General features: G+C 45.5%; 2 protein-coding genes across 6 annotated transcripts in view; both read left to right on the top strand.

The window, feature by feature from the left end:
- The first annotated feature begins 13,554 nt into the window (after nt 1–13,554).
- LOC142768296 (uncharacterized) lies at nt 13,555–41,273 on the top strand. Its single transcript, XM_075870257.1, has 5 exons — nt 13,555–13,668; nt 17,087–17,115; nt 19,305–19,384; nt 23,121–23,201; nt 41,110–41,273. Exons 1-5 carry the CDS (start codon nt 13,555–13,557, stop codon nt 41,238–41,240), a joined length of 435 nt encoding a protein of 144 aa, XP_075726372.1. The 3' UTR covers nt 41,241–41,273.
- Nucleotides 41,274–63,106: 21,833 nt separating this feature from the next.
- The window catches only part of LOC119163866 (uncharacterized), a 65,597-nt gene continuing 56,614 nt past the window's right edge, over nt 63,107–72,089 (top strand). For 2 of the 5 annotated variants that reach the window (XM_075872231.1, XM_075872227.1), the window contains exons 1-2: nt 63,107–63,235; nt 67,364–67,446. The gene's annotated coding sequence lies outside the window, so the exon portion shown is untranslated. The remainder of the gene's footprint in view (nt 63,236–67,363; nt 67,447–72,089) is intronic. The other 3 variants (XM_075872232.1, XM_075872228.1, XM_075872230.1) reach the window with 2 other exon arrangements.

Raw genomic sequence — 72,089 nt, 5'->3', positions numbered from 1 at the left:
CCTGTCCGTCCGTCCAACCGTGGGTTGATCTGTCCGTCTGTGCGTCTCTCTGTCTGTCTGTCTGTCTGTCTGTCTGTCTGTCTGTCTGTCTCTCTGTCTGTCTGTCTGTCTGTCTGTCTGTCTGTCTGTCTGTCTGCCTGTCTCTCTGTCTGTCTGTCTGTCTGTCTGTCTGTCTGTCTGTCTGTCTGTCTGTCTGTCTAACCACCCATCCATCCAGTGAACACTCCCAGTACCACTATCTCACATATTTCAATCATATAATAATTACATACAAGTACCGCCATCTAGCAAACATTCCAAGAACTAAATCAGAGTTGGCTACCTACCACATACATCGAGGACGTACGACCCACAGCTTAAGAAGCTTTGACATTCCAAGAACTAAACGAGAGGTGGCTGCCTACTACATACATGGAGGACGCACGACCCATGGCTTAAAGAGCTTGCCGCCGCTGCCCTGCGCGCACGCCGCTCAGCAGCCTTGTCCATCTTTCGTCGACAAGCGTCTGTTAGAGAGCGCGCCAGAACGGCGCTGTTATTTTGCTATAGAGCTCCCCCTGGTGCATGGCGCCGCCGAAGAACGCGCAATCTCAATGGGCGATGGTCTTTCTCTCCTGCCGCACGTGTTCTCTCCTTCCGTACGCTGGATGGCGGTACGAGGAGGGCCATCTAGGGCCAAATTGCAGACTCAACGAGCGGTGGTTACAAACGATAACGGGAGATGAACGGGTGACGCCATAAGAAGCTTCGCCCCTAAAATTGTTTTGCTAGTTGACAGCCTTCTTCCTTTCAGCCATTTGGCGTGGCTGTTATCTTGTAACCTGTTAAACGTAATTATCTCGTAGCATCACACGAAGGAATGTTTCCCCGGCACACCGAGAACACACCTAGAAGTTTAGGTGTAATGGACGTGGATTCAGAAAGCTGTTTAATTGCAACGTCTTGATTTATGACATGCAATTTACTAGTAAACACCAAGTACTGTCTTCTCCACGGAAGTTCTCTTAGCGACAACTCCTAAACTAAGGGGATGCCCTACTTTGTACAGTTGAAAGGTGGGGAGGATATCATAAGGAAGAAAGTTCAATTAATTGTGAAGCACTAAACATGGGCATTTGAGAAGTACTGAAGTACTACTGTTAGATAAGTATTTACAAAAACAAAAGTAACTGCAACGGTATTTTCCGATACAGTTAGTGGGTAAAAAGCAACAGTGTTGCAGTTACAGGTTCGTCTAACTTAAGAGGAACTATTTGCAATTACAAGTTAAAGAAACAAGTAGCTCGTTACCAGTAACGCGTTACTATAACAAGTTACTGCCAAAGTGTGGTTGTTCACGCTTGTCTTGGGTATACATGAACGTCCTTTTCGAGTCTTTTATGTGCTTCAGCGAAAAGCTGCAAGCATAGCTGCTCGTTGGCCTTCGTGCGACATTCCAATTTATTGCTATCGCATTTATTGCTTAGCATTCGCCGTGAAACTGCGACTTCGTTAAGTTTAAAATGGCTCCGTTGGTTGCCCATTTTGGTCACGCCGCCCTTCCTCCCACTCTTACCATCTGGACAGCTCTTGCTCTTGCGGCTAAAAATTTCATGACCATATGGCCCACAAGAGGAGGTGAGTTTGAGACCCTTGTGATAGCGTCTTAGAAATGGTCCGTTTAAAAGTATTTACTCTACAATTGTCACGGTATCGAGGTCTGTAGTAAGGAAGAAATGCATTGAATGTGTTCGGTGAAAAAGGTATTGATATTATTGCAAGAGACATTGCTATTGTTGAGCTTGGCGCCACCATATATATCTACTGGTAACGCCAAGCTAAAGGAAATAATGGTCTACGCGAAGTCATCACTTTGGCATGTAAATTTACTTTATAATGTAAAGTGCACGTTGCCTGAAGCTTTAAATTGCCTTGGGTTGTTTATAGACGCACAGCACTTGCATGAGAAACGCACTTTGAGCAGTTGCAAATTGGTACACACAGCAAACTAGTATAACTAGACGATCTGCTTCGAAATATGCGTGGATAACTACAGTTTGTGTAGATGTATGGGCATGACTGCAATTGCTTCAACGAGTTTGAGCTATAGCAGAAAATTGCCTAATTGAAATTCACCACTGCTTGTGATAAGTTAGGGAGGGGGAGTTGATTGGTATCACATTAATATATTTCAATGGCAAGAGTCTGAAATATCAATGCCGATATGTAGTTCCAACATCAATACAAACAATCCGGAGTCTAAAATTACTCTAGTTTTCATGATATGAAATTTATTCACCTATAACTACCGCATTTTATGGCGCCTCGGACTGGTCAAACCACACTGATGCGAACTTAGCTGCAAGATTTCCATAAGGCAGTAATCATCTTTACATACTTTTTCTGCTTGCGCCTTAGATACTAGGAAGCGAAGAACCACTGTATGTAGCAAAAGCGTCTGGGAATGTATTTTTCACTAGTCTTTTGAAATGTGTCAAGTCACCATATGAAACAATGCGTGTATCAACTTGGCATCGTGGTCTAGAATATCAAGAGAGAAGTGGAGAATTCACAGAAACAGGGGTAAGAACTAAAAAAAATGATGCCTTGCCTTTATTCATGCATCTGTTGTTTCCGGCATGCATCGGCTGTCGAAATGACTTAAAATTAATGTATGTACTTTAATGGGTGACGCATGTTTTGTTGGCTGCTTCGGCAGGCCTGCATGTGTCTCATCATTGTTTTTACTTCTATTACTCACACCAATATTTGCATGTATGGTAGCCCAGTTTGCTTCTGCTATCAAATTATTGTAGTCGTTTATAGCTTATGTGTTTAATATTTGTTGCTGCGTCAGAGCTGGGTAAAACATTCCATTTCTTCATAGTACAAGTAACACAAACGCAAATCAACATCACGACGCATGAGCGAAGCTAGAGATAATTCGTCACTATATACCTTCGATTTGATCTCCCGAAGCGCTTGTAAACCTTCAAGTTTCTTCATAAGCACAGTCACAAGATTGTCCTCGAGTCTGCTTTAGCTAGCACAGAGCATGTTAGTGGCCTCATGAATTGAATGTCCTGACATTTTCGGAAACGCTATGATGTTGCAAGAATGTCTACGGGGGACATTTTAGGGACAAAACTTTTTCTACTGTGGGTCGTTTTCTCCTCTGTAGTAGTAGTAGCAGTACGTGGCCACCTCCATTTCATGAGTTGCTCAATAGATAGCGTTGTGAGTATATGTCATTGGGAATAATATAACTAGATTGCGTTAGTGGTTTTCGCTGCATATCCATGGAGAGAATGAGGATGAGTGGGGCGAAGCGTCCATGCGTCCGTCCGTCCATGTGTTCATTCATCCGTGCGTCCGTCCGTTCGCCGATTCATTCAAATGCGTCCATGCTTCTGTCTATCCATCGATTCGTGAGACCGTCCATGCGTCCATCCATCTGTCTTTCCGTTCATTTTTCCGCTCGGGTGTTCATCTGTGCGTCCGTGATTCTGTTCGTCCGTCCATCTGGACGCACGGATGGAAGGACACACTGACAGACGGCCGCTTCGCCCCACTCATCATCATTCACTCTGTGAATATTCTGTGATTTTTTTTCTTCTGGAATAATTTGCACTTACTTAAAATAGAACCTCGCATGTGCAGGCTGTCACCCATCCAGTTCCACTCTTGGACTTTGACGACGCAAACTTGTGGGATGCCTTAGTGTCTCTGATACCAGCAAGTTAATAATTTGCTCAAGAACATTGTCAGCTGCAGGCTGCGTTATGTAGGGACAGTCCTTCTATCTTTGGCACGGCCAGCATTGAACAACAATTATGTTTTTAAAGTCAGTTGAGACTTCACAAAACCACTGTTAAAGATTAGGTAAAATATTTTACGGCTGTAGCGGAAAAGCGGTGTTATGCCTTCAGTTCTGCGTCTCCAGTAGGACGTCATAGTGGGCCAGTTGGTTGGGATTCATCTAGAGCCTTGTTAACCACGAAATCCTGGAGACAAGGACATAAGTAACGAACAACACGGCACTGACTCTCAGAGGATATTTTATGAGAAATTGTAAAACAAATATTAGGCAAGTGAAAAAAAAACCGTGACATGCACAAGGCAGAAGGAAACGTATACCGGCAGCGTCATAAAAATTACAGATATTGTGACGCTGTGCGTCTGCATCGTGTTGGTGACTGGTGTTTATGTAAGGTAGCTGACGAGCTTCTTCGGCGTATTGAGTGTATTGCTCAGCGTCTGGAGCAAGTTCATTGCTTTGGTTGCACAGAAGCATAGCATCGAGCATGGTTCGCATGTTGCGTCCGTAAACAAGTCGGAAGGGGCGAAAATCGCGTTGTTTATTGCGTTGACGCATTGTACGCAAACGTCATGTGTGGAATAATCTCGTCCCATGTTTTGCGTTGTACGTCCACGTACGTTGACAGCATGTCTGCTATGGTTTGTTAGGTCTCTCTATCAGTCCATTGGATTGTGGACGATAAGCCGTCTTTTTCGATGACTTGTGCAGCTCAGTAAAAAAATGTCCTCCATCATTCGTGCTGTAACTGACGTCCCTCTGTCCGTAATCACGCATGAGGGGGCACCAGGCCATAGGATGATTTGGTGCACAAAGAACTGCGCGACTTCAGAGGCCATGCCACGGAGTAACGCTTTTGTTTCAGCATAACGAGTAAGATAATCTGTCGCAACTATAATCCATTTGTTCCCAGAGGACGACAAAGGGAAGGGTCCGAAAAGGTTTATTCCCACGAGGTCAGACGGTGTCTGTGGTGGTGCAATCGGCTGGAGCAGGCCCGCGTGTCTCACAGGCGGAGTCTTGCGGTGCTGGCACTCACCGCAGCCTTTTACATAGTGATGCACACTAGTTGATAGTCACGGCCAGTAATACTGTTGGTGTACTCTGGTGAGAGTTCGCGAATAGCCCAAATGTCCTGACGAGGGCTCGTCGTGGCGCGCAAGGAGGATCTCATCACGCATGTCGGCAGGAACAACGAGTAGGAAGACTTTGTCGCTACCACAGGCGTTTTTCTTGTAAAGAATGCTTCTACTTAGACAAAAAGAGGACAACTCGCGAGCAATGTGCTGAGGGACATGAGAGTTCCAGCCTTCCAGGGAATTAATAGCTGGGCGTAATTCTTCGTCTGCCCACTGTTTTGACATGAATTAGGAATCGCTAACTGCTCCGAGAAAGCCATCTTCATCCTCGGAGCCCCTGACAGCGTGTCCCACAGGCGCTCGAGATAGCGCGCCGGCATCTTCGTGTTTCCGCCCTGACCTGTACGCATGCGTAATGTTGAACTCCTGCAAATGCAAACTCCACCGAGCGAGACGGCCGGATGGATCTCGGAGATTGGCCAGCTAGCAGAGCGAGTGGTGGTCAGTCACCACTTTGAAGGAACGACCGTAGAGATAAGGCCGAAAGTTTTTTGTCGTCGTCCACGCGACTGCGAGGCATTCTTTTTCTGATATAGAATAGTTGGTCTCGGCTGGAGAAACAGTACGACTGGCGTAAGCTATCACATGCTCAACGCCGCCGTGTCATCATTGTACGAAGACAGCGCCAAGTCCGACGTTGCTGGCATCTGTATGAATCTATGTAGCAGCGTCCTCATCGAAATGGGCAAGAACAGGGGCTGTTTTCATTCTCTGTGATAGCTCTGTGAACGCTGTATCTTGTTCTGCGCTCCGAATAAAGAGCACGTCATCTCGGTTGAGTCGCGTAAGAGGTTCAGCTATCTTCGATAAGTTGGCGAAAAATCGGCGACAGTACGCGCACAAGCCGAGGAAACGGCGTACTGCTCTTTTCTCTGATGGAACAGGAAAAGCGGCGACGGCAGCAGTTTTGTCTGGATCAGGGCGCACTCCATCCGCACTAATGACATGTCCCAGAAATTTTAGCGCTTCATAAACAAAATGGCATTTTTTGGGGTTTCAGCGTGAGCTAGTGCGAATGGCTTCTCTAACCTTTCTCAGACGCTTCAGATGTTCTTCGAAGCTTTCGGAAAAGATGACGACATCATCGAGGTCTACAAGGCAGCTTCGCTACTTCAAGCCAGCGAGAACAGTGTCCATCATCCTCTGAAATGTGGCTGGGGCAGAACAGAAGCCGAAGGGAAGAACTCGGAATTTGTAAAGTCCGTCTGAAGTCACAAACGTGGTTTTTATCTCGGTCTCGTTCATCCATTTCAATTTGCCAATAGCCACTCTTTATATCGATGGACGAAAAATACTTCACGCGTCGTAACCTTTCTAGAGAGTCATCGACCCGTGGAAGCGGGTAGACGTCTTTTTTCGTGACGCTATTAAGCTCCCTGTATATAGTCAATACAGAATCGCAGCGTTCCGTTTTTTTTTCACTGGAATGACTGGCGACAACCAAGGACTGCTAGATGGTTGAATAATCCCGTCATCGAGCATCTCTTTTACATATATCTGAATAGCCTTGCGTTCTTTGGCAGAAATGCAATAAGGCTGCTGCCGGATGAAGCGGACGTCATCGTCGGTGATAATTCGATGCTTCGTGAGGTGTGTTTGACGGACTTTAGAAGAAGAGGCGAAGCAAGGTTGAAACTCTCTTAAAATGTCATAAAGTTCAGCCTTTCTCTCGTCTGGCAGCGTCGAATTAATGTCGACGTGGTGCAGAAATTCCTCATCCTCATGCATTTCCTCGGACGCGAAGCAGTCCGTGACGTCGACAACGTAGGCTACAGTGGTTCCGCGGAAAAGATGCCAGTGCTCTTGTTGAAGTTCGTAACTAGTATCTGTGACTGTCCGTCACGGACACGCACAACACTTCGGGCGGCGCATACACTTTGAAGCAGCAGAAGTGATAGGTTGCTTTCAACCACCACGTCACCGTCTCGGAGATCTTCATAAGTGACTTCGATGGGAACAGTCACTCGAGGCGTTACAACCTCCGCCATCGACACGTCACCTACTACCCTGGAGACCGAGTGTGGGTGTGGATCTCTGTCCGGCGACCAGGATTATCAGAAAAACTCCTAAGGCGTTATTTTGGACCATGCAAGGTTCTTAGACCTGTCAGAGATTTTACCTACGAGGTATTTCCGGATGGCGTAGCGTCTTCTCGTCGACAGCTTCGGTTCGAAACCGTGCATGTCGTTCAGCTGAAGCCCTACTTCACACAGTAGCCCATGTGGGTTCACGTGTTACGGCAGGCTGTGACATTGCGTTGCTGCTCCTACTGTTTGTGTTCTTCTGTGTTTTTATGCCTTTTCTTTTTGCGCTTGTCACAAGTGTTGGCGAAATTTCCTTATTTTCGCTGCGAGTACCGACCTTCTCCCTTTCTCGGTTCTCTATATCTGCGTGTGTATGCCTTCATTTTTTTGTTTTTTTACGAGCATCGTGTCGATGCTTTCAAAGGGGGGGACTACTTCCACATGGTCTGCTTGGGGGAGGTCAATGATTGGAAGAGGACAAAGACGATCTATCTAAGCTGCTGCTTGGCTAGTCGACTCAACGATCCCATTATATCAAGTTTGTCATGAAAAACGCGACAATTTTCAAGAGTGGCAAAAGAAATAAAGTTATGTATCATGAACATAAACTGGCACCTTAGAGATACAGGTCTTGTCCATCGAAAAGTTATAGGACAGGTCTGTTGAAATGTTATAGCACTCAGCACTATTTCTTGTGAATGAGTTCGCGTATAAAAATGCCATTAGTTTAGTTAACGCTGGAACGACACAAACATGACCACTGATTCGACCGAATAAGTCATGCGATTACTTCAAGTGATAGCTCCTGCTCTCAGGCGAACACAGACACACCGTATCGTTTGCGCCACGTACTTCCTACCACATGATAGAAGAATCATACACAACTCCATAGGCGATGTACTGTTTCTTATGATTAAGAGTACACTTCTCTTTATTCCGCTTATACTGCATTTCTTTTTCTTCTGCAAAGGAAATACGAAATAAACTTGAAACTTGGAACTTGTAAAGGCATTATTAATCTTGCGGCAGGTGCTACGTACCTTGTGTTTAACGGAAAAACGAACATCGACGCCGTACCTACAGCCTATTTTCTTTAATGTGCTTAAGACCGCGCGCTTATCTGCATAAAAACTGTAGTTGTGTCATAGGATTGAGTATTATCAACTTTACTTTGATGTGCTTGACGTTTTAACAATACGTTCGCATGCAGATGGCATAACTTATCAAGGTCGGTGGTCGGGGAAATTCTATCAAGAACTGTGCCAGAGAGAGAGAGAGAGAGAGAGGTTCACAAAAAGAAAAGACGCAACTTCTGCAGCTCAAATTGGGAGCACGGCTCGGCGCCTGTAAGGGGGGGGGGAGTGCATTAAAGATGTGAAGAAGAGAGAAGAAGAAGAGAAATGACGTCCATCACCAAGGACGTAACGGGCGGCTTCTATAGCCGCTTGTCTGGTACAGTGTCCTCAAGAAAGCGAATAAGCGCCTTGAAGACCTGGTTGTTGTGCCGTGCAGGAAAGAGAAGGTCCCTCTGTGTAGCCGTGGGCAGACCGTGGCGACGGAGTGTGGCGATTAAGATGCTGCGTTGTGTGTGAAGCGCTGGGAAAACACACAACAGGTGCTCGATAGTTTCATCTGCCCCACACGCCGTGCACGAAGGAGATGAGGCTCTGCCAAGCCAATGACGCCGGGCCGCAGGCCAGGAGTGGCCGATGCGTAAGCGAAGTAGCAGGGACATCTCCCTCCTGGTAAAACCCCGGTCAGGCAGCCGGCTTTGTGGTTCCATCCTGGTGAAACGATCGTCAGGGTGACAGCGTAGCAACAGGCTACTCAATGTGAGCCTCTAAAAGTCTGAGGCGACCACGGTACGGCACACAGGGACGGCGAAGTGATGTGCTTCTTTCGCCAGAGCGTCAGCCTGCTCATTTCCCTGGATTCTCAGATTAGATGGGACCCAGTGCAGACAAACATCGACGCCAATGGCAAGGAGGGCATGCAGTTTGGTGACGAGCATCTGCGTTGCGAAGCCTGCCCATTCCGGCTTTGCGAAGGCCAGAAACGCAGCTCTTGAGTCGCACGCGACGGTCACGAGGCACGTTGGGGGGTCTGCTGCCAGGACGTCAACTGCCAGGTGGAGACTGGCCATCTCTGCAGCTGTAGAGCAGGTCACAAAAGGCCCATGGCAGAAGGCCGTCCAATCAAGTGCTAGCATTACACAAAAAGCTGTGGCCTAGCCTATGTCTGCGATGCCCGAGCCATATGTGTACGCAATAACTTTTCAGCCAGCTCTTCCTCTATCTTGTAGGCAGATGCCTGCTTGAAAGCGCTAATGGGTGAGTGACGCTTGGACCAGTGTTGATAGCCAGTGGTTTTTCTGTTGGTGGCGGAAGAGATAGACTGGAGGCACCAGTCCCACAGCTGCTTGATAGATCTGCTGCAGCTCGCCCATTTAAGATCCTGGTCGACTTTGCAGCCGGGCAAGCAGGGGGCATTTATCCGGTGCATGGGCTAGCCGATTAGTGAGTAGAAGGCCACGTTGCTATAGGAACAGGGAGAGAGGCCAGACACCCGCCTCTGCCAGGGTGACTGCGGGTGTCCAGGACAACCGATGGTCGGTGCGAAGCCCGAGATATGTCACCGCACTCTCTCACGGTATTGTGGTGCCCTTGATAGTTAGACGGGCCACTATGCTGCATGTGCTTGTCTGAGGTGCACAAGAGGTACCTTCGTTTTAGCCAGAGAGATAGCCAGACCAAGAGATGCGACATGGTGGACTACAGCATTCAGTGCACTCTGCAGGCAACATCGGACAATTCGCAGATTTCTGGTAGAGCCCCAGTTCCACAAGGCGACGTCGTCAGTGTATATGAAAAATTGAACCGGGTAGCACTGGCCAGAAGGAATGACAACTGGCAGGCGTGCCAATGCCATGTTGAATAAGAAAGGGCTCAGTAGAGAACCTATGGCACCCCTGTCGGTAACAGTTGTGGAGACTTCAGCGCGTGGCCGACTCTCACGCGGAAAAATAGGCCCGACAGAAAACCCTGCACAAAGTACAGCATGCACCTGCGCACGCCCAGGGCTGCTAATGCCTGTATGACTGCCAAATGTGGCAGACCATCAAAGGCATTTTGCACTTCCAAAAGCACTAAAAGGGCCAGCTCTTGCATGCTTCTTGCATGCTCCAGTGGCGAGAAGACGTCACTAAACGGCTCTGCTGTGCAGCAGTGGTGCCGGAAGCCAGTGTGCTGCTCCGGAAAGTAGTCCAAGGGCCTATCAGCCCACTCGAAGCGTACGAAGTCCATTGCCTTCATCACCTTGCAGGCGGCTGGAGTAGGAGAGACAGGCCTGTACGATGAAGAGGTCGACGCTGGCTTACGCGCTTTTAGGATCGGCACGATGATGGCAATAGTTCAGGAATTTGATAGCTGTCCGCTGTACCAGATGTCATTGAAGTAGTTAAACAGCTGGGCCTTCTCACTGTCTGCCAGATTGCGGGGCATTTGGAACGTAATTCTACCGCTCCCGGTGCACTTCGCCGCTTCAAGCGGTCTAGAGACACGGTCAGTTCATAGGGCACGAACGCTTCGTTGCACAGGGCTGCCACTCTCTCAATTGTAAAGGCAGGGTGCTGTGTATGGTGTATACATACTGGTCTGTCAAGAGCCAGACCTCTGCTGGTAGTCCTGGTGGTATCGTTGCAAATTGACTCGCCATGAGTTCTGCCAGAGCGAGCTCCGTGAGATCCAGAGATCTGTACACGACCGGTATAGGCTGACGGATGGCTGGTCCGCGCTGCAGCGATCGCAGAAACCACCACGTAGTTGAACTGCGTCGAGAGCTGGAGATAGTATCGCAGACATTCTCCCAGCTTCGCTTCCATCATCGGTTTGCGTGGCGTTTACAGACGGCGTCCAGCCCCCTGAAAGCTGTCCAATCTTCTGCCATGGAAATGCGGATGGCACGGCACTGAGCCCTTCTCCATGTGGCCCACAACTGTAGCTGCTTGAGGTCCGGAACGGGACGTCCAGGCTTGGTTCTCGACACAATGGTAGCCGCTTTAGCACTGCCGATCACATGCTGCAGGAAGTCGCCCTCCGCAGCAGTCGCACTAAGTAGTCGAAATATGCCCAAATTGACCGTAGAGCAAACTCGGCTCCTGGGAGAGAGCACAGTTTTGGTGATCAGAAAAACCGGAAAGTGATCTTATCCTCAGGTGTCTGGACTGACCGACCAGGTGCACGCACAATTCTCTGTAGCCACACTAATGTCAATAAGCAGTACGCACACCTGTGCACGCAAAGGTGGGCTCTCCAGTGTTCAAAATCTTGAGGCCTGCTCGAAGAATGACATCCGCAGTGGCTCAGCCCCGAGCACAACAGCTGTCTTCACCCCAGGCAGTATGATTACCATTCAACTCCCCACAGAGGAGAAAATTACGTCCCAGGCGAGCAACTAGGGGAAACAGGCTGGAAGCGTTTCAATGTTTGTTGAGATGCATGTATAAGCTGGCCACAGTGGTGTCCCAGGAGCCTAGACGCACTCTTACCGCACAACATTCCAACGGTCCGCTCGTGAGGTCATCCACACGGGCTACCATGTGTGTGATAGAAGTACGCACGTACACGGCACATCGAGCAGCGTCTTGGGGATCGCCATCCACCAGGCATGGCTCATCGGAGCATCCAGAGACAGTGCAGGAGGTGGTACTGCTGTAGCCGGCAAATCCAGGCTGTCGTGAAGTCTCGCTAGTGACGTACACTTCCTGCAGCGTGAGTACACCATACTCGTCCTGAAGGAAGCGCTGTTTAAGTTCGAAGTGTTTCCGCCGCAACGAGTTGGTGTTCCACTGGAGTACACGTGGACGGCGGCTGGGCTCTTGGCTAGCCATGATGGCTGGAAGTTTTCTTCAAGCAACCGCCCAGGAGGCGGATGACTTTCAGCGGACTGTCCGATAGGAGGAGTTCACCGACCGTCCGCAGAGTTAGCTGCAGCGAGGCAATAATGGCGTCTCGCGGATCATCCCACAATCGCGACACAGCCTCGGCGGAAAGCGCCACAGCAGGTTTAACAGCAGATGCATTGGAAGTAGTGCTATGTGGCACTGAACGGGCACTGGCCTGCTGGCGGGCAGGAGTTGGTACCGGGCGTGGTGCACCGGAAGCGGCCTGTGTATAGGTTTGCGTGGCTGCGCTAGCAGATGGGCCCGTCAGCTATGGATGACTTTCTTCTTGTACCATGATGCGAACTGCTCGTATGCAAAGCGGTACCGAAGAGGAAGCCAAGATGGTGGCCACCTTTCGTGCCTTTTGCCATTTACGACAGGTGGGAGCCTTTGCTGCCGGGTGTTATCACATTTTACTCAATGTGATATGACATCGCAGCTCTCTGTGAAGGTATGACTCTGACCACAACGTACGCGGAATTTGGCGTACCTGCAGGTGGCTGTTGCGTGACTAAGGCGGCCACACTGCATACACTGTAATGGACGCGGCCTAGCGGGGCGCACCCGACACCACATCTTGAAGAGGCTCACGTGCTCTGGTGGGACAGGGCGAGCAAATCCCAGCGTTACTGAATTTCCGCTCCGTACCGCAGACACCACTAGGATGCTCGACTCAATGCTCTGCAGCAGCTCGTGATCTGCAAGGTCACCTTCTACACCGTGCAGGTATCCTCTGCTGTATCCTCGATCAGCAGGGATTCGGGTGGACACGGGGATGCTGCAGAGCTCCATGACACCAAGAATCTCCTCCAGGCACTCCCGGGAGGACACGTTGGCTGCCCCAATATTATGGCGGTTGTTGACTCGCACCTTGATGACGCCACGACCCGACGACAGCGCAGACGCCAGCTTAAAGCGCGATCTTGGAATGAAGGCACTGGTTGGTGCAGACCACTTCAATAAAACTGTCCCTGCTACGGCCAGGCCAATAGGAATCTCAGGAGGCGCGGCGAGTGCTCTTGCACGTCGACGGGCCCCCCTTCAGCACATCAGAGTGAAATTCTCCGGAGCTGGAACGGTAGATTGTGGCGCAGAACTTTCCACCGTGCTGGGGCTGCGCGGAGTCTCCTGTGTGCATTGAGGTTGTGACGCGGTTGCAGTGCCTGCGTGCACTGCAGCTGTACCATGTGGCCCACGGCACTTTGACTTGCCCTTCTTCTTCACCGTGGTCACAGTCATCGGCTGTGGGTTGTGTTTAAAGAAAGCCGCAGCTGGGAGCTGCAGAATTGTGGCGTCGAAGTAGCTGTGCTCGGCTGAGGCATTTCACCACCATGTGCTGAAATTCGCAATGGACGCGGCAGTGCATCACAACTGTCGGAAGCGTCCGTACAGAGTGAACTCGGCGCCGGTCGTGCATGCTTGCGTGGAGCGTCACAATCGCTCCCATCATCGTCGTGGCATCGCTTACGGGAGTTCGTGGAGTCCATGAGCTCGTCACCTGTGGCCGCAGGCAGCAGGTAATGGCTGGGGTCGAGCGAGCACATTGGGGGCACAAGGGATGACTCGGGTAGGGTCACCTGTTGTAAAGGCCTTGATGATCGTGCCGTCGATGTCGCAGGTGGGCCCGGCAGCACAGCGATGGCAGGAGTGGCCATGATTTCAGCTGTAGCTGCTGAGGAAGCGGCGCGTCTCGTCTGCCAGAAGTCCACAATAGTGGCGGCGTTCACTTGCAGGGCCTCAGAGATTCTAAGCTCCTCACAGATTCTGGTAGGCCCCAACAATGGAGCTGAAGCACTAGCCGAACAGCGATGGCACTGGCGAGGGGCGTAAATCCCGAGCGGTGTAGACTGAGCTATAGGAGCGTTCGTGCCTCGCTGTGGGTAACATGCGACACAAAAGACTACCGATGGTTGTTGAAAGCACAGCCACAGTCAATCAAGAACTGCGCCAACGGTGCATATGTGAAGAACACTTCCAACGTGCCTTATATATCTCACACACCTCTCTTTACCGGCGCCCTTGACCTGAAGGGGTAGTGCCACCACCTACAAGTGGAGAAGATAATTAGTTCTTCATGACACTAACGAACATCGAAAGTGAACGCTTAAGTAGTCTCAGCTCTAGAATACGGCTCATCGATGCCAGAATTTGAACTGACGCTGACATTAGGACTTAATTACGATGCCCCACAAACGTCACGTATACGGAATTGGCGCTACTCAGCAGGGCGAAGAGTGGCTCTTCCAGTCGGCTTCGACAGTATTCCTAGAGCAAACCCTGGAAACCACGAGGGATTTGTCTCCAGACGCCGCAGTTACATGATTTGTGTTTCGCGTTTTCCAAGTGTGCGCTGCTTCCATATGCAGCAACAGTGTAGCTCCGTTGTCTACTTAGCCGTCTATACTTATACGAGTGCGAGGGCACCGACTACGAGAACTGCTTCGCGCCCGGAATACAACGCCGTCGACGGCCGGATGTGCCCCAATGATGCTTCTCCGCTGTATACTGATACAAGTGTGGGGGCACCAACTACGAGAACTGCTGCGCGTCTGGAAAGACAACGGCATCGAGAGCCTAATGTGCAACAATGGTGTTTCTCCGCCGTCTACTGATATCAGGGTGAGGGCACCGATCACGCTTAATGCTGCTGTATTAAGCATTTGGAACGACAATGGTGTCAACGGGCTAATATGCATAAAACGTGCTTCTTCACTGGCTGCTCATAGGAGTGCGAGGGCACCCACTACGAGAACTGCATCACTCGGCGACTGGAAAGGCAATGGCGTCAACAGGTGTATGTCGCGCGCGTGACTTTGGTGCAACGAGGGACATGTCGAAAGGGGGAGCAGAAGGCGTACACGCGTTCGGGACTCGAGAATTGAACCCTGTCAATGGCGTTTATGAAGTTCAGCGCATCACGACCAAGCTGACTTTAATACCGACACCAATGCAGAATCGGAATGATCTTCCCTTCGCCGAAGCGAACCATCACCAAGGCGCTGCTCGCCAATACGACGGTGCATGCCAAGCACATCTGCAGAATGGTAACCGACCCGTGAATCGCACACTTTTTCATGCAGTGGACTATGATTTGATGAAATGATTCAGTGAAAACTCGGTTTCGATTGCACAATTTGTGAACACCTGTGGTTAGGTGCGATTTGCGCGATCCTCAGGTGTGTGCAAAGCAGTGTATCCAGAAAATGTATATATCCCCGATGTGAGTAGATATTTGTCGTGACAGAGAAGAAGGGTCATTAGGAGTCAACATTAGCGCGTCAACGTCGAAGGGTGCTGTAGCCTCTAAGCAACAATATACATATATCAGTGTGCAAAAAATTTCCAACAATTTCTTCGAAGATCCGTTTCACTTTGGTGTGAGATACATACAGAAGTGTTCGATTAATCACTTCTTTTTTTCTGTCAATTTAGGGAGTCGTTTCCTTGTTACTAAAGCATTTTGGTGTGAATTACTGACATTTTTTGTCGACAACGGTAACGAACAGAATTAACAACGGAAGTAGCTGCGCAGTGAACAGGCTGCAGTAAACGTCATAATAAATATAAATGTACGTATGTCTATGGGAAAAGATTTAAATAGCGTATTCAGTACAGCCATTCAATGCTGCCGTCTTGAAGTGTCAAAAGCTACAGAGCGCTATATTTATTGAGCTTGATTGTTTCGGCAACAGAGAACGACCGAGGATGCCGACACTATATAAAATAAAATTTAGGAAACCGTTTGTACATTTCGTTTCAGTTGCCGGGCTTAAAAATTGTTCCGCCCCACCGCTCAAAAAAACTGCGTAACAACGCGGTCATAGGCTGAAATAGTGAGGTAGGAGAAGTAGTAAAGCGTATACAAACATGTTGCTAAGAAAGACACTGGCGGTCTTACTGAATGCAGAGAGACCCGTCAAAACATTTAACCAAGCGACTTGTCTTTTTAACAATGTTTTCTTATGTTCAAATCTACATGGGCCCCAGAACCTTTGAGGTGTACAGCAGCTACATTTGTGACCTTTTTGCAACGGTGTAGTAGAACAAGATCTGCTTCCATTTCATGGCGTTCGCTGTGCGGCCTCAAGATACAGCCGCTGGGAACGATTGGAGGATTAGGCAATGAATTACGTCTTTCAATGCAGATATCGCCAGAGAAAGACTAAGAATTGCTACGCTGCTTTACTGAAGCTCTGTTACAGTGATCGCATTCATTTAAAAAGCGACTGCCGCAGAAATTAAAAGGCTGCAGTCACTGCGCCTTTGAATCACGCCAACGTTTTCACTTTCGGTGATTATCAGACAATTCTTTTTGTCATTTGTTCAGAGTGCATACTTTTTTATTGCGAGTCATCTAAAACTGCAAGTGCGAGATGGTGAGGTTCGCCTCTCGCTGCTTCGTACAGGGTGTTAATGGTTTATATAAGTAAAGGTCAGCCACCATTCCATTGAGAGGGCCAAGCCCATAAGCTTGGTGGCTGCCCGAAAAGTGTCTGTGTGTGCGTGGGGAGGAGGGGGGTTGCAGGCGAAGCGTAACGGTTTGACAAATGGACACATAACGGCAAACGTGGATTAGAAATTGAGTTTATTTTCAGCAGCTTATGGTGAATTTGCAGTCAAGCAATGACTACAAGCGAAAACTCTATTTTAGTTCAGAACTACTACGTAGGCCTAAAGATAGCAAGTGGCAAGGGATAGTGGGCCTTCACGCCGGGATGAAGACCGGAGAACACTGCCACGCACGCCGCAATTTGCCGACCCCTGATCTAAGCGATTACCTCGTCTTCTGGTTTTCTCGCGCAAGCCAAACCCCCATCGCCTCCCCAAAAACGTCAGAAGCTTGAAAAGAAGCACAGGTCAGTGATGCTGAGGTCCTGGAGTCTCGCCCGTGCAATTAGCATGACAGCCTTATTGCCTCATCCAACATTTTCGTCATCTTTATTGTGACTCATTCAATACTTTCTGAAATTGCAGCTAACGACTTCTCATATTTGTTGCTGTTATGCCCTCACGTTGTACTTCAGTAGTCTTATCTAGATGTTTCACTTTGTGTCCATTACTCAGCCCAAGTTTATCTGTGCACTTGGCTTTTTTCTCTTTGAATAGCACGACATCTTTGGGAATGCATGGCATAAGGTGCAAACAAAAACATAAACAATTAATATGATGTTTTCTTTTCTTACAGAGCCTATCCTTCACTCCTTGGAAAAAAGTGTAAGTGCCTGAAACAAGAGTGAGCATTGTACATAATTTCATCCAGCTTTCGTTTTCTGAATTACCAATAAGGTCTACGTGAATTCTGAATACACACCATACTCATTAGTAAAATGGAGACAACCGGACATTGCGACAGTGACGTGCTATCACTGCGTGCTGCGCTGCCGCGCAGACCTTCACCACTTACTGTGGCAGTGTTCCGCATTTGAAAAAGGGCGAATGGCCATACAAGCTTTGCGAACCACAAATTATCGTGAAGCGTTCCTTACAGACCCGGACACGCAGTTATTATTTGCTCACTATAGAAGTCAGAGTGGCCTGATCAGAACGGTTTAGGAGGTCCAACAAACCATAGTACTGACCTTAAGCAACCTCAGTACCAGCGATGGTGAATATAATAAGTGTAAAACCAGTGACACTGTGAACTAGTAGTGTAGTTAGAAAGTCCTGCTTATCCCCACAGAGGTCCTGTGCCTCCCCCTTTTTTTCTTTCTTCAATAAAGGACTTTCCATCCATTCATCTCAATTACCACACGCACAACACACGGCACCATATGTGTATATACTATGCTCGGCTTACGTTTGTACTCTCTCTCTGCTGTGCTTTGCTGTAAATATCCCTGCACCAAATCCACAGGTACAAGTGAGACGTGTCCGATTCTTGTGTATATCCGAACATTCACAAGGGAGGCTTGTACCTGTGAATTCATGTGGTACATCCAAACGTAGCTGAGCCCCAACCATCTCTACATTAAGAGCTTTGGTGCGAAATTCTTTTCACTTTTCACAGAAGTCATTTGCTCGTATGGTAGCCTTTTAAAAAAAACTGACATTTAAACTCACGGCTTTACTACATATAGCCTGGCGTGGCATCGCCGGCGTGACGTGACGAAACAAACGCAGGTGAGCAAGCGCATCGAGTCAAGCCGAAGTGTATTGGCACCTTGAGTGTGGCAAGTAGTCATGTGCTTACATGACACGCATCTCACGTTTATAATGTTTTCCCTAGTCACATACCTTTATCATCCATTGGCGTCTCCTCACGCCCATTTTGGTATAAGTGAAGCTAGCGAAACGGCCGTGTGTGTATCGTGAGCTCGGCATGTAGTCATGTTTTACATGACAAGCATCTCAGGATTATAATGTTTGCATCAGTCACATACCTTCATCATTCATTACCGTCCCGTAATACCAAATTTGGTATGTGTGAAGCTATTGAAACGGCGACGAGTGCATCATAGATGTTGCATGTAGTCATGTTGTTACATAACACGCATGTCATGATTTTCATGTTAGGGTCTGTCGCTTGTATTCGCCATGCGGTCATGTCATACCATACCAGTTTTGCACCATGTCATGTGAACGAAACTGCCGCAAGAGCAGCAAGACCTTGAAATTCAAATCATAAAATTTGTGACAAACATGTAATGAATTTCATGTTTGACTAGTCACTTATGCTCGTTATACAGTTATGTTGAGGCATACCGAGTTTGGTATTGATACCATTTTTGAAACGGCCAGGAGAGCTAAATGTCGTAAGCGGCTAGATAGATAGATAGATAGATAGATAGATAGATAGACAGATAGATAGATAGATAGACAGATAGATAGATAGACAGATAGATAGAGAGATAGACAGATAGATAGATAGATAGATAGATAGATAGATAGATAGATAGATAGACAGACAGACAGACAGACAGGCAGACAGACAGACAGACAGGAAGACAGACAGACAGACAGACAGACAGACAGACAGACAGACAGACAGACAGACTCGAATTCACCGAAGTTCGCTGAGAAATGCGACGCACTTAATAACAGCTCGAGGCGTATCTTACAGGAAACACCTTAGTCGGTGGTTTCTGAAAGTGATCTACATCTCAGTGTTCATATTCTGGGTTTCCAGCCCATAATTAATTTTTTTAATTTGGCGTTAATAATTAGCTGGTTACAAAAACAGGAGAGTTCTTGACGCCGTACGTGTCCTGTGACGATGAAATCACCGAAGCATGCTCTGACTTCTGCATGCGTAGTTCACTCGGTGTGGAAAATGAACGATTACAAACTACGCAGCCATCATTGTCACTTGGCTAAAAACCATTATAAGAGAAGCAAAAATTACTCATCTCTAGGCAATAAATAACATTGAAAATCTGATTCGTATCGAACTTTCTCTGTTTCAGGAAAGGCAATCTTTTGTTACAAATATTCGTCGATGAAAAAGGAGGAGCTAGACGGCATATGCTTCGCATTAACCCTTTCGGTGAGAGCTCTATGTCATTACCCTCAGTTATTGGAAAACAGACCACAGCTACTGCGTTCGCAATGCTGTAACCCAAATAACTCTGAATTGAGCTTGCCAGAGTTCGTTGGTTGCACATAGCGAGGGGAGAGGGGGTGCTCTAGCCAGCTACATAGACTTGGTCCGAACGACCGACGATGCACCAGTGGTATCTCGTCAATCTGTATTTCATTGTCCAAGTGATTTGACAGTACGACACAAACATTATCAATACATATAACCTGCCTTTTTTGAAAATGTGCCGTAGCCCATGGCATAACTTTTTCATGCGACTTGAAAAATCATATTTGCTAGGAACAGGTGACTTCAATAGTCATACATACTATGGGCCGAATTGAGAAGGGTCGCTTCATGCCTCCTCGGAGGCCGAAATGACCGTTGTCAATTTGGCCCACACACCACCTTTCTCTTCTCGATGATGTCAACACACCTACTATAACCGGTAATTCTGTGCAATATGACACAAATCCTGATTTGGAATTGAGCAGGACAAAAAAGACACCGGACTAGCACAATTTGGGTGAACCAATCAGCAGTGATGATTGCATCCTCGAAATTACGATTCCCTTACCTAATCGACGAAGAGGTCCCAGACGGGGGTACTACCTAATACCATTGAAGCTCACACACTGGAACGCATTTTGCAGGGTCACTACAAAAGTAAAAACGTCGACACTAGGCGATTGGAACCGTTCTCTCCTTACAGTACACAGACAAACCGCTAAAACAGTTCAGCGCAATGACGACAACCCACTGATTAATCGACACTTTCTAGCCCTCTGACACAAAAGACATGCGCTAATTTTTTAGATGGACGCAGAACAAATTAAATAAGCGTCTTAAGTCCCGCATAGAAGAGAGCACGCGAGAATCGCAAAAGTATGCGGACAAGTTAGCCACCGACCATTGGCTGGATATTTGTGAGCACGCAGGCAATGGCTAACACACTAGCAGAGCATGGTCCCTTTTTCCAGCTTGCTTGGGCAACCCAACCGAAAAAACCACCTAGAAGTAATACAGCTCAATAATGGGATTGACTCGCAAACTTTGGCAGAAGAAATCGCCGACCACTTGTTTCCAACAGCTATGACCATCCCTTGCGCTCATCCTCTTCCGGTATTAGCTGACGACACCTCTTCAGATCCTAACCGACCTTCCTTCATGGGAGAGCGGCGATTGGCTATGAACGCCGGTAAATTGCAGACAGCGCCATGCCGGGATGGAATAAGGAATAAGATGTTAAGAAATTTGCCCGAAGTCGAACTGAAGTTTCTCCTCGACACCATCAAATAAGCTTGGGAAACAGAAAATATACCCGCAGAGTGGAAAATGGCCACCGTATTTCCCATTCCCAAACCCATTAAGGCACCAAACGACATTGAGAATCTTCACCTGGTTTTACTGATCAGGTATACTTATGGAGCGCATGGCGCTAACGCGACTATTCTGGCAGCAGGACAGGTTCTCTCCGGTTGATCCGCGCGTCATTAGTTTCCGAAAACACATGTCTACACAAGATGCGCTGCTTGCATCGCAGGATGTTTACACCGAACACAGCACCTCTCAACTGCGCGCTGTAGTTGGCCTTATATCAAAGGTGCGTTTAACCACGTAATCCATACAGCGGTTCTTGAAGGCCTCGGGGCGATCCGACTGGGGAAGAGGTTATACAACTACGTCAAAGATTTTCTTAGCAACCGCAAAGTTGCCGCTCAGATAAAACGAAGTAAACGCACGCACGTGCTAACTCTAACGAGGCGTTCCGCAAGGGCCTATTCTGTCACCAACACTCTTTTTCCTCGCTCTCAATGGTTTGACGCGCGAAATCCGATCTGTACCAGACCTTTATTTTACAATGTGTGCGGATGACATCACCCTCTGGGCCTGAAAAGGTTTTCCAGTAAAAATGCACACACGCTACAATCAACCATTGACACAACTGCTCGATAGCTTGAAGAAAGAGGGCTCAGTCTAACCAGCGTTGAATCTGAGTTTATCGTCGTCACAAACGGGAAACTTCCTAACACTCAGGGAGACCAGCAACTCGTTACACTCTCCATACACAATAACGCTATTCCGAGGAAGCTCTGCATAAAAGTGCTAGGCTTCTAGTTGTAAAGAGGACGGCAAGTCAAAGGATTGGCGCTGACATACATTACGTAGCAAGTACACCCTATTTTGAAACGCACAACGGAAAAGTTGAGAAGCATCAAAGAACACCAACCCAGGCGCCTGACCTTAGCTTTAGCCATTCCCCGCGTCATGTATTAATATCCATATAGTGACGTCACCAACAGCCAAGAAATGAAGCTTGAGACCCTGCTTCGTCAGGTTTCTCGCACGATACCGGATATCCCTCATTATGCAAAGACTGGTAGGGTTCAAGAAATGGTGATTCTCCCAAACCTCAACAACTTGGCTCAAGTTCACCGCGAAGAACAATTCACGCGCGTCAAACATTCCGCACTAGAATACGCCTTGCTTCATGAAATAAATTACAATATATTTCCACCTGTCCCTTTTGAAGCAACCTGGCCCCCATGGGTGACGCTCGATAACATCACCGCCGAATCAGTACCACGGCACATGTATCGAGGTAACCACACAAGATGACGCGAATCTCGAGTGCAACTCCAAGAAACCACAGGAGAGTGGGTCTGGTACACGGATGCATCTGCGTCTCGTACCGGCGAAGGATTTCGAACGAAAATAGCTTCCGAAACGCCACCACTGTGATGGGGCTTTCGTTACAGCATTGTATGCAATGCATTGCAGAAATCACAGCCATAGTAGAAACAGTTACCATCACCTACCCAAGTTCCCGTAGTTTACTCACATGCACACAAAGCCAAGCAGCCTGCCGAGCCCTGGCGACAGGTGATGTTCCAGGCGCCCACAACAGCGAACTTACGAAACACTTTGCTGACCACCCTTCGTAACGCGTTCGTATACAGTGGGTACTTGGTCACTCGAGGATCAAAGGGAATGAAGTGGCACATGCCGTGTCTCGCGTAACCCTCCCAGGCTCTCCTTTGTGGTGGACGGATGAACTGAAGGGCACCGAATTACTTGCCCTCATGAGTTCAGGCGCGAACAAGTAGATGAGATGTGCAACAACCGCTAGGTATATCCCCATCCTCCTCACTCCTTGAGGAGACGCGAGGCAGCCTTGGTAAGGCGTGTCCAAACCGACTCTGTGATAACACCCCACATATAGCACTACATACAAGGCAAGGTTGGGTCTGCTACTTGCATAGCCTGTGGTAGCTTCCCGGATAACACTCACGTTCTGTGGAACCGTCCGGGTGGTCGCGCAGCCAAGGTCGAGAGCCTCAAGCACATACCCATAAATCTAAAACCTGCGATCCTGGAGGAGTGGCTGGCGGAGTCCTCTCTAGCCATCATGAAGGCACTGCTCGAACATTTAAAACTTCTAGGCATGTCTGATGGCTAGCCTTTTTTTAAAGAAACCGGAATGCGGTTCGTTTATTTTTAAAAAAGTTGTTTGCTCTCTCTTTCTCGAAGTGATCGACTGGAATCCTCTTGCACAAATAAATAATAGCACATCAACGTTATGAAAAGGCAGTGACACCTGCCGTTGCTGTCGCTTGGAGTTACTCTGCTAAAGAACTTTATAATTTTATGGAAAATTCTTGTAATATTCTGCGAAATGTAGTCTCTGATCATTTTTTTTCAGGTAATCGTCCCTCCCGTGTTGACAAAGAGTACATGGTGCTGCACGCGGATGCTAATTGTATCATTATTATTGTAGAGGAGAGTGAGTGCCCTCTTTTGTGAAAGACAATTTTGATGGTTTGAGTCGGGAGTTTTATGATGATAGTCAAGCGGGACCCTTCCGTAAACGTTATTTTATGGCTATGGTTTAATCACAGTTTTGTTTTGATGAAGTCTTTAAAAAGTAATGCTTGGAATGTTACAAAAATGGTTCCTATCACCAGTGTTTACGTAGCGTGAATGGTGTTGCACAAAGCATTGACGTACTCATATGAGGAGCCCTTTTAATACCACGTAACCTCGGCACATAAATAGGTGAAACCTTGTCTCAGTTCTTTAAGCCTATTACTTATACAAACATAGGCAAGAGCTGAACTATTTAGAGTGCCGAAGTTAGGACGCATTAACAGGCTGGTACTTATACAAAGCTTCGAGTGCACAAAGCTACACAATCGCAGCAGCATAAACACGGGTGATGATAAAAAAAACTTAGTACATAACCAGCGTTAGAGCTCAAGTCTTGTTTTTATTCTTTATTTATTAGTACCTGAAATGTCCCGCGAGGGGTAACACATAAGGTGTCGGCATAATTATTACATACTGATTTCTAATGATGCAATGAAGGATGTATGGCTTGAGCGGTGCACAATGTCGCCAGGAGGACGATTGCGATCCTTTGCAGCCTAAACAAAAAATTATTTTATGGGCGTGGCAGGGCGGGATGCCGGTCGATAAACCGTTTTGGGTGGTCATGACGGGATGAAGAATAATCGATGCTTGGGAAGGAATTCACCCATGACTTACGGCTAAGCAACCACCTACAGTTCTTACGTATCCAATTAGAAGCACGAATTGATCATGGGTGTTGGAAGTGTAGACCTCATTCAGCAAAACAGCTCCTGAATCTTGATTCAGGCCATTCGACCATTAGTAATAATGGTATTGCTTTTTCATGTTTGCATTCTGTACTGTTTAGGTCTTGCTCTTATCAGATGGGCACCAGCTTCTCGAAACTAGTGGCTAGGTTAACAGATGCAGGTTTTTGAGGACGCTAGCATCCGGCAAACTGTTCGCAAGTTGGCGTGGCTCCGCGGTGGTGGTCTAGTGGCTACGATACTGGGCTGCTGACCCGCAGGTGGCGAAATCGAATCCCGGCTGCGGCAGGTCCACTTTCGATGGATGTGAAACTTCTGTAGTTTCGTGTTCGCAGATCTTGGTGCATGTTAAAAACCCCATGTGGTATAACTTTCCGTAGCCCTCCACTGCGGTGTTTCCCATATGGATATGGTCATTTTGGGCGTTAAACTACACAATATATCAATCACCGTTCAGGCGTAGACGCCGTGTGTGCGTTTATGCCGAAGGACCTTTAAACCGCCTCCCATATTTTTCAAAGCACTTCAAGTAAACGCGCGTATCGTGCGCAGGATGCCGTTGCGATCAAGGATTCTGTACGTGGTAGCACTACGAGCCACCGGCGCGCCACAAATAACCAGAAACAATTTCTCCTCCTTTCTGGGCATTTCCGGCATAGAGTTTCTCACAAATGCCTAGAGGTAAGTGTGGAGCCACCCTCTATGCGAATTTTAAGGGGTGATGTTGCAGCGCTGGGAATGACGGTATAAGTGTCTGCGAGGCTTGTGTTGGCTGGTGTTGAGTGAGGCTTCGGCTCAAAAGCGAACATGACCGCTTAAATAAAGCTTCTCTAATACAGAACACTTATAAGGAGACCTCATTCACGCGTATGATATTGCTACGATACTGAGGATGCGCGTGGAAGAAGAGGAGAACGAGGTGGGCACGAGCAGTGATCGGCCATATCCCTGGACTCTCGCATTGATCATCTCCTGTAAATAAAGGCATCCATCGCACCGTAACAAGATTGGTGGAAGGTGCGGGGTACAGCGGAGCGATCCAAGTCCAACGATCACGGAAGCGCTACCTCAAGAACTACGCCGAAGCCGCCGACTGGCTGGTCTACCACCGCTCTCTATGGATCCGATTGCTGACGGCGACACCACGCACTCTTCGTCTGGCGCTGCGTGGCCCCGGCACATGGTACCACGGAGCTTCTCAGGGAGGGTCGGAGAAGACGTTGACGAATGGCTGAAACACTTCAACCGTGTGAGTAAATACAACTGTTGGGATGCGGCCTCCCGGTTGTCCAACGTCGGATTGTTTCTTCAAGGGACGGCGTTGGTGTGGTTTGAAAACCACGAAGAAACAATAATGACCTGGGAAGCGTTTGAGAAAGAAATAGCGAGCTGCTTCGGGGACCCATTGATGAAGAAGAAGCGCGCTGAGCAAACTTTGATGCAGCGTGCTCAAGTCCCCGGTGAAACATGCACAACGTACATTGAAGAGATCCTGAAATTGTGCAAGTCTGTAGACCCACGCATGAAAGAAGACGACAAGGTAGGGCATCTTCTCAAAGGGGTTGCTGAGGATGTCTACAATTTCCTCATCGGCAAGGACACCTTGGCGTCTGTAGCGGACGTAATACAACACTGCCGCACGTTTGAGACACTGAAGGCTAGGCGCATCACTCCCAAATTTGGTAGACTTGCCAACGTCACCACCGTTGCAAGTGTCGACGTCCCTCCAACATCCCCCTGTGATCTTGCCTCAATGATCAGGCAAATCGTACGCGAAGAACTTGGACGACGTGATGCTGTCAACCCGCCGAGAGCACCTGCTATCAACACCTCCCCGCCATACGACGCAATGTGTGCTGCCGTTGATGCCACGCTATATGATGTGCCCCAATCAAGAGCACCAGAGCCCCCAACCGACAACTTACATCATCGCCGTGGTTTCCAGAACGCCTCCCGCCAACCACCTACAATGGTGTCTTCGTGGGACGATCATGGGCACATGGCGCCTCGTGGAAGGTTTGGCGACGTGCGTGAGGCCCCTGTGTGCTATAACTGCGGTTTCCGTGGACATGTGGCTCGATTCTGTGGTCAAAGGCGTCGCCCCCAGCAACGCTACTACGAGGGACCATCACCTTCTTCTCGACAAAACCGCTGGCGCGGTGGTATGCGTTCAATGCGGGACGCGTACGATGGGGACGGTTTCCAGCAAACGACCCACAGTGATACACATGTAGGACGCAATTTCCACCGGAATTTACGCAACGACTCGCCTTCCTCCGTGCGAAGCTTGACGCCCCCCACAACACGCCGGTTCCGTTCCCCATCTCCTGGTCGACGCGTCACCTCCCCGCCTCCGGGAAACTAGGTGGTGCGGCCAATGGAGGTGAGGTCGCCGAACATTTGTCACTACATCCGCCTATGCCTCCACCCGTTATTATGACTCAAAATAGGGTCCCCGTGCTTATTGATGGACTTCCTACGATGGCTTTGATAGATACTGGAGCAGCTGTTTCAGTAATGAGTCTTAACTTCAAATTGCGGCTAGGACATAAAGTGATGTTTTGCTGGGACAGTTGTGCATCATTTCGTGCAGTGAGCGGGGAGACATTGTGCCCGATCGGTGTGTGTGTTGTTAGTGTCACTTTGGGTGACAAGGTCTTCGAGGCTGAATTCGCCGTCCTGACCAGCTCCACCCATGACATCATCTTGGGCATCGATTTTCTACGCGAGTGCGGGGCTACTGTAGATTGCGGTGCTGGCGAGATTATGCTATCGGCATTTACTGACGATCCTAGGTGTTGTCAAGGATCTATCACCGTCATTGAGGATGTTGTCTTGCCGCCCAACTCGATGAAGACCGTACGCGTTGACGCCTCTGCCTCGGACGCCGGAAAGTTTGATGTTCTTGTGGAGCCCATTCCTCTTAATTGCGCCAAGAAAAATGTGCTCATTCCACATTGTGTTCTGTCGATCAGTGATGGGCGATCGGCCTTATGGGTGTCGAACTATTCAAATGAACCTGTTATGCTACCCGGTGGAATGCGACTCGCCCGCTTCGAACAAAATGTGACTAGTTTCATTGCATCTTTAAGTGACGAGAGAGTAGATCCTATTTGTGCAACGTACCATACAGAAGCCAACTTTCTGAGTATGGTAAACAAATCGCTAACATCAGAAAAACGTCAAGCTTTGGTCGAAGTCCTTGCGAAGCACGCTACTATATCTGACTTTGCGCAGAAAGAAGAGCAAATAAGTGTACCCGAGTGGCGTACTCGCCATGGGATTGACACAGGATCCGCTCACCCTATCCGGCAGAAACCATACCGTGTCTCATCTGCGGAGCGCAAGGTCATTACTCAACAGGTAGAAGAGATGTTAAAGAAAAGGGTTATTCAAGAGTCGTGTAGCCCTTGGGCTGCCCCTGTGATTCTTGTCCGAAAGAAGGATGGTACATGGCGATTCTGCGTGGATTACAGACGGCTCAACTCTGTTACTAAAAAGGATGTCTACCCGCTTCCCAGGATTGATGATGTCATCGATTGTTTACATTCGGCATCGTACTTCTCATCCGTGGATTTGAGATCTGGTTATTGGCAAATACCCATGCACCCGAATGACAAAGAGAAAACGGCCTTCATAACCCCAGATGGTCTATTTGAATTCAATGTAATGCCGTTTGGCCTATGCAACGCTCCAGCCACGTTTGAGCGCTTCATGGACTCTGTGTTACGTGGACTAAAGTGGGAAGTTTGTCTTTGCTACCTGGATGACATTATAATATTTGGCCGTACATTCGATGAACACAACCATCGTCTAGACATTGTTCTCACCTGCCTTGAGAGAGCTAAGCTCACCCTGAACTCTAAGAAGTGTCACTTTGGCAGCCGCGAGACTCTCGTTCTCGGTCACCTGGTGGACAAGCATGGCGTTCGACCCGACCCCCAGAAAGTCGCAGCAGTCAGCAGCTTCAAACAACCTCAGTCGGTACGAGAGTTGCGAAGCTTTTTGGGCCTATGCTCGTACTTCCGTCGCTTCGTGCCCAGGTTCGCCGACCTCGCTTACCCTTTGACGTCCCTACTCAACAAGAACGCTCCTTTTCGGTGGTCAGCGGAATGCGAGTCGTCTTTTTCGCAACTCAAGTTTGCTCTTACGTCAGGGCCCGTACTTCGCCACTATAACCCATCTGCTGCCACAGAAGTTCATACCGACGCCAGTGGTGTAGGTATTGGCGCCGTATTGGTCCAACGCCATGGAGCTGCTGAACACGTCGTTGCCTATGCCAGTCGCTGTTTAAGTAAGCCGGAGCGAAACTATACTGTCACAGAGCAGGAATGTCTCGCGGTCATATTCGCCGTGCACAAGTTTCGCCCTTATATCTATGGCCGCCGCTTCTCGATTGTCACGGACCACCATTCTTTATGTTGGCTCACTGGACTACGGGACCCATCTGGTCGTCTTGCTCGTTGGGCATTACGATTGCAAGAACACGACTTTGAAGTCTGCTACAAGAGCGGTCGTCGTCATGCCGACGCTGATTGCCTTTCACGACTTCCCCTTCCGACAACCGAGTGTGACGCTGACAACTTTGATGAATATTTGGCTGTAGTAGATACTCCGTTCCCCGACCTAACAACTTTTCGAGCAGAGCAACGCAATGACAACAGTCTCGCTTCTTTCTTTATTTCCGGAACGAACGGTCAACGTGGTTTCGTCGTAAAGGATGGCGTTCTCTACAAAAAGAATTATTCCGGCGTAGGCCCTCGCCTACTTGTAGTTGTGCCTACAAGTCTTCGACAACACGTACTTCGAGCAATGCACGACGACCCAACATCTGGCCATATGGGTTTTTCTAGGACATTTTATCGCACGCAAGAACGCTTCTTCTGGCCGAAGATGCGTAAAAGTGTGACTGCATACGTTGCGAGCTGTGAGCAATGTCAACGCCACAAGCGTCCTACAACTCCGCCAGCCGGACTACTTCATCCCATAGCACCCCCGAGTTCACCATTTGACGTCGTAGGCGTCGACCTGCTCGGCCCTTTTCCGCGATCAACGAACGGCAACCGATGGATTATTGTGGGCGTTGACCACCTCACACGTTACGCCGAAACTGCGGCGATTCCTGCGGCAACGGCCACTCAAGTTTCACAGTTCATGCTGTCACACGTTATATTACGCCATGGATCCCCCCGTGTCATCATCAGTGATCGCGGGCGGCAATTTGTTGCCGATGTAGTTGAGGACCTCCTTCGTCTTGCTTCGTGCCATTTTCGTCACACTACCCCGTATCACCCGCAGGCTAATGGTTTGACGGAACGAACAAATAGGACTCTCGTCAACATGATTTCCATGTATGTTGATTCTGGACACAAAACATGGGACGCGATTTTGCCATTTATAACTTTCGCCTACAACACTGCACAGCACGAAACAACGAGATACAGTCCATTTTATCTGCTCTACGCACGCCAACCCCGCACAGCTCTTGACACTATTCTTCCTTTTTCCGAGACTGATCAACCTACTCTCGCCGAAACCATTTGCCGCGCAGAAGAGGCCCGGCGCATCGCCTGTCTTCGAACTTTCGTCTCACAGAAACGCTCCAAAAACCGTTACGACAGAAGTCACCGGCACGTATGGTTTGAGAAAGGGGATTTGGTGTGGCTTTGGACGCCGCTTCGCAAGCGCGGCCTCTGCCAAAAGTTTCTGGCCAACTACACCGGTCCGTTTGTTGTCTTGGAACGTCTAAGCGATGTCACGTACGTGATATCTCAGCTGTTGTCAACTGGCCGCCGCTCAAGCAAGACCAACGTCGTTCATGTTGCCCGTTTAAAACGCTATCATCATCGCAACGAAGCCTAACTCGCCCGGTGGGCATCGTCTGCAAAGGGGGAATTGCTACGATACTGAGGATGCGCGTGGAAGAAGAGGAGAACGAGGTGGGCACGAGCAGTGATCAGCCATATCCCTGGACTCTCGCATTGATCATCTCCTGTAAATAAAGGCATCCATCGCACCGTAACAATATTATAAAATGAAAATACACTTACCTTGATGGCACGAGTAAACGGTGAAGGAAAGAAAAACGTGACTTGAACGTGGCGGAGGGAACTCTCGCTTTGTCGTTTGCCTGCCATGTTTAGCAGCCACTGGTTACTTATCATGCTTCGTAAAATTTTACATCAACGCAGAAGGTTTTAGTGTTTAATACAACACGTTTTTGTGCAATGACAAAAATAAATAGCTTATTACATACATTTTAGTAAAAAATGAATCATTTCAACGTGGAGCCAGACGCATCTTCCAGGTATACAAATCCGAGTCAAGTTAGAAGCTCACGTATCCCGTTGTTCCCTTGCATCCAGCAGCTCACTAGCGCTAGATTTTCTTCTAGGTATGATTGTGCGAAACTCTATGCTTTCAAGCCTCCGCGTGACGCGCCGTGCCACATCTCCGCTGCGCCAAGCCAAATATGCCAAATATGCTGTCGAGCAAGAGCCTACGACTTCTGTTCAGTCTGAAAGCAGCTGTCTGCACTGCTTCTTGTTCGTCGTGTTGCCTGCATGCGTGTAACAAACACTTGCGGGGCACGGCGTGCCCCAGTACGGGTCCATCGCGTTGAAAATCCTTTAAAGGCATGCACACAACGCAGGTTACATACCGGCATGACTACGGCAACCACGGTTTGCCAACAAGCACGCAACTGACGGAATCGACGGTTGCAGTCGCAGCAACCGGAACTAGACGGTGTTTCAAGCAGTGCGTCGGTGATGACGTACGCAACGCGAGATTGAAAGGGACGCTCGGCGAGAGGGCAAAGTGGCATGGGAAAGAATACCAGCGGAGGAAAGCGCAGGAAAGAGCGAAAGGTGTGGTCGTGACGGTTTCGATAATAAAACGCGTTGAACTCCGCTATTATACTGCATCGTTTTGAAAAATACTCACAGCTCCGTGTTCGTCGTACACTCGTGCCCTCACAACAACTGACTTTCGACCTCTGGGTGGTTTATGGGCCCTTTAAATCTAGTGGTTTCCAAAAAGGCCATTACGATGTTAGATATCACGTAGCCATTTGAAGAGTACTGATCAAGTGCACTGGGATTAGAACTTAGCTTGAGTTTAGAGCCACATTGTTGCAAAACACAAAAATAAGTAACTGGGAATGAACTAAATATTACGAAATCGCATGTGCTGCAAAACTTCACCTGCGAATTTAGTTGTGTACCAAATTATAAATTATTAATAACGTTAGACAATTCAAGTAAAGCAAGCTGCAGCCGTCTTGGAAGAAAACAGTGCTTGCAGTAGGTAGCGAAGCACTAGAAGTGATAAACATGTGAACGTGGCACAGGCAGTCACCGAAGAGCCGAATCATGAAATTACAATAGTGGTTGCAGCGCTGCTAACCCAATTTTATAAACATTACATATGCACTCCATTGATACAGCCGCCACGTCAGTTTAACGTCAATTGTGGTTAGTTGCCATGCGCTGAAGTTGATTTATGTAGCAGTGTCCAGGACGAGCATCCTGGCGAGCATCAGCGCGTCATATCAGTTTCTGGTGTTGCTAACACGCATGTTCCAGTTGGCATGGTTGCGCATTTGCTAACAACTGGTTATATAAACATCTGCAACTCTTCAACATATGTGTTTGCATGCAACATTTGTACGTATATTTAGCGTCATTTTATGACGTGTCACTCAATAAAAAAATTGCAACACGGTCACCTTCTCTCCGCATGCTTCGCGTAACGTCTATTCCCAGGTACGTGGGATCTACCGAATTTTTGTCTGTCAGATTTTTCAATGAGTACTTATTATCAGTGTCACGCAAAAAGCTGTACAAAGATGTTTGTCATACAATTTCACCCGTTCCAATTTAGAGGGCCATATACCGTGGAGGTCAATGACAGGACGTGCTAAAAAGGGTTAAAATAATGCAAGTGGCTCCTGCCACAAAACCTTTTCTTTTAGGCTTCACACCGGCTCTTTGCACGTCAAAGTATTTCTAGAAGAGTGGTGTGTCTTTTTACCTTGGGGGTCAGACTGTTTCATTTGTAAAAAGACAAACTATTTACCGCGTTTTTTTTGCATTGCTGGAAGGGAGTGTATTTTTGCGATGTATTGCAGAGGACCATCAAAAAGGAATTCCCGCTACAACCTTACGGTATCAGATTTGTGCTGGTTGAAAGTGAGGCTGGTTTGCCATTTGACCTAATAATGTTAACAGGCCTCCACTGTTTATGGCGGGCCCGTATGGCAGGACATCACTGTGATTCAGATGCACGATCCGAAAGAATGTACTTTCGAGAGTGCATGGTGAAATTTGTGGAACTTACGAAAACACTGGAGTCTGTTCCTGAGTGGTTGTCGAGGGTGGAGCTATTGACAACTCTCAAGGAATTTCAAAGCTAGTGTCTATTCGGTAGGATGGCCATAACTTGTTTTCGCGATCTTTACGGCATTGTTCATGTACACAGTGTCTCGAAATAGGCAATAAAACAAAAAAACAAACAAAAAAGACAGCGTAGCTCAGTGGTAACGTACTGGGCTGGCACCGAGCGGACCCGGGTTTGAGCCCACTGTGTCTTTGGTGTTAGCATTGTTTTCTAATTTCGCGCGATGTGGTTACGGACAGCGGTGGTGGCAGAACCTGCACGTGACCCGAGTTGTGATCTCATAACAGCTCCCGCTGTAATGTCGCACCCACAGGCTACAATGTTTTTCATTTTTATCGATATCAAGCTACGTAGGATCCAGATGATGCCTTCGAAATTTCTTACGTCATAGTGTTCGGTGCGGGAACCTCAAAGTGACGTCGCTACTCGAATTCTCTTCTCGCGCCTTTTCTCGTTTACTGAGGGTTGTTTAGCGGTAAGAGTGGTGTCCTTGGAGTTGTGAAATAGTAGTTAACTAAGGTGAGCACCGATGGCGTAATGGTTAAAACATCAGCCTCGCATGCAAAAGGTCCGTGCCTCAAATTCTGGTGCCACGCACTTCCCAACTGGATTTATAAAAAGTCCGCATGCTGATGAAACTGCATTAAGAGGCCTGGGTGCGGCCTCATCAGTGACCACCGCCGGTAACGCACTCCCTCCCCAGAGAACGAGTGGCCACCCTGGTGCACTATGTGGCCACTACATCCTACATGCATACGTCAATTACCTCACGGCTCCTAGTCCCCAGCGGCTGCAAAACAACTGGCCATGGCGGTGGTCAAGTTTTCAACGCAGCAGAGGGTGCTAAGAATCATGGGATCTGGACAGGCCGCCATTGGAACCCGAATAAGGGAATGTTTAACGCTAGAACCTTATCTTGTGAGGCAAGTCTAGCTGTACTATTCGAGTAGCTAGAGGGCGCTATATGGGATGTAATAGGGCTCAGTGAAGTTAGGAGGGCATATGAGGCCTATACAGTGCTACAAAATGGGCACGTCATTTGCTATCGGGGCTTGGCTGACAGAAGACAACAGGGAGTGGGGTTCTTTATCCTCAGATAGCTGGCAACATAGAGGAATACTATAGCAACAATGGAAGGGTGGTACGTATCGTAATTAAACTCAAGAGGTACAAGATAAAGGTGGCACCACAGGCTTATGCGCCTACGTCCAGCCATGATGACGCGTCAGTTGTAAGCTTATACGAAGATGTGGAATCAGCAATGAGTAAGGTAAAAACACAGTATACTATACTGATGGGAAACTTCATTGCAGAACTAGTGAAGAAACAGGCTGGAGGCTAGGCAGTATTGTGACTGGCGCCCGAGCTGACGAGGGAGCGGCGCTCTTTGGATCTTCAAACAAGTAGCCGACCGGCCGGCTGCCTATGACCGCCAGGCATTGTCCCTCCTAGCCGGAGGCTGAGACGTCGCGTCGCCACGACACCGTAAGCCGTTCGAGAGGGTAGAACAAGTACAGCATCTTCCTTGGAAGAGACCGTGGCGGCCACCGCAAATCGCCCCGCTAATTAAGCGAGCAGTTCGGCGGACCCTTTGAAGTATGCTGTTTTGAGTTTGGGACCCCTCGACCAGCAGCACACGACGAGGAAGAGCCCCACTGGCGCTACCTTGGATTGCAGTGATCACGGTGCAATCTTGGACGTTCACGTTGGCCGTGCATGCTCGTTTCCCTCGCCAATTGTGTGTGATATGTGATTGGACAGTACCATCTGAACGTGCTCCCTGATCTAGGGATGTGGGGAGCACATACGCTTTGTAATGAGCCACCCGGCTCATTCGAAGCAGCGCCACTTAGAGGCACTCCTGATTCGGGAGCTTGCCATGTAAGAAAGAGCTCGTCATGTACGAGAGCTCACCTTGTATATATTGTAAATTAACCCTCATCAAGTCTCTCTTCCTCCTGCCTCGACAACATCTTCCCGGACCTCCAGTGCCTGCAAACCCCGGTCACAGCAGCAGTAGGAGATTCACAGAACGTAATAATTTACGGATTTTGAATACCTTCTACCGAAAGTGAAGGAACCTTAAGTGGACATGGAGGAACCATGATGGCGAAAATAAGAACAAAATAAACTTTATACTCAGTGCACACCATGGCATCCTGCAGGATGTAAAAGCACCTGGCAAGGTACGATGCAGTAACCATAGAATGGTACGCTCTCGAATTCACCTATACTTGAAGAAGGAACGACAGAAACTGATACGCAAGAAGCCAATCAAGGAGCTAGCACTGAGAGGGAAAGTACAAGAATTCAGTCTCACCTCAGAACAGGTACTCGGCTCTTACAGAAACAACCAGCTTTAGCGTTGACGCAATGAATGATACTCCGACAAGTATCATTACAGAGTGTGCATTGAAAGTTGGATGTACTGTAATTAGACAGGACACTTGCAAGCTGTCCCAGGAAACGAAGACTCACATTAAAAAGCGTCAAAGCATGAAAGCCTCAAGCACAACAGACAAAATAGAGTTCGTAGAGTTTTCGAACTTGATTAATAGGAATAAGGTGTGCGATGTAAGTAGGTATAACATGGAGAGAATTGAACACGCTCTCAAGAACGGAGGAAGCGTCAAAGCAGTGAAAACTTAGGATAGGCAAAAAACCATATGTATGCACTAATGCACAAGGAAGGCAAAGCAACTACCTAAATGAATGGGCTAGTAAAATTAGTGGAGGAGTTTTACAGAGAACTGTGCAGTAGCCAGCACAACCACGACTTCAGTATAAGAACTAGCAGTAACCCAGATGACGCCTCACCAGTAATAATAGAAGTAGTCAGAAAAGCCTTGGAGAGCATGCAAAGAGGCAAAGCTGCTGGTGAGGATCAGGTAACATCAGATCTGCTGAAAGATGAAGGGCACATTGTGTTAGAAAAACTAGCGACCTGTTTACGAGGTGTCTCCTGGCGGGAAGAGTACCAGAGTCTTGGAAGAATGCTAACATCATCCTAATACATAAGAAAAAAGATGACAAGGACTTGAAGAATAACAGGCCGATCAGCTTTCTCTATGTAGTATACAGGCTATTTACAGAGGTAATTGCTGACAGAATTAAGGCAACATTAGAATTCACTCAACCAAAGGAAAGAGCAGGATTTCAAACAGGCTACTCAACAATCGACCACATTTTTACTATCAATCAGGTAATAGTGAAATGCTCAGAATACAGCCAACGACTGTACATAGCCTTCATATATTACGAGAAGGCGTTTGATTCACGAGAATGCGTTTGATTCAGTAGAAATCTCAGCAGTCTTGGAGACACCGCGAAATCAGGGCGTCGACGAAGCAAATATAAACAACCTGGAAGAAATCTAGAGGGGATAAACTGCTCCATAGTGCTTCACAAAGACAGCAACAGAATACCAATCAAAAAGGGTGTAAGTCAGGGGGATAAAATCTCCCCAATGATATTTACCGCGTGCTTACAGGATGTTGTCAGACGCCTAGAATGGGAACAGTTAGGAATAAGTGTTAATGGAGAGTACCTTAGTAACCTGCGCTTCACCGATGGCATTGCATCGCTGAGTAACTCAGGGGACGAATTGCCACTCATGATGACGGAGTTAGGCAAGGTGAGCAGAAAAGTAGTTTTTAAAATTATACTGCAGGAAACGAAAGTAACGTACAACAACCTCAAAAAAGAGCAGCGCTTCGAGATATGTAATAGTGCACTTGAATTTGTAAATAACTATGTGTACTTAGGACAGGTAATAAACATGGAGCGAACCACGAGATTTAGGTAAATAGAAGAATAAGAATGGGGTGGAGCACATTTGGCAAGCACTCTCGAATCATGACAGGTAGACTGCCACTATTCTTCAAGAGGAAGGTATACATCAGCTGCATCTTGCCGGTACCTAACTATGGAGCAGGAACCTGGAGACTTACATAGAGGGTTCAGCTTAAATTGAGGACGACGCAGCGAGCAATGGAAATGGAAATGGTAGGTGTAACCTTAAGGGACAAGAAGAGAGCAGAGTGGATTAGGGAACAAACTGGGGTTAAAAATATCATACTTGAAATCAAGAAGAGGAAATGGACATGGGCCGGGCATATAACACGTAGACAGAATAACTGTTGGTCATTAAGGGTAACTAACTGGATTCCTAGAGAAGGCAAGCTGGTTTGGGGGAGAGAGAAGGTTAGGTGAGCAGATGAGATTAGGAAGTTTGCGGGTATATATTGGCAGCAGAAAGTACAGGACTGATTTACCTGGCGGAACATGGGAGAGGCCTTTGTCCTGCAGTGGATGTAGCCAGGCTTATGATGATGATGAATAAGCGAAAAAGCTTTTTAAATGCGAAGCAATTTTTGCGAACTTCGGCGACTTTCAGCGTATCTATCTATCTATCTATCTATCTATCTATCTATCTATCTATCTATCTATCTATCTATCTATCTATCTATCTATCTATCTATCTATCTATCTATCTATCTATCTATCTATCTATCTATCTATCTATCTATCTATCTATCTATCTATCTATCTATCTATCTATCTATCTATCTATCTATCTATCTATCTATCTATCTATCTATCTATCTATCTATCTATCTATCTATCTATCTATCTATCTATTCACCTACGACATTTAGCTTTCCTGGCCGTTTCAATAACGGTATCGATAACAAACTTGGTATGGCACAACATGACTGTATGACGAGCATATTTGACTAGTTTTAACATGAAGATCATGATATGTATATCATGAATGTCATGATTTACATTTCATGGTTCTGATGCTCTTGCGGTAGTTTCTTTGTCATGACATGTTTCAAAACTGGTATGGTGTGACATGCTTGCATGGCGAACACAAGTGACCGACCTTAACATGAAAATAACAGCATGCGAGTCATTGACTGCATGACTACATGCCACGCTCATTATGCACTCGCGGCCGTTACGCTATAGAGTCACACATACCCAAATTTCGTATTACGGTACATGAATGCATGACTAAGGTAAGCGAGTATAGCAAACATGTTAATCATGTCATGCGTGTCATGTAAAAACATGACTACATGCCATGCTCATTATGCGCTGGCGGCCGTTTCGCTAGCGTCACATATACCAAATTAGGTATTACAGTACGTGAATGGATGACGAAGGTATGCGACTGGTGCAAACATGATAATCATAAGATGCCTGTCATGTAACAACATGACTACGTGCTACGCTCATGATGCACTTGCGGCCGTTTCGTTAGCTTCACAAGTGCCAAATTCAGTATTACGTGATGCGAGCGAACGACATAATTAAATGACACATCCAAACATGATTACATGCGACACTCATGGTGCGCTCGCGGCCGTTTCGCTAGCTTCACATATGCCAAATTTGGTATGACGTGACGTCAATGAATGACGAAGGTATGCGACTGGTGCAAACATGATAATCATAAGATGCCTGTCATGTAACAACATGACTACGTGCTACGCTCATGATGCACTTGCGGCCGTTTCGTTAGCTTCACAAGTGCCAAATTCGGTATTACGTGATGCGAGCGAACGACATAATTAAATGACACATCCAAACATGATTACATGCGACACTCATGGTGCGCTCGCGGCCGTTTCGCTAGCTTCACATATGCCAAATTTGGTATGACGTGACGTCAATGAATGACGAAGGTATGCGACTGGTGCAAAGATGATTTATTTATTTATTTATTTATTTATTTATTGTACCCTCAGGGCATACAGCATTTTAGAGGGGAGTGGGTTTAGAAGACAAAAAATACAATTGAAACGTGAAAAACAAATCACATTCAGTACATGCGTACAACACTTGAGAACAACGTGTAAATGAAGCACCGTGACAACAGGAAGCACCGCGACAAATCAAACAAGGAATCAAAAAATCAAACAAGGAAGCACCGCGAAAAAAAAAATTACAACATGGCACAACGTATTTGCGATACACAAATGAACGGTAACCGAACAGCAGCAAACAAAACCAGGGAAAAAGAAAATGCGTTGAGCACATCAATGCATAAAATTTTCGAGTGCCGCCCGAAAGCGTTCATGATTAGTAATCGTGACTAGTGACGCAGGCAGGTTGTTCCAATCGTGGCATGTTTTTGGTAAAAAAGAATGGGAGTATGTTACGGTGTTTTGGCGCGGAATATGAACCTTGTAATGATGGTCGAGGCGTTCAGATAGGAAAAAAGGAGGGTTGAGCCAACGTGATTTAAGTATGGGGTTATGGTCGTACGCTTTATGCAGCACACAAAGGCGAGCAAGTTTCCGGCGAGTAGCAAGAGTAGCAAGGTCAAGGCTGGATTTCATGTTAGTAACACTAGAAGTGCGGTGATAGTTAGAAAGTATGAACCTCGCGGAGCGGTTTTGCACAGCTTCAATTTTATTAGATAGTGTTACATAGCCAGGGTCCCAAACTGAGGAAGCATATTCAAGCCTAGGGCGCACGTAGGTTATATATAGCTGATAATGATATGATAATCATAATATGCCTGTCATGTAAGAACATGACTACGTGCTACGCTCATGATGCACTTGCGGCCGTTTCGTTAGCTTCACAAGTGCCAAATTCGGTATTACGTGATGCGAGCGACATAATTAAATGACACATCCAAACATGATTACATGCGACACTCATGATGCACTCGCGGCCGTTTCGCTAGCTTCACATATGCCAAATTTGGTATGACGTGACGTCAATGAATGACGAAGGTAGGTGACTGGTGCAAACATGTTAATCATGCGATGTGTGTCAAGTAAGAACATGAGTACTTGCCACAGTCAAGGCGCCAATACATTTCGACGTGACTCGGCGCGCGTACGCTCCGGCGTTCGTTTTGTCGCGTCACACCAGCGTTGCCATGCTTAGCGCTGGTCCTACCATATACTCACAGGCACGCGCTGCGCTGCGTCGACTTCACGCATGCACGTTGGAGCACGTCCAGCGTCCCTCTGTCAAAAAAATTGGCAGATCCCACGTACCAGGGAATCGACGTTATGCGAAGCATGCAGAGGGAAGGTGAACGTGTTGCTATTTCTTTATTTAGCGACACGTCGGGAAACGACGCTAAATATATGTACCAATGCTGCACGCACAGACATATCTTGAAGAGTTGCAGATGCTTGTACAACGAGTTATTTGAACTTGTGCAACGATGCCAACTGTAACATGCGTAATAGCGACACCAGAAGCTGATATGAAGTGCTAATGTTCGCGAGGAGGCTGGCCCTGGAAACTGCCACATAAATCAACCTCAGCGCATGGCAACTAATCACAATTGACGTTAACCTGAAGTGACGGCTGTATCGAAGGAGTGTATATGTAATGTTTATAAAATTGGGTAGGCAGAACTGCAACCACTATTGACGTTTCACGAAGATTAGTGTCTATTTGAAAAGTAGTTCCGAGAGCTGGCGTAGCTTTCAGGTAAAATGCTTCATTGCCACGCAGTATGCTTGGGTTCGATTCCAGCTGGAACCCTAACATCTACTTTTTGTATTCGTCAGGTCGACGCTACCGATGTCACATATTTCTTAACACTCGTGCGTTAAAATTGCCTATGTGTGTTCTCGTCATTCCTTGGTAGATACTAAGTGTGAATCACGCGCGGCACATACCGGCATACCAGAAGCACATACCAGCCCGTTAGTAAGTGCCACTGTCTGGTGGGAAGCGTTTGACGACGCAGCGATGGGATTGTGACATTAATTATGTCTTGATCAGCACGTCGTAATTGTCAAACCATCTTACCATCCCGTGCTAATTTTTGTTCACACCAAGTTAAGGGGGTGACCATGAGAGCACCCAAACGTAAGCGGCTAGATAGATAGATACGCTCAAAGTCGCCGTTCGCTAAGAAATTCTTCGCATTAAAAAAAAAGAGAAAGACGCAGTGCTGTTTGGATAACGCATCGGTGCGAAATGCAGCATGTCGCATTTCGCGCCGGTTGCGGTCGTGCCGTGCTATAGTGAGGCTGCGCCGACGGACGCTGGTCACGCCGGTTGCGCCTGGCCTCAGAATGCTGACGTTTTGCTAACGTAGAGTGGCTGTGCGCAGCGTGCACGCTTGTCAACATTACTTTGGAGTATATTGGGTCCTTAATGATGGCCGTTTCGCTAGCTCCATATATACCAAGTTTGGTGTTACGTGACGTCAATGGATGACGAAGTAGCTCCACATGTACAAAATTTGGTATCACGGGACGTGAGTAGATGACGAAGGTAAACAACACATCCAAACATGATAATCATGACGCGGAAGTCATGTACGGCATAATTTACCTACTCTTTGTAACGTTGTGCTGATTTTAAAGTGACATAGCAACCTAGCTCATTCGTGCTTCGCACATCACTGATTCCCACTGTACGTGAGATCTGCAAATTTTTATTTTTTTGCTCTTAAGTATCCCTTTAAGCCCCGTTCTTTTAGTGTCTTTAACTAGCTTCTCAAGTTCAGTTTTTGGAAGGACACTTCAACAATGCAGCGGCGAGAACAACTACGGTGCTGGTAACTTTGCATATTTAAAATTATCCTCGAGCCCACTGCAAGTGTAGTCATGAAGTACCCACTTGTTCGTTGGTGGCAAGACATACTTTAAATAAGTTTCATGCGTTAACACGGTATTATCCTTTCAGGAACGCGAGACTGCGTGTTCTGGACAAAGGAAAGCCTCGTTGGAACAGACCTATTAGAGTGTGATTTTGTTTTCAAGTACAATTGTAATATGCCTGTCAAGGTGACTGAGAGCCTAGAAGAGTGCAAATAGAATGCCTTGTAAATAAATGCCAAGTTTTAGCGACTGAGTGTTATTAATGTGGAACATGACAGAAACTCCCAGGAACGCTTAGTGAATCGTCACTTTATGTGCGAAAGTTCGGCGTAGTTTTTTTACTCTTCTGAATGCGGAGCATTTCATAGAAGCACGATGTTGCGCTTCGGCGTCGGTGGTGGGGCCATTCACATTCCTACTGTGCATGATTGCGTCTCGCATCTCGTGCCGGCCCAGGAAGACACCCGCAATACTGTCGCTCCCCTCTCCCTCCCTCTCTTGCCTCACCGGGCCGATGAAAGTGCCTTTACTTCTAAAAAATCACAGCATATCCACGGAGCGAATGATGATGACTGGGGCGAAGCGTCCTTGAGTCCGGCCGTGCTTCCGTCAGTCCATTCGTTCTTTTCTCTGCCCATCCGTGCGATCCTCCATGCATCCGTCCAACCGTCCATCCATCTAGTGAACACTCCAAGTACCGCCAACTCCCATCTTTCCATCACATAATAATCATATACAATACCACCATCCAGCGGATATTCTAAGTACTAAATGAGAGGTGGCTACTACTACAAACACGGCACGTTCAGCCCATGGCGTGAGGAGCTTCGCCCTAAAAGTTCCGCCTGCATCTTTGCACTGGAGGCACTCGAACACATGCGTCACAAATTAGTAGGGAGAAATATGATAGTAACATTAGTGATATAAATAAACTTAACGTTTTAATAAAAACACAAAAAACATATATAGGATATATAAAATTTAACACAGAAGAAGTTGCGATAGTGGGAACACTGTGGGATGAACTTGTTATAATAGTAATAAAGAAAATACTACTTAAAAGCAAAGTGGATGCAGCATGATATTCATTGTACAGAATAAAAATATCTAAACAATGGTGAGTGTAAGAGTTACAATGTAAAACATAAAAATATTGGGTGAAGGAACTGTAGCATAATAAAAAGCAGACACTATTCCCAAAGACATAAACATAGTTAAGTTTCAAGAACATTCAATAAAGGATGCTATTCATTAGACATGAATTTTCGAAGCTGGTGTTTCAATGACGAAACAGAAAATGCACAACTTATACTATAAGGCAAAGAATTCCAGAGTTTGATTCAGAAAAAAGCTAGTCTTTGAGAACTATATTTAATTTTCACCTTGGGAAGTATAAAGTTGTTGTTTTAGGGGAAAAAAACGGCAGGTCTGCGCGGAAGGCGCAGCGCAGTCACAGCGATTGGGTAACTGCTGCAAGCACACTTAGGTAGTAGGCTGGCATTCGCCAGGCTATTTTTTGTTCTTCTGAGAAGCGTCGTATCCACTGAACACTTGAAGAGAATTTTGTGCCAATTGTTCATGCTGTGGCTGACGGCGATGAGGAAAGATGCGTGAAGCGCGTATGCTTCACAGTTATTAGGAAAAAAAGAACTAAATTTTGTAATGGGTTGAAGCATTGGACGGTTGACTCGTTAACCTATTCACATTGTGTGAAGGCTGGTTGTTCTTTCGATGTTTTAAAATGCTTTATAAGTCGTATTAACGCGATTGCTTTCCCCACATAAAGCCTGCCTAAGGCAAGTTTGCGAGCAAGTCCCAAGCACCGACGTTACTCATTGGTAGAATACTGGGCTGGAACCCTGCGGATCAGAGTTAGAGCCCCACTGTGTAATTGGCGCTAGGCCCTTTTTCTAATTTCGTGCGATGTGATTACGGACACCAGCGGTGGCGGCGGACAACTACGGTGGCGCGGGACTCCAGTTGTGATCTCATAATAGCTTTCGCTGTAAAACAGGTACATTGTTCGAATTAGAAAGGCCTTGAATGAGAACAAGTCTTAGAAGGCTGTGTGCTTAACTGTTTCATAAGCGAATGTGTAGACAATAAATTTGTTGTGGTTATCCATATTCAGCATTTTTAGTTCTCGGTAAAAGTCAGTAAAAATAGCGGAGGAGTTTCACTGAGATCTGTACAATAGATGAAACAACTACGACCATACTACAAGAACTAGCAGTAACCCAGGTGGCATCCCACCAGTAATAATTGAAGAAGTCAGAAAAGGGTTGAGGGGAATGCAAAGAGGCAAAGCTTCTGTTGAGCCTCAGATAACGTCAGATCTGCTGAAATACGGAGGACAGAAGGTGTTTTAAAAACTATCCACCCTGATTAGGAAGTGTCTCCTCACAGATAGAGTACCAAAATCTTGGAAGAATGCTAACATCATCTTAATACATAAGAAAGAAGATGACAAGGACGTGAAGAAATACAGGCCGATCAGCATGCTCGTCGTCGTATACAAGCTGTTTACAAAGCTAATTGATACCAGAATTAAGGCAACATTAAAATTCAGTGAACCAAATAAACAAGCAAGATTTCGAACAGGCTACTCAACAATTGAGCACATTTGTACTATCAATCAGGTAATAGTGAAATGCCCAGAATACAGCCAACTGTTGTACATAGCCTTCATATATTACGAGAGGCCGGTTGATTCAGTAGAAATATCAGCAGTCATTCAGACACTGCGAAAACAAGGGTGTCGACAAAGCATATATAAACATCGTAGAATAAATATACAGGGGAACAACTGCCACCATAGTGCTTCATAAAGAAAGCGACAAAATGCCAATCAAGAAGGGTGTACGACAGGGGGCTACTATCTCCCCAATGCTATTTACCCCCGGCTTATAGGAGGTTTTCAGAGACCTAGAATGGAAACAGTTAGGCACAAAAGTTAATGGAGAGTATTTTAGTAACCTCAGCTTCGCCGATGACATTGCATTGCTGAGTAACTTAGGCGACGAATTGCAACTCATGATAACGGAGTTAGACAAGGAGAGCAGGAAGGTAAGTCTTGAAACTAATCTGCAGAAAACGAAAGTAATGTACAACAACCTCGGAAGAGAGCAGCACTTCGATATAGGTAATAGTCCACTTGAAGTTGTAAAAGACTATGTCTACTTAGGACAGGTAATATTCACGGAGCCGAAGGATGAGATTGAAGTAACTAGAAGAATAAGAATTGGGTGGAGCACATTTGGCAAGCTCTCTCAAATCATGACATGTAGATTTCCACTATTCCAAAAGAGGAAGGTATATAACAGCTGCATCTTGACGGTACTTAGCTATGGAGCAGAGACGTGGAGATTTACATAGAGGGTTCAGCTTAAATTGAGGATGACGCAGCGAGCGATGAAAAGTAAAATAATAGGCGTAACTTTAAGAGACAAGAAGAGAGTAGAGTGGATTAGGGAACAAGCCAGGATTGAGAAAATCATATTTGAAATCAAGAAGAGGAAATGGACATGGGCCGGTCATGTATCGCGTAGGCCAGAGAACTGCTGGTCATTAAGGGTAACTGACTGTATTCCCAGAGAAGACCAGTGGGTTACGGGGAGACAGAAAGTTAGCTGAGAAGATGAGAATAATAATTTCGCGGGTATAAAGCGGCAGCAGGAAGCACAGGACCTAGTTGACTGGCAGAACATGGGAGAGGTATTTGTCCTGCAGTGGACGTAGTCAGGCTGATGATGATAATGATAATGATGATGATAATGATGATGATGATAATGATAACGATAATGATGATGATGATAATGATAACGATTATAATGATGATAATGATAATGATGATGATGATGACAATGAGAATGACAAATTAGTAAAACTGGTGCGTTGGCAGCTCGAGACTATAATGCTTAATTTTGCACATGTTGTAGGGTAGAAATATGACAATGATAAGTTTGACACTATGAAGCAATGCAATAGTTAAGATTACTGTGAATGAATGCAAAGTATAAAGTGATTAAATTTTTCTAATCAAAATAATATCTTGCTTTTAGTAGTACCCGAATGCCATAAGACATTTTTCGCTGCAGTTTTCAAACATATGTGTTAAATTTTAACAGGGAATCTAGATGAATTCTGAGGCAAGAACAATGATCTCATGTGTGTAAGGGGTACAAGTTTATAAAAAGTGGTGGAACATGGCAATTACATGATGACCTAGAATTACAAACTAAAAATTTAGTTTTAGAAATTTATCAAAAGCGTATTTTCAGTACACCACGCACTAAAGAAATTAAACATTAAGGGTTGCTATTTGGTGGCCTAACAGATTACTTCAAAGTAGGAGAGTTGTGTCATCAGCATATAAGATGCATACAGTTGACGTAGATAGACCTTGTAAAAAGGTCATAAATATATAGTAGAAGTATTAGCGGGCCCAGAATTGAGCCTTATAAAACACCGATGTTGATTACCTTTTAGTGGAATAAATGCCAGACATAGATACTAAATACTGTCGATCACATAAGTAACTGTGGAAAAATTGAGAGAGTTGCATGCAATGTCATAAGATAATATTTTAGTGAAGATGTTGTCGTGATTAGGTGTGTCAAGCGCTTTAGTAAAATCTACAAAAAAAAACAGAACCAACGAACTTACCCTTGTTTATTTCTAGTTAGCATGTTTCTGCAGTGTAAATGAGGGCTAAGTTAGTGGAATATCCTTGTCTAAACCCAAACTGTTCCGGATGCAATAGGTGAAACTTCGTGAGGCAGCTAGACAGTCGAACATGGATGAGCTTTTCATTTAGTTTGCTTAAAAAGGGGAAAATAATATAGACCTGTAATTAGGAATGGAGCAAATGTCACCTTTTTAAATACTGGAACAAGCTTACTAATTTCTAAGTCATGGGGAAACACACCAGACTCAATAATTGTATTGAATATGTAGGTGAGCACATCTGTAATGACATGAGCAACCATCTTCACATAGTTAGCACAAATTCTATCATTTCCGGCACTAGAGGATTTTATGCTAAAAATTGTGCTTATTACCTACTCTGGCGTTGTAGGAAAAAGACAAAAAATGAGCGACCACAATGATCAAGTTCAGAATGCACGCTAGGCGGAGCAGAGATGGAAGAGGAGATGTAGTTACTAAATGTATTGACAATGAATAGTTGATTTGACATCAGCGAACCTTCATAAATGATGCTGGCTATAGGTGGACTAGTGTTTTTTTAAGAAAAGAATTTATCAGTCGCCATTGGTTTTTTACGTCTGGGCCTGTAGGATTGATTCGATTTTTATAATAGCGCTTTTTCGCTTTCTTCACTACAGTATTCAGTGTGTTACAATATTGCTTGTTGCGATCAAGTAGGCGCAAATAAATGGTTGTCCTATTTTTTTATATAAATTGTTTTTTACGTAGGCTATTTAGTAATCCTTTCGTTAACCATGCATTCGTAGGGGAGGCCTAACCTTTATGGCATTGCACACCTGTTGCCGATGGAGAGTGCAGTTAGATATTATTGAGATGAATGTATTGTGTGCTAATTCAATGTTAATCAAGGAAATGGCACAAGACTAGCCAGAATTTGATACTACTTTTATGAATTCTTCGCAGTCAAACTTAATGTTAACGAAGCTGACGTTAATGATGCGAGGACTAATGTCAAAGCAAAGGGCAACTGGGAAGTGATCTGTAATATAGCTTCAAATAATGAATGCGGAGGGGGGATGAGGTCAGTTCGAAAGAGCATGATCAGTAAGACTTCCGAAACCATTAATAGTGCGACATTTGGGAAGGGAAATTACAGAGTTAGGACCATAACTCTGCAACCAACTTACACACTGGGCTACTTAGGGAGAAATAGTATTAAGTAAATTTATGTTAATATCACCCATGACGACGACGGTTGTTTTTGTACTTTGAATTAGTGCGAAAAATGAGGCCAAGTGCTTCACAAGATGCATGAATTGGTTTATGCGGTGATATAAAATTGGTACCAAAGGCTACATTGTTATTATGAGCAAATATTCCCGACTGATTGAATTTGATTCACACTGACTAACAATCAGATATATTTAGGTGCAAATCAAGCCCATGCTTGTATCGAATGTCAAAGCAAATAAACATTGCTTAGCCACCATCAATGTTGTGATGACGTACGATCACAATATTCTGAACTGTAAGATGGGAAACCATAAAAAATTTTGTCTAAATTACTGAGCCATGTGTCAGAAATACATATGATTGAGAAAGAACGGAGACAAGACGACAATAATATTTCGTAATCATTAGAGTGTTTGGGAAGACAAAGCTAGTTGAATTGAATCGCTGAATGACGATTGTTTGAAAAGCAGGATGGCATTTCACTAGTTGAAATGTACGACAATAGATCAGAGGGATAGGTAGGTATGGATGAGGAAGTCGAAACAGTCTCAACAAAAATTGTCTGGCCAGATTTACGCCCGTTGCGGAAAATCCTACTATTTGTTGACTGTCTCGCCATGATGACGCAGTCATCTGTCCACAAAAAAGCCACTCTTTTCATTTTTTAGCGTCAGATCTTTCCTGAGTAATTGCTCGTTTCGAGGATTTAGGTGCTAATTGACGAAAACAGGCCTGACACGTGTTTAGCTCAAACCAATGTACCTAGTGTTAATGCTTGCCTGGCGAGCTTTACCTATGAAGTCAGTTTTGAAGGCTTAAGAGGGAAATCGAACTAGCAAGTACTTTGTATCGATTGCGAACGGAACACGACGTACAACTGCTATATCACTGGCAGAAAGCAAACCATTCACTTTAGGGACGATAGTTTGAAGAATAGTCAGGAATTTCTCAACCTCAGTAAGTGAAACATTTTTGGTTTCCACGTTGTTTTTTTTCTAGAATACTGCTCCAAGTCACCAGTTCACCTTCCCAAAATTTGTTACGTAATATGAGAGATTTGTTTCATTGTAGTTAGTTCTTTTTTTTTCTGGCGCGGGGGACTCAAGAGCCTTATACAGAAAATCAAGACTGCTTGTAATCCCTCGATCTCGTACTTTTGTCCTTTATTATCAAGGAAGGCGGGAAATCCAGCTTAGATACGACAGTTGTCGTTACCTTGTCAAGAAGGTTATCAAGCCTATCTGTAAAAGTATATTTAAGTTGTTCTCCGCATTTAGCAGTTTGGCAACAGTTGGCATGAATAAAAGATAATGCCGAAAAGTAGCAGCAGTGCCAGTGTAACTAGTGAGAGGCAATGAGTTGCATGAATCTGTGAAGCCGAGACGAAAAAGTTAAGTGTGCAAACAGTGTCACACTGTCGTGCTGCTGCTACTGAATGTAGTGTGTGGTAGCACGTTTATGTAGCCAAGCTGCTGGTGACGAGGCACCAATCTAATGGCAGCGGTGAGCTGACAGAATCACGCAGAAATCCCGACTAGCACGCTGCTGGTGATTCGGCTGGTTACTTGCAAGCACAAATACGCTAGTACGTGCTTAAGTTTTAATCTGGTGGGCCAATATATAGTGCTAGGGGACCTGTGAAGCCGAGACGGAGAGACAAGCATGCACACACTGTCACACTGCCATGCTGCTGCTACTGAGATCAGGGGTATCGCGGGAATTTTGCATAATTTGGCATGTTCGGGAATGCCTAATCGTTACTTGGTCTTTTTTGTTCTATTTTTTCAACAATCGAGAAACCGTTGCCTTCAACGCCAATTGAAATCGAAGCAAAGACGTCCTTGAATGAACTCCTCACGCACGATCCAGTGCCTGCATATACGGGGTGGCCAGTAGGCAGTTTGTTCCAAATGGCTCAATATGGTACTTTAATTGTGCGAATAATCACCAAGGGCCGAAGGACTTCTTAGTACGGTTCAGTTTTGCCCGACGCGGCAGGCGCTCTTCGAAATGAACAGCTCTAAGAAAGAGAGGAGACAAACTTTATGCGGTGTAGCGAGGCACTCGGTATTGCTCTTGGAGTCAGAAATTACTGGGAGTATAGAACACAATAATATTGAATTAAATATGTAACTTGAATTGGCTGTTCACAAACTACTAATTCAGGTGGGCGTTTACACGTGTAATACCAAAACTGGGGCTAGTATGATTGGGAATCGCTGCAAGAAAATCAAAGCGATGTTTAACAAAGCTGCTTTCAGCCTACAGGAAAATATTTAGTGTGGTAACAATCATATGAACATTTTCGACGTTTTTTTTTTGCTGCCGCCATTGGCATAATTTATTGTCCAAATTTCGCCGTCCCGACTGCTGGCGCGCGCATTACCCTGGCCGCTGTTATGGAATGCACGGCTCAAAAATCACAGCTCTTTCTACAGTGGCCGCATTCCCTTATAGCAATGTTTTACAACGGAGCTGTCAAAGTGGAGTTCAAAATGATGAAATATGGTTCGGCTGACAAGTTCTAACTGCGCGAAAACAACACAGAAAAATCATAGAAACCTATATACGCGTGAAAGGCAGAAGCAAGATATATTTTTATTTGGGGTTTTACTTGACAAAACCACAAAATTATTATATGAGAGACACCGCAGTGGAAGGCTCCATAAATTTTGACCTTCTGGTGTGCTTTAACGTGCACTGACATCGCAGAGTATATGAGACTACCATGAACTTAGCTCTATTAGTACGGCTAATATGCTCATATGAAAAAAAGAAAAAAGGAAAAGACGACACCGACGTCAAGAAAGGTAGGCGCTGAACTTTCAACTGCTTCGTGATGTCTGTGTCGTCTTTTCCGTTTTCCTTTCTTCTTATGTGCCATGCTAATGCAAGCCAAGTTTATATATAACCAACTCGCCCGAGCCATAACAATTAGGAGACTACTATTTCGCCTCCATCGATACCGATTCCGAGTGTTGTGGCCGTGATCGATTGCATTCCATGATTTTCGGGTCTGCAGCTGAACGTAATAGTCGCTGATCCAACAAGGTGGACCAGCATTATGGTATTGCCCCGCTACAGAGGCTGCCGAGACAACAACAGCAGGACAGTAAGACACGAAGGTGTGTCGTTGATCACGATGAAGATTCCCAAAAAAAAAAGAGCACAAACCACGACGGGGCACTGGCCACGAGGCGTGCAACAGTTGAACTTGTGAAACAAAAATAAAGCGAAAATAAATGGAGTGAGAAAGAGAGGGAAAAAATGGGGGAAGAATGTGCAAGAATAATAGTGTACAGGTTCAAACCAGGGTCCGCTTTGTGCCAGCACAGTATTCTACCACTGAGTCACGCAGGTGCTTCCAAGTAGAATATAACCATGCCTTACAATCTACAGGGAAGTGAAAACACTTCTGATAATATTGGCGTCTTTTAATGCAATAATACTGAAAGTAAAGTTAAACATTACCTGGATAAATAATATTGCGAACGTAAATATTCAAATGAAAGATGATGTTTTAAATGTACAGACAACATTAACGTGGCATTCTCTTTCATTCCTTTAAAGAATCATGTACAAAATCATAAATTATCCGGTTGCAGTGCCTTATTGATGCCGATGTGGAAAGCTCGAGGCCACTTTCTTGGAAAGATAATTTTAAAAATATTCGCCTTATGATTTGATATCGGCGACATTCCATAAAAAAGTGCTCGATCGTTTCTGCTTCATTACAAAAATACATTAGGTGGAAGAAACGATTTTAAGCCGGCGCAATTAAAATCTTTATGACGGTTATCTGCATTTCTATTTTGTGAACAAAACGTCCAATTGCCTTGGGCTGCACCGTGAGCTATTCGAAAGATACCTATCATGCTAGAACCGTCTGCCGCTTAGGACAAAAGCTTTAGTACTTTCCTCGTGCATACAAAGGTTTCTGAATTGAGCAAACGTGTTTTCGCGAGATGGTTTAAAATATTTATGACAGGTACTTCAACTGATGCTGCCCCTGGGGTGTCACTGCTTCATTTTTTTAATTCACTGTGACCTGGTACCTAAACAAGACAGACGTGCCACACATATGATTACGCATATACTAATAAAGTTCTACGATGCAGCTCCATAAGTGAGTTGCTGCTAGACCAGTGCACATGGACAAGAACTGTGTTAGCATCCCTGCTGAATAGGTGTGTGTCGGGAGTTTACGCAGTGCAATAATAATTGCCAATAATTTTGCTTGGCTTGCGAGAGGTACTGGGATCGATACCCGGGACCTCCACCACTTGTTAGTACGCCTTAGCAGTGAGCCGAAGATTGGGGGAAACGCAGAGGTAAAGCCGACCAGCTGTCAAGCAGAGTGAGCGCGAGCAGCAACAACACTGTTCCTTCTCTTCTTTTACTGGTGCTCCTGCCTGTGCCATATACCAATGCTTCCACCTGGAATGTTGGTATGAAGTCGGGCAAGCGAAGAGAGAAAGTCGAGCTAAGTTCTGTTGCATATATTCCCACACCAGCCTTTGCGTCTGTTACAGAAGCATCTGTGGCTACTACAGAATCTATGCGCACGCTTTTGAGGTGGTCTTTCCACAACCTTTTTAATATCTGGTAGGTAATAGCTTAGCATTTTTTGAACTATATCAGCAAATTGTACTACCGCCGTGGGATTAAGGCCGTAGGGGCAAATTATATCACGAAGTGATACATATAATGGTTCGAAAAACGTTTCCGCAAAAATAATTTAGAACCTATGTAGCCTAGACCACTCACATTGAAAAAAATGTGAAAATCTCGTTAAGGAACACATATTGAGAGCGTCTGCTTGGGGAGACATATATGTTTAGGTACCTTTACTCTGTTGGCATGCGGAACCTAGTTTAAAGAGATGGCAGGTACGCTTCGTGAGAAGGTATATTATAGGCTACAAAATTGGGGAAACCAAGACATAAACGCAGCGCCTCACGTTGTATAGTTAACAGAGGGCGTAAGTTATAAGTGAATCCCTTAGAAAATAATGCGCTCGCAAACTCTGATATGGAGCTTACACACATACAAAGGATCAATAACAGTGTTTCCCTACGCATTTCAAACCGACTGCTGCTGGTTCGCCTAAATAATCCAACTGCACGTAAGCCTTTGGCAGATATATAATCAATGCCTGGGCTCCAATTAAGCGTAGCTGTGTATATTACACCTACATACTTCAATGAATCTACCTGAGGAATATAGGCTTGTACATACGTTAGTGAAATACGCACAGGAAAAGTCAGTGGGAAAAGGAGAAGGACACTTTTTTAGATATAAGAGTCAAACTCAGACCATCAAGTCACATTTCAATGCCATCGAAGTATGTCTTTAGAATGTTATACAGCGAATGTATATCGCTGGATGAGGCAAAAAATGCAATGTCGTCCACGGACACGTAAGCTTGCACATCGTTACGCAGAGAAATTGAGTTAAGTAATATAATAAACGAAATGGGTGAGAAAAGTGACCCTTGAGGTTCTCCCGTTGACTATTGGTATGTTTCAATAAAAATGTTCGTCCGCTTAAAACATCTTGTACCCATACAATTATATGCTAGGAAACCTCGACGCTTCGTAGCTTACCGATCAATATGGTGCGTTCTACGGTGTTATATGCATTAGAAAGATTTATTGTCACTAAGGCAGCATACTGATTTTTGTGACGAGCATGTCTTATGCTACTTCCTAAGTTAACATGAGCGCACCATATCGAACAGCCCAGCGTGAATCCTATTTGAGATTTGCTTAAAATATGACTTACTTGAATCCGTTCTTCAAGATGTCTATATAATTAATGCTCTATTAGATTTACAGTATTCGAAGTCTGTGAACTAGGCCAAATGTTATATATGACATAACCAGAGCTAACTTTTTGGAGCATGCTCCTTCTGTTCCTGGTTTGCCTTATGTCGGCGATGTGTATCAAATGGCCTTTCCGGTTATTCAAACGATTCGCACTAGATGGCGCCCCCCTTCCCCAAGGCTACAATCAAGGCGCGAGTAAAATTTAATCCTTCAGCATATAGCGATAGTGCTTAAACTTATGGCTTGGTGGCGTGAGCTGCCGCCCGATATAAAGGGCAGAGCCAGATACATTTATCAATCTATCCATCGTTAAAATGCATTGGTATTTGACGGCCCGTGCGCTCGGATGCTCGAAGTGGACTTGCAAGAGAGCGGAGTGATGAGAGTCTTGTGCTGTGGTATGTGTCTCTCTCTTACGAGGTCATCTCAGGAACGCTACACGGGGAATGGGTAGTGGGGGAGAAAAAGGAATGTGAAAGAGAGGAAAACAATAGGGTGTCAGTGGTGTTTGCTCTGGCTGCGCGCTGTCTCCGCGCCAGTACGAAAAAAAATTGCCCCCACCTCTCCAAACAAAATTGAAGGGAGGGTACCGTTGCCTTCAGACATTCACCTTCATCGACTTTTGCCATCGCTTTGAGAGGCGCCCAGCGAGCGAACGGTCGAGAGTGAGGAGCGAGTAGATGGAAGAGTAGGGCGACAGCGTTCTCGGCGCGGCGTTCGCGTTTCATAGCGGCATCTCGAGCAACACTTCCGGATGTTCTTGAGAGGCGTCCAGCCAGCGAATGGTCCAGAGTGAGGCGCGATGGATGGGAAAGTGGGGCGCAGGGAGGGGAGCGAGCGAACGGCGAAAGAAGGAGCGGCGAAGCACTGCACCTACCCTCTCCTAGACTCTCTCGCACCAGATGCTCCGGTTGCTTGGGGCAAGGATAAGCGCCCACGCCCGCAGCTGTTGCTGTGAGAGAGGAAGTGAGAGCGAAGAAATAAAACACCTGCCGGCACGCAAATGCCGCGGACAACGCTGGATGCCTGACATAGCGTGACTAAGAAATACATTCGCATTTAAAAGAATAAAAGAACTGTCAGGCAGGCCGGCAGGGCGAGGATCACTGCTTCATAGGCACGGCAAAGCGAGAGAAGTTATTACGATGAGTGTTACGCACGGGTACTGACATCCTCCCAAGCCCCCTCACCTACCTGCTCTCAACCCCATTTAAGAATGCCTCATAGCTCTACGTCTGCCACTTATGAGCGTTAGGCATTTGACTCATGGCAGCGGCCACCATGGCATAAAGATGCAAGTCGTTATTGTGCCGATCGACATGGCCAACACTGTGCAATGCCAGCGGCGGAGCGTGCCCAATAACGCTGCCTTCGACGTATACTCACAATGAGCCAGCTCGTTAGCACGTCTTCATATAGAAATGGTCTCGCCAATGCAAGTCCCTCATCCTCACTCATTTTGTGGATATGGCCATGATGTTTTTGCAGTAGCGGTACTATTTTGACATCTTTACAATATGAGTTGATCTGTGCATTTCCTAAACAACAATTGAGAAAGGTATTCACATCGTTGGTGGATTAAACAAACATAATTTTTTTTACCAGTGTAGAGATATTATGAGGGTCCGGTGACGAATCTGGAAGTGACTTTACCACGTCCATGACTTCTTCTAATGTAATTACCTTAGATTCATTAGCGTTTCCTGTATCAGTTATATGATAAGGCTTAACTTATGTGAAGTGACACTCGAGCCCTTTCGCAACTATAATAAGCGAGTGTACTAATTCTACAGATGATGACAGAGTTGATTCTAAATTTAATGTTTGTCGAACCATCTTTTTCGGTTGAAGGAGCTTAAATAACGCCTTCTTATTTTATTATCTACGGCATATATCTGTAACGTCTGGACTTATAGCACTCTTTAGCTTTCTCAATCGTTTGTTTATTTGTAGCACTACCATATTTATATTCTTTCCACTTATGTGGGAACTGGTTATAAAGCAATTTATTCCAAGCGGCTTTACATTGCCTATAGCCACGATCACAGTCAGGAATTCACCATGGTAAGCAAAACATTTAGTAGATTGCACACAAAACTTAGCTTTTTTCATACTAGCACGTAATAGATTATATGAACTTAGTACCTTTGATTGGTCGCTTAGACCCGCCTGTTCATTAAAGAGTGATCGTAAATACTATTTAAATTTGCTATAGATAGAATATTTAATGTGTGCTCGTTTATTAAAGTAGGTGGGCACATAATTTCAAAAAGTATCAGTACGTGATCACTGATTGTGCCCGATGGGATGGCAGAATAGGGCAAAATGCAAACGTCAGACACGTGTGTGGGTTCTTGAGACAGCACAATAAAAATAACTGAAGTTGGTTGCTTCCAACCTTTTATCACAGGCATGGGAACGGTAACTTAGAGTTATTAGATGAAAGTTGAAATCACCTGCTATGATAAGATGCTCTCTGCACGCTGTGACTACGGAATCAAGATGACTAATATTCCCCACGCCAGTAGGAATGAATATACATTGACGATAAAAAATGGTGTAAATATAGGAATAGCTACGCCTAGTGCCAAAATTTCACTTTCTGTCGACAATTACTTATGGACAGTTTTTGCTCTGTGACCAAAGTTATTAGAGCTGAAACACGCCAAGCCACACGTACAAGAGTGACCATCTGAACAAAAGCAATAATAGTTACCTATATTTAAAGTTTTCTGCACTAAGCCAAGTTTCTGGCATTATAATGAAATGAGGAGAAAGTTCTATGCAAAAGTTACGACATGTCAGTTGCCGGAGCGAAAACTGATTGACAATTGCACTGCAGTACTTTTATTGTATCTATGTTGATGGAAAACCAGCGTTTTCAAAAGCTTTACAAATATTGTTGTCTTTTTTGAAAGTCTTTTATAAGACTGTTATCTTCACCCTGTTTTGTTTTCAGTGTATGCAAGAAAATGAAGTTTGGGGAGTAAGGAGCAGCCTATCATTTGCTTGCTTTAAGGACCAAATTCATGCTTACTGTGCTTTGTGAAGTGTCCTCTGGTCCATTGCCACCCTCCTGTTCAAAGCGAGATGTCGCGGGCTCGGCATTTTGAGAACTACCAGATTAAGCTTTTCTCGCAGGTTCCTGTTTAATTTCCTCGTGACTGCGCGTCACCTGTGTCAAGTGCAGTTCGCTCTGCAGCTTGTAAAAGTTGTGAGGTGTAATTTGTCAAGACTTGCCCAATAGTCTTCAAAAGGTTAAAAAAAGTTCGCTCAGTAGCTCTCGGACATAGCCTTCTCAAAAGCGAAAGCTTCCACTTGGCCAATAGCTTGTGCATCATGCACATAGCTTGTGAATGATGAGCGGCAGCTTCAGCATATGCGTGCGATGATAGCTCGAGCTTCACGACGCTAGCATTGCTCCCTTTTAATTTTTTCAAAAAGTCGAAGCTCTTCATCTCTAGCCAGGTCATTTGCGTGATCAGCTGGTTGGGAACCTTGACGAAGGCGCTATCTTGCTTTCAGGCCACACATGGTCTTCCCTGCATACGCGTCGCTGAGGAGTTAAACGACTTCTTTTAAATGAGTGACCATAACGTGAACACTGAATGCATTGCACTGAGTGGAGAGCAAGTGCCTCAACTCTATGTATTGAGGCCCATGCTTCAATTTCTGTGGGTAATTTATCGCTGCAAATGTCTAAAATGGCGAACTCAGTAGGAACTCTTCGGTTATCAAAGACTCGTGAGCAATAACCTCTACAGCACAAAATAGTTTTCAAACCTCTGAAGTGCCCAGACTTCCGTCAACTCCGCGTACTTAACTAATGCAAGCGAGATGGGCAAGAAAAGGGCTCACTCGATGTGAACCAAACATTGCGCACTTTAACAGCTCAGATAAGGCCTAAGCTGAAGAGCGGCACCGAATTCCGCCCCTGCCAAACTGATGAATATTGGTGATAAGCTGTTAATGAGGGGTAGGTTTCCGCTGTTCCTCCCTAATTACCTTTGGGTTCTTTGCACGGATTAGTCCACCGTTGTCCACCGCGTGGATTAGTTCATACTGTGGACACAGCTGCGCAAAAAGACCTCTATAGGAATGTTATTAGTGGAAAGAGAGACTGCACAGAAGAAAGTCCTCTGGCCAGGAAAAAAAAGAGACGTGAAGATCTCGGAGTGCAACTACACGAAAAAACTGTGAAATTAAAAGAAAACACGAAACACTGCCACCCGACCCATGGCCGAAACCGCCAAAAAGATTGTGCCAAATCACCAAATATTCGAATGAATATGAAGCTGGGGCAGACGAGGATCCATGAAACAAGCTCGACGCTTGAAGCTCTGGAACCTGGACTCACCGCGAATTTTTTCTGTCATCGTGACAGAAAGTGGTACGTGGCAAAAGCAACTCGGCTTGTTTATTCAGACCCATCTAAAGTGTCTAAAGATTGACGACCCATTTGTGATTAAAAACTCGCAGGCTCCGATAGAATTTTTCAAACAGTCAAATCAATCTAATCTTTTCGGTTTTTCAATTGACATAAAGGACCTATACTACTCTCTGCCTCACGATGAGGTACTAGAATGTATAAGGGATAACATAGAAATTTTCGGGGAATTGAACTTCCCATTAAAAACTGGCATTAGTTCGCGAGATTTTCTTGACCTGGTTTTGCTGTATCTTACGTCTACTTTCGTTCAATGGAATGATTGCATTTATCTGCAGAAAAAGGGTGTTTCAATTGGTTCATGCATAGCACCTCTACTCAGTGATCTTCTATTGGCAAAAATGGGCAAAAAACTGCAGGAAAAGTTAGAAGGCTCGCATGTCGTCAAAATGTTTAGATACGTGGATGATTTCTTGGTTATTCTAAATTGTAAGTCTTCTATGTTTCACTCGTTGGCCACTCAAACTATAGGCGTGTTCGAAAATTGTTTGAAGCCTCTGGTGGTGACACATGAAATGCCCGATAATGACAAATTACGCTTTTTGGATTTAAATCTGGTTTTTAGCTCACAGCACATCTGTTTGTGTTATGAACCACGTGCGCAGAAACCTCTACTTCCCTTTTCTTCTGCTCACAGTAAGATAGTTAAGCGAGGCATAGCACGAACCTGCCTTGAGAATGCTTTAAATAGGTCGTGCGCCCACAATATCTCTGCGAGCTTCAAAGCTCAAGTTTCCCGCCTTAAGGCTTCAGGTTTCCCCGAGGCGTTTATCGCGTCTGTTGCGGAGACGATCCTGCGGACTAATAAGGCGGAGCAGAGGACGCGACAGAATCTGAGCAACACGGATACAGAACGTGATAGGATAGCCGTGATTCCATACATACACCAGATATCACATAGGCTCAAAAAAATCGGAAAACGTGTTGGAGTTCGTGCCCTGTTCTCAGCACTGTTCAAATTATTCAGCCTCACCAAATCTACCAACCCCCTGAAAACGAAATCATCAACAGATTGCAGAGTTCAACATCGAAACAGGTATGCGGCCTGCTCCCGGGAAGTCGTCTATAGGACCCCCCTATCATGTGGTGCTTGTTATGTCGGAACGACCGGAAGGTGTCTGAACGATCGGCTGAGAGAGCACGTGAACAATGTTAAAAACGGGAAAGATGGTTTTCTTGCCCAGCACTGCACTGACTGCAAGTGTGTTCCCCTCTTCGAGGAAACAGCGACGTTGTACAAACACAGAGATGTAAGCACCCGGGTCATTGTCGAGGCTGCGCAGATGGCACGCGAACAGGTGCCTTGTGTTAGCAAGCCCTCCGTGGCATTGTCCGAGAAGGAACGCAGGTTCCTCGAAGGATTCGGTGCGGGCAGGTAACGCGAACAGGTGCCTTGTATTAGCAAGCCCTCCGTGGCTTTGTCCGAGAAGGAACGCAGGTTCCTCGAAGGATTCGGTGCGGGCAGTTAGCTTTACATTTCTGTTTCGGTTTCTTCTAGGTTTTTTCTTTGCTGTTTTTCAGTGCCTTTGTATTTGTGTTGTTTGTTTTTGGTTTTCTTACTCATGTTCTGCTCTTGAGCCATATGGTTTTTATCACATGGTCACTGTCTCCTCTATATATTTTCGTTCTCTGCGCAATAAACTCAGTTGGAAGTTAGCGCTCGTGTCTTTCGTGTCCTTTTTGTCTCTGTGTCGTCGTTTTGTTCTCGCGCTATAACTATCGTCACCGCGAATGTTGAGCAAACGAGCTGCAGAAAATTTTGCCTTCTTCGTTACAAGTTCACTTGGATCTGGACAAGTTAGTCGGTCGGTGGGTCGGTCGGTCAGTCGGTCGGTCGGTTGGTCGGTGTGTCGGTCGGTCGGTTGGTTGGTTCAACACATTGGCGCCACCCACCTAGGGGGATAGGCCATGAATGGGACAGTGCCTTGCTTTCTGGTTGGTGCCTGTCTCGCTGTCCTTAGTTTTCTTTTTCGTCTGTGAATGCTTAGATCAGTTACTTATTCTATAGCAACCAACTAGCCCAGTTATCGATTCTTCTTCTGTGAATTCAAGAGCCATGCAGGAGGGAAAGGTAGGGGTATACTCTATAACACAATAAGGCAGAAATTTGTTGCTGGACAGACCATTCGTCTTGTAGGAAAGATAAGTGATTATCTATAACGGTGAGAGCCCTGAACGGAGAACTAGTCGGCTATTTAGGTGAACACGTTGTAGAGGAGCAGCATCAAAGACGAGGACAGAATGAAGCAGAGGAATGTGGTTAAGTATGCCTTTCTGCCCTGCAGATTTTGATACTTTACAGACAGGACGTTGTCCCGTAGGTTGAATTCGTTAAATATTTAGGAATTACTTATACCGATAAACTGAATTGAGATCCGCACATAGAAATTATGGCAGCTAAAGGAGCATAGGCTGTAGGGATGCTTTGTAGACTCAGCAGTAAACAGCTTGGTTTAAATCTTGGTACGCTCATCATGATGTATTGTATGCATATTAGCTCGATATTAGAGTTTGGATGCGTGTTGTTTTCTGGAACACCACGCTACGAAGTTCGATTACTGGTACTTCTGGTACTGGTACTTCGATTACTGGTATAACGAATATGTCTACGGCTCCCTTAATATATCGCAAATAACTTCGATTTTAAAGAAGCTCGCCTGCCTTCTCGCAAGATTCGAAGTACTAACAGTTCGTTCCTTTAGAAAAATACAGGCATCCCCACAGAGGAGGTTGCATTATGTTTTCAAGATATAGCCGACGTGTCTTTTCAACCAACACTGGTCTAAATTAAGGTGCGCACCAATCATCGTCGTGCCGAAGCTCTCAGAAACATTGCATGTAAATGTTCATATTGTACTTGTAATAAAGAGATCTATTAAAAAATTGGAATAACATTTGAAAGTATATTTCTTAAGACTTGGAAATATCTTCCCAGCGGGTACCTAAGTGTCATTTTAAAAGATTACCTGGCATGTTCAGATGTAAGCATTGCGATAACAACTGATGCTTCAGTTTGTGAAAGAAAAAGCAGGAGTGGGAATTTCATCTTCAGTGCAGGATTGCCGTTTTTTTTAATTTGTTTGCCTAGTTCTACACCTATTTATGAAGCGGAATTGTTAGCAATTCTTTTGGCCTCCCTGGAAGCGACTGTATTCATAACAGATCGCTAACAGATGATCAACAGATAACATATGACTGCCATAACAGATTAATACAGACTGCATGTCTGCCTGCTCTTCGTTACCTGCACGTAATATGTCGAATGCTGCAGACCAGTTTTTTTGCCGTTGCCCCAACGCATTTGCGTCTGATTCGTTTGGTATAGGTACGAGCTCATTAAGGTTTAAAGCTCAATGAATATGAACATGCACTTGCAGTGGTCTCAAATAAGTGTTTCATTATTTCGATATTGCCAATGCTAGCAATTATTGGCTTGGCAGGATTCGGAATATTTGCCACGTCGAATAACTTTGAAAAGCCTCACTTGGCACCAACTCAGTTTTCTCATGTGAAGTACCCTTGAATACTGCAATGGTCCTCCTCTAGAAAAACAGAAATATTGGTTATGAGACGGGGGTGCCCAGTCCCCCCCTGAATTTTTACCTTCACAAGTCTGGGCTGGTAATGCCACCTTTATGCATCTACTGCAATGAGAGTTGATCTCTGCGTCATTTCCTCTTAACCTGTGCAAGTTATTTGAGAACAAAAGTAGAAGACGGTTAAGAGAAGCTCTCCGTAGGATGACTTTGAATTTATCTCTTCCGGTTGTCCTTTCCTTAGAAACAAATGAAAAGAACTTTAGCAATAGGAATATTTGCGAAACAGTATACGATTTTTCAAGGAAAACAAAATGAATAGAATGTTAAGCTTAATCAAAACATTACTTAATTTTCAAACGAACTACCTTGTCGGGTTTTCCTTTTCTTTTCCTTTGTTTCTTGTGTTTTTTTCTTGTTTAACCAGTAGGTTGTGTTTTAAACCGTCCCTACAAAGCGTATTCAACTGGTAAAATAATAGTATTTCTCAGATCATGGTACCATCCGTTTTATGCCCGTTTCTACGTGGTATGCTGCGCCAAGAATTTAAGAACCAACTAACCACTCATCTTCTGTCGGCCTCCCGCACATTGTGGGGATGGTATCAGCGCCAATAGATTGAAAAAAAAAGTGCATCAAAACTCGGGAAAGTGTTGTTCGGTGTAGAGAAATTGGGAAATTGTTAGGCGTGAGAGGGGAATAGGCAAGCTCTACTGAAAATAGTAATGGGTGACTTATTGAGAAACTCATGCCACATTGCACGTAGATTACGGTATGGAGAATGATGGCAATGGTAGCTTCGGCGTAATAGAGCTCTGGTTAGTACACAACAGGAGTTCTTCTTGTTCTCTAGTCAATAATCTAGGTCTTGTGAGAAAGCGTGTGAGAAAGTGTGTTACTGGAAGCGTGTTTAAGTCCAAGGGATAGAGTTCTCAGTCCAGGAGCCTACCCTACATCGACAGGCCCAGTAAATTAGACCTCACTGATCGTCCAGCTCTGCGGAAAGAAGTATAGTATTTGGCTCAAAGGGAAAGCAGTTTAGTACTATAAGTTGACCGGCCATCTTTGGATATGCCCATATAAATGTAATGAAGAGTTGTTGAGTACCAAATATTTCCAGCACTCTGAATCGTATCGACGAAGCTATTGCTAAAAAATTAGCCACACATCTACCTGCTTTGCTGGCAAAATCTTGTGTGCAGAAACTGCGTGAGACATGGCCGCCATCTGGCAGTGATTTCGAGAAACGGAAGTTTTTCGAAAACGCAGAGCCACTGGTATGTGGTAGCACCGTGTTTTTTTAGCAAATCGTAGGAAACGCCCTCTTTTTCTTTAGTACCGTCACATTGTCAGCGCAGCAAAATAAGCACTACGGTATTTCCATATATCCACGCGTTCTACATATCCATATCCACATTCCACATATCCACATTCTACATATCCACGCGTTCTAGAAATAAAAAAAAACACTGCTCACACTTACTGATGTTGACATCAAATATGCGTAATGCTTTTTGATTCACAATCTTCACAAGTATGAACCAAACCAGCAGATGAAGATGACTGGGTTTTCAAGAAATGTGTAACCTTTCGCCAAGTGGCTCAATTGTGCTGCAGACAAAGAAACAGAAAGACGGACAGACCAAACTTTCTCGCGTCAGAGTATCGCAAGAAAGACCATTGTCTTTATTAGAATAATGGTGCAAGCATGAAAAAAAATTTACGAAGTAGTAGCACTTGCACAGAAAATGATTAAACTATCTTCTATGGCTTGATAACGACATGTCTTATGCTGGGGTTCAGCCAAATTTGGAATATCAAATCCGCCCGATATTTTTCCATTTCACTTGAGTATGTGCGCCCACACATAAAATGCACGCATGAACATGCATACATTATGTTTGAATCCCACCTGAAACAAAATATGACTACGCCTATGTCGTGCAATATAAAGTGAATGAATGTTTGTTGCGAAAACAAGGAACCATATACTACATACAATATAAATTTGCAATTTATAGTAATCTGCCTGGTTATTTTAAATTATTTCGCTATGTGAGAGGAACTGATAAGCGTTCATCACTCTGGGTGGCAGATGAGCTTGACTGGCGCTCTCGATATTCTAATAAACGGCTTCTTGCGAAATTTTTCCGACTTCAATTTATGGCACATTGACGTGTATTTCTACATAGTGGTTTCAATAAGGCATGTGATAAGCCAAAGTTCACTTATATACCACGAGTTCAAGTCCATTGCTTATTGATGGTAGCTGCTCCATCATTATGAAAAAATTATGCACTCTTTCTTAAATCGATCACTTATATGAATGTGCGTATTTTGCGCAGCAAAAAAAAAAACGTCGTCTTACTACAAGATACGTCAGTTTAGCATAGCATAACCAAGGTTACTTAAGAGACTGCTGACTACGTTGCACATGCAGGCACGTGGCCGTGGCTCCAAAGTGAAAGAAACAAGGTAGCTGAGAAAAGATTTTCTGTGGTAAGTGTAATAGAAGTTTTAGCTCATTCACTTCAGGAGAATGCGTCATATAATAGTTATTGTGTGTTTTCTCAAGACTATATCACTTCAATATTTACGATGTTATCGTAAACTAATGAACAATGCCAAATGTGGTATAGAGTATAGGGAATGCTATTTCTAGTAAATGTGACATGATCTGTGGAGAAAGTGGAGGAAAAGATATTTACTTGCGACCAGCAAATAACCGCCCACTTCACTTTGTACACACATGATATTTTAATTACTGCGAATAACATCACACATATTTTCCTTGGCATTGTAGATTGTCATTTACCGTGAATGTGTTGGGAAAAAAGTTATCCTTAAAATTTTCATCCTTTTGTCTATTCAACATCAACGAGTATATTTATCCGCTTAAAATGTCTTTTACAAGAGCATGCCTGCTGCCGAAAGTCATGACGCGTGTACAAAGATGTCGCGAGTATATTGTCGCAAAGACACAGGTACGCAGGTACAAAATAGGGCGTTTACTTTCGAAACCCAAGGGCCAGAAACGTGAACACCAGAGCACACGCACACAGAACTACTTCGTTGTCCTACTCAGAGGCTGGCTACTATAGTTGCCAGCCTACCTTGTGTCAATTCTCCCCTTTCAAGAGCGACCGTTCCGGTCGATTGACTGAGATGCTAGAGCTGGTCATGAAAAAAATTGATCACGCCAACGAAAAAAAAAAGCCCACGCTGTTGTGGATAATAATGAAAAGTTCAAAGTGTTCATAACTCGCGGGCGTGATACGGTTTCATCCGTACTACATGGACTACCTCTGGACGTGGACGTCTTCGGTTTAAACTGGTGTCGCAGCTTTGGGGATCTACCTCGTAATTCACGTCACTGAGGCAGCGCACAACTTCGTAAGGGCCAAAGTAGCGTCGCAATAGCTTCTCCGAAAGCCCACGACGTCGAACTGGTGTCCACACCCATACATAGTCACCTGGTTGATAGTGGACGTTCCTCCGGCCTTGGTTATAACGGCGAGCGTCGATATCTTGCTGCGCGCGAGTATGGTTCCGTGCAAGCTGGCGGGCTCCCTCGGCTTTCTCGACGAAGTCGTCAACGCTGTCATTTCCGCTAATGTCCTGGTCTACGGGGAGCATAGCGTCTAGCGGTGTTGTGACGCGACGGCCATAAACAAGCTCGAATGGCGTTAGGTCTGTGGTCTCTTGCACAGCGGTGTTATAAGCAAACGTGACGTACGGCAAAATTTCATCCCACGTTTTGTGCTCTACATCAATACATAGATAGCATGTCGGCCAGTGTTTTGTTTAACCTCTCCGTCAAGCCGTTCGTTTGGGGATGATAAGCTGTTGTTTTCCGGTGGTTGGTGTGCGTCAGCTTGGTGACTTGTTGCAATAACTCTGCCGTAAATGCTGCTCCGCGATCGGTTATGAGAACAGCAGGTGCACCATGGCGCAAAACAATGTCGTGGACAAAGAATCTGGCGACTTCAACTGCAGTTCCCTTAGGCACAGCTTTGGTTTCTGCATAGCGAGTCAGATAGTCGGTTGCGACGATTATCCACTTATTTTCTGAGGATGAATTAGGGAAGGGACCAAGAAGATCCATTCCCACTTGCTGAAATGGTGCTTGAGGTGGATCTAAAGGTTGGAGGAAACCGGCGGGCTTTGCAGGTGGAACTTTACGCCTCTGACAGTCACGGCAGGTGCGGACATAGCGCTGAACGGACGAATACAGCTGTGGCCAGTAGTACTTCTGTCGAATGCGCGCTAATGTCCTAGCAAAGCCTAAGTGACCGGCTGAAGGATCGTCGTGGCACGCCTGCAAAACTTCCTCACGTAGTGCCGTTGGAACGGCGAGGAGGAAAGTTTCCTAGCTGCTCTCAAGATTTCTCTTGTAGAGAACATTGTTTCGCAGGCAATACGTTGTTAAACCACGCGAGAGCCGGCGTGGGACGATATCGTCTTCTCCTTGAAGATGCTGGATGACAGGAAGTAGCTCAGTGTCCTCACGTTGAAGCTCAGCCATCCGCACCACATCGACGATGCCAAGAAACGGTAAATCTTGTTCAGTGTCAGATGACGTCGGGGAAATAGGAGCACGAGACAGGCAGTCAGCATCTGTATGCTTATGTTCTAATCGGTAGACCATCGTTATGTCGTACTCTAGAAGGCGGAGGCTCCAGCGGGCGAGGCGGCCTGATGGATTCCGTAGATTGGCAAGCCAACAGAGCGAATGGTGGTCACTGACCACTCGAACTGGCCGGCCGTATAGGTAAGGTCGAAACTTGCTAATGGCCCAAACGACTGCTAGGCACTCTTTTTCGGTGGTAGAGTAATTAGCCTCTGCTTTTGTGAGGCTGCGGCTCGCATAAGCGATTACACGCTCTGCGCCGTTCTGCCATTGAACTAGCATGGCTCCATTTCCTACGTTGCTGGCGTCTGTGCGAATGTCGGTGTCGGCAGTGTCGTCGAAATGTGCCACCACTGGAGCTGTATGCAGTCAATTGCGTACCTCTACGAAGGCTTGTTGTTGTTCTTCCATCCATACAATGGCACATCTGGCCGTGGCAGTCATGTAGGAGGTTCCGCAATTTTCGAAAATCCTTCGACAAAGTGGCGGAAGTACGCACAGAGTCCCAGTAGTCGCTGAGCAGCCTTCTTGTCTCCAGGACGAAGAAAATCAGCAACGGTAGCCAACTTCCGATTTGGTCGAACAACCCCCCGGACTCACTACGTTGCTGAGAAACTTGAGTTTTTAATGGTCTAAGTAGCACTTTTTGGGCTTGATAGTAAGGTTTGCTCTCCTTGTTGCAGTGAGGAAACTTTTTAGCCTTGAAAGATGTTCGTCAAACGTGCTTTAAAATTCAATGACGTCATCCAAGTATACTAGACACGTCTGCCACTTTATTCCAGCTAGTACAGTGTCCATCATGCGTTGAAATGCGGTGGGAGGGGATTACAGACAAAAAGACAACACTTTAAATTCATAGAGTTCGTCGGGAGTCACGAATGCGATTTTCTCACGGTCGCCCTCGTCAACTTCAATTCGCCAGTACCCTGACTTGAGATCTAATGATGTAAAGAACTGGGCGTGGCGTAGACGGTCTAAGGCGTCATCAATCCGTAGCAGGGGGTAAACATAACGTTTTGTGACTTCGTTAAGCCATCGATAGTCGACGCAGAAGCGTAGTGTGTTGTCTTTTTTCTTTACTAAGACAACAGGTGGCACCCACGGACTAGTCGAGGGTTGAATGACGTCATCATTCAGCATTTCTTGAACTTGACGCTTAATCACCTCTCTTTCCTTCGGGGACACACGATATGGATGTTGGCGAAAAGGCCGCGCCGACTCCTCGGTAACAATGCGATGTTTTGTAACGGTGGTACGCTGAACTTTCGATGCTGTGGAGAAGCAGTCCGAGAATTCCCTCACAAGGTTTAGCAGCCGTTCTTTTCGTGAATCTGGCAAATCTAGATTAACGTGAATGCGGCTTCCCAGGTCAGCACAAGCTTTTGCATGTGGTGAAGTCGAATCCAATGTGCCGATATTGGAAAAGTCGGCGATTTCACTGAGGAAAGCGACAGTAGTGCCTCTAGGGACGTGTTGGAACTCATTGCTAAAGTTGTTCAGCAGAACTCGAGAGCGTTTATTCTCTAACCGAACAAGGCATCGGGCTATGCAGATGTTTCGTTTGAGCAGCAGCGGGATATTTGCCTCTGCAATACCTTCATAGCCAGCCTACCTTGTGTCAATATGCGCTTTAGCGGGTTTTGTTATTGAATAAAATGTAGTTTGAAACAATAGTGGTCTAGATGGAGCTGTCATTGAGATTCACTATTTACCATGGTCGTATTTTAGTAACTATGGCTGGTTTCTCACTGAAGTACTTTTATAAAAATGTTATTAAGAGCAATATTCAGAAATTACACAAAAGTGTGCATGAACCACATATTTGAAACATCCGCGTACAAAGGAAAGTGTGTGTGTATATAAAGGTGCTCGAACAACCATGTTTCATGAGAATTCGAGAGAGGCTTTCGGTGCGTATTCAAGGAAACAACAAACATTTCTTGTTTTTAAACAAAATATTGCAAGGAGTTCAAACTCCACTTGTTTGGTCATTTCAGCGCCAATCGCTGGAAGTAAAGAAGGCCCAGGTAATTACAGTCCTTGACACGGGATGGGAGTTTGCCATCATTTGCACAGTCGCGTGAGTTTACTGGCACTATTTCATTTCATTTCATTTATTGAAGCCTTAAGGGCCCGGAGGCATTAAATAAGGCGGGGGCAAACAATATATGACGAACTCTTAATCACACAAACACCGAAAAAGGAAGAAAAAGACAAAGAAAGGGAGAAAAACATCTCTAAGAAAGGAAACAAGCAAGCAGAAAAAAAACTACCGTAGACTGGAAATAAAACAGCAATATACATAAGATCAGCATCATAATGTATGAGTCACTAAAAGTTAGTTACTAACAAGGTTCAACTAGGAAGTCATTTGAATTTAGGTCAGACGCATTGTTATTTTTTCGCGAAAACTCGTGCGGTCTGTGGACGAAACAATACTGTCTGGGAGGGTATTCGACAGGGTTAATGCATGTGGGAAAAAAGAATCTTTTATTGATGATGTGCGGCACTGAATGTGTGCGATTGGTTTGCTGTGGTTGAGGCGCGGCGATATTCGGGGCGGTGGTTGAAGTCGAGGGTGCCTGGCAAGTGGGTGATAATAGAAAGAGTAAAGCAAGCAGATATTGTCCATAGGCATGACGACACTTGCATTTTAAACATTACTGTCGTTTACGATTTATGGCACCATAGAAAATGTACTTAAAATTGCTTCTTTAGGCGCAGTTGCTCGTTAGTATATTTATTAGAAGGTATATTACAAAGACGTCCCTCTAAAGTCTTATTGCCATGTTACGTGTCCGATAATACATTGATATAAAGTAGAAGCAACCGGTCGGACAAGAAGTTCTCACAGCGAACGTTACGCTGCGTGGAAGACAACCTGAAGCACTTGTGGAATTACTTGAGTGAAAGTTACTTATTTCCTTTCTAGTTGAAAAATAAAACTTTATAGTGGCAACTCATACTAATTTACAAGTTTCAAAAAAATTAAAAGTAGCTTCACGCCCTGAAGCATATCGAACGCATTGGGTAAATGAAATAGCGTAAATATGGGTGAAGTTGTTTGAAGCCAAAGCAGATTCGTGTGCCTCAGCTGTACGACGCTGAAAAAAACTTTTAGGGGGTGATAAACCTAACTGTACTTTCTGGTATTTCATAACATTCTCGCATTTTACGTGCTCCAGGAGTTAGCACGTGCATGTCAGAGGTATTGACGTGCAATTATTCATTGGCTTCTAATCACATAGTTTATGTTATAGCTATGTTGAGGCAGACAGGCTAATATACAAGCGTACTTATTAGGGCGAACTTATGCCCACGAGTCTAATGACTATGGTCGTCGAAGTCCAAGTCGCCGAATTTCACAGATTCAACTGTCCTCCTCTTCGTCGTAGCCAGAGCGCACGAGCGCGTGGCGCATGTTAGCCGGGTCTTGCCTGGTACTCGTGCCACGATGATTGCGGCGGGCTACTTGAACGTGGTCAACCTGTGGCGGAGTTATCCCCCTCCTCAGACGCATTGTCCCGATGCTTGGGGCAGTAAAAGGATGCATACGCACTCTCACTCTTTTCCAACAATCTGTCAAGTAAAGGCATCATGTGGACTACGAGTACCACTTCCGTGGGATTGCGGCGTCTTGAGCTTTCGTGTCCAGCGGATCTGACTTCATAAGTGACGTCGCTGATACAGTGGAGTACTTAATAAGGGCCGAAGTATCGGCAAATAAGCTTTTCAGAGAGTCCATGTATCCACACTTAGTCGGCAGGTTGATGAAGTGCGTCACAGCGTCGTTTGTTGCACCGACTAGCATCGACGCGCTGTTGGTGGCGTATTCGGTATCTCGCCATTTGTCGTGCTTTTTCAGCTCTTTGCAAGAAGTCATCTAAGTCAGGTAGATAGCTGCTTTTATCCCGTAGGGGTAACATGGAATTCGGGGGGGGGGGTTACTCTTCGGCCGAATACTAGTTCATAAGGGGCAACGCGGTTTTCCTGAACGGCTGCATTATATTGGAATGTTATGTAGGGTAATATTTCATCGCAATGCTCATGTTCAACATCGACATACATTGATAGCATGTTGGTCAGAGTTCTGTTGAGGTGTTCGGTTAAGCCATTTCACTGAGTGTGACACGTCGCTGTTCTTCAATGATCAGTATTTGTCATGCACATCAGACATTGCATTAGGTCTGCAGTAAGTGCGGTGCCCCGAATCGTAATAACGGCAATGAGCGCACCTTGTCGGGGGACTATGTTGTTGTCCAAGAACTTGGCGACTTCGGCAGCTGTTGCACTGTACAGAAAGTCAGTCTCAGCATAACGGGTCAGGTAGCCTGTGGCTACAACTATTCTCTTCTTGCCTGCACATGTTGTCGGGAAAGGTCCTAAGAAACCCGTGCCGACTTGTTGGAATGTAGCACCCGGAGAGTTTATTTGCTGGAGAAGGCCGGCTGGTTTTACGGGAGCAGTTTTGCGCTGTTGACATTGACGACTAGCTTTCACGTAGCGCTGCAATGATGCGAGAAACTTAGGCCAATAATATTTCTGGCTAATCCTGGCGAATGTTCGGCTCGCACCCATGTGTCCAGATATTGGCTTGTCGTGACATGCATGCAGAACTTCTTCTCGCATGGCTGTAGGTACGACTATAGTAAAAACGTTTCGCCATTATGATCGAAGTTTCTCCTGTAAAAAAAGAACTTCCTCGAAGGCAGAGCGTGGAGAGCCTTCTAGAGAACATGTGAGGGACTTGAACGTCGAGACCCTGCAGGTGTTGTATAAGCGGCAGGAAACACAGCTCATCTCGTTGTTGTTGAGCGATTTGGGATGCGTCGACAATGCCTAGGAATAGGAAGCCTTCCTCTTCAGATACACTTAGATCGACGGGGGAGCGTGTGAGGCAGTTGGCATCGCTGTGTTTTCTTACAGATTTGTATACGACAGTAACATCACACTCCTGCAGCCTGGAGCCATCTTGCTAGTCGACCTGACGAATCCTTGAGATTTGCCAGCCAGCATAGAGCATAGTGGTCACTGACAGCTCTAAACGGTCTACCATAGAGGTAGGGTCAAAACTTGTTTATTGCCCAGATGAGTGCGAGGCATTCTTTTTCAGTTGCAGAGTAGTTTGTATCAGCTTTTGAGAGTTTGCGGCTGGCATAGCTGACACTTTCTTGACCATTTTGCCACTGGACCAGGTTGGTGCTGAGTCCGACATAGCTGGCATCGGTATGGACTTCAGTGTCGTCTGTCTCATCAAAATAAGCAAGTATTGGTGAACCCTTAAGCCGTTTTCTTAATTCGTTAAAGGCTTACTGTTGATCGCTTTCCCATGTGAAGGGCACGCCGTCTTTTGTTACTTTTGTAAGATGTTCCGCAATTTTTGAGAAGTTTTCCACAAATCGCTTATACTAGGCACATAAACGCAAAAATAGACCCACTGACTTTTTCTCTCTGGGTGTGGGGAACCTGTGAACAGCGGCTGTCTTTTCGAGATCCGGACAAATGCCGTCAGAACTAATGTCATGTGTCTAAGCAATCACACATCTTAGAAGCCGAGGTGGCATTTTTCGAATTTAATTGTCAAGTTTGCGAACCAGATGGCTTCTAATACTGTGCGCAGTCGCTATAGATGTTGGTCATACGTTGCAGAGAATACCACCACTTCAAGTAAATATACTAGGCAGGACTGCCATTTTAATCCTGCGAGGACAATGTCCATCATTCACTGGAACGTTGCCGGCGCCGAACAGAGGCTGTATGGAAGCGCTTTGAATTCGTAGAGGCCATCGGGTGTTACGAGTACCGTTTATTCATGGTCCCGCTTGTTGACCTCTATTTGCCAATCAATATCCACTTTTCAGATTCAGATCCAAGGAGAAGAAAAACTTTGCGGATTGCAGCTGATATAGTGTATCGTCGATACGTGGCAGGGGGACGACATCTCGTTTAGCTACACTGTTCAGTTTTCAGTAGTGGACACAGAAACGAAGTGTGTTGTCTTTCTTCCTAACGAGCACTACGGGGGAAGACCATGGACTATTCGAAGGCTTTATGGCATCATCTGAGAGCATCTCTTCCACTTGCTTCTTCATAACTTCCCGTTGTTTTTGTGATACTCGATATGGGTGCTGGCATATAGGCCTCGTGAGGTCTTGTGTTATAATTCTGTGTTTCGTAGTTGACGTGCGCTGGACCTTCAAGGCAGTTGAGAAGCATTCAGAGAATTTCTTAACCTAGGCATAAATCTGGTTCTTTTGACTCTCCGAAAGACTCTGGCTGATGGTCATGGATGTGTCAATGTTAGAGGCCACTGATCGAGTGGTTGACGTCGTTAAGCTGCATAGTTCAGTCGTTATACAGAAGTCGTGTAAATAAGCAACAGCCATGCCTTGAGTGATGTGTTGAAGCTCATTCGAGAAATTTTTTCAGAATAATTGGTTAATGATTTAGAGTATTAAGTACTCTACTATGTGAGAGCATAAGCAATCCCGACGACATGACTCAAAGCTTGATGACTGAAGAATTTGTGTGTTTAAAAAAAGCGGTTAACAATTTTGATTACTTGGAACTCTACTATGGGAGAGCATACAGCCGTCCCGTTGTATTGAAAACAGAACGTTTTTTTTGCACGCTCAAAGAGTTTGTGTTTAGAAAAAACTTATTGCCACAAACGTCAATAACACTTAACAGAACATTTCCTTCTCAGACATACTAAACAATGAT

The sequence above is a fragment of the Rhipicephalus microplus genome, chromosome 8 (assembly GCF_043290135.1).
Source record: "Rhipicephalus microplus isolate Deutch F79 chromosome 8, USDA_Rmic, whole genome shotgun sequence".
Taxonomy (NCBI): domain Eukaryota; kingdom Metazoa; phylum Arthropoda; class Arachnida; order Ixodida; family Ixodidae; genus Rhipicephalus; species Rhipicephalus microplus.
This window is presented reverse-complemented; position numbering and strand designations above follow the sequence as displayed.

Coding starts and splice junctions, on each gene's coding strand:
- LOC142768296 (XM_075870257.1), top strand. CDS start 13,555: ATGATTTCAGCTGTAGCTGCTGAGGAAGCGGCGCGTCTCGTCTGCCAG. Junction 19,385..23,120: donor GCTTCGCATTAACCCTTTCG/GTGAGAGCTCTA, acceptor ATTTTTTTTCAG/GTAATCGTCCCTCCCGTGTT. Junction 23,202..41,109: donor CATTATTATTGTAGAGGAGA/GTGAGTGCCCTC, acceptor TTATCCTTTCAG/GAACGCGAGACTGCGTGTTC.